Source organism: Lithobates pipiens, unplaced genomic scaffold (assembly GCF_037356315.1).
Source record: "Lithobates pipiens isolate NorthernLeopardFrog02 unplaced genomic scaffold, aLitPip1_a1.2 Scaffold_30, whole genome shotgun sequence".
Taxonomy (NCBI): Eukaryota; Metazoa; Chordata; class Amphibia; order Anura; family Ranidae; genus Lithobates; species Lithobates pipiens.
This window is the reverse complement of record NW_027507791.1, coordinates 31,072,648-31,144,736: the sequence shown is the minus strand read 5'-3', so window position 1 is coordinate 31,144,736 and position 72,089 is coordinate 31,072,648. Positions and strand designations below refer to the sequence as shown.

General features: G+C 42.5%; 3 protein-coding genes across 3 annotated transcripts; 1 reads left to right on the top strand and 2 right to left on the bottom strand.

Annotated features, from left to right (window-relative positions):
- Positions 1-1,646: 1,646 nt before the first annotated feature.
- On the bottom strand, positions 1,647-22,772 carry AQP10 (aquaporin 10). The gene is given in 8 exon segments (XM_077463934.1): positions 1,647-4,205; positions 6,203-6,420; positions 6,693-6,811; positions 6,915-7,052; positions 10,178-10,304; positions 22,561-22,677; positions 22,679-22,711; positions 22,713-22,772. Coding segments are annotated over 8 exon segments (1,026 nt in total). The 3' UTR covers positions 1,647-3,991.
- LOC143943385 (uncharacterized) lies at positions 14,660-22,007 on the top strand. The gene is made up of 4 exons (XM_077465119.1): positions 14,660-14,917; positions 17,518-18,339; positions 21,623-21,688; positions 21,977-22,007. Exons 1-4 carry the CDS (start codon positions 14,676-14,678, stop codon positions 22,005-22,007), a joined length of 1,161 nt encoding a protein of 386 aa, XP_077321245.1. The 5' UTR covers positions 14,660-14,675.
- Positions 22,773-50,638: 27,866 nt separating the features above from the next.
- HAX1 (HCLS1 associated protein X-1) lies at positions 50,639-58,266 on the bottom strand. Its single transcript, XM_077463933.1, has 7 exons — positions 58,108-58,266; positions 56,003-56,208; positions 55,661-55,836; positions 54,607-54,646; positions 54,403-54,518; positions 54,185-54,308; positions 50,639-50,989 (listed from the first exon to the last, which is right to left on the bottom strand). Exons 1-7 carry the CDS (start codon positions 58,155-58,157, stop codon positions 50,883-50,885), a joined length of 819 nt encoding a protein of 272 aa, XP_077320059.1. The 5' UTR covers positions 58,158-58,266; the 3' UTR covers positions 50,639-50,882.
- Positions 58,267-72,089: the final 13,823 nt, after the last annotated feature.

Sequence of the window (72,089 nt, the reverse complement as noted above, 5' to 3'; positions counted from 1 at the left end):
TCCCCTTCCCTTCTGTTCTTCTCTCCTCTCCTCCTTTCCCCTTCTCTCCTGTTCTTTTCTCCTCTTCTCCTTTCCCTCCTGTTCTCCTCTCCTAAACATCTCTCCTCTCCTGTTTTCCTACCTTCTCTTCTCTTGCTGTCTGCTAATGGCTCATGGCTTGCCCCCCCCCCCCCCTTGAATAAATATCAGCCTGACAGGAAAACATTTGAGGAACCGAGGCCAGATTGAGCTGAAGGTCCCCAGAGGTTGCACAATCCGGGGCCACTATTTACTGCTGAGGAGTCAGGATTTGTCACCACAACACCTGGCCCCCGGGAGCCACTGAGCTCCTCTCCAGAACCAGAAGCACCCCCCCCCCCACCCCCACCACCACCACCTCTTCCTCTTTTGCTCCCTCCCAGGGGGAAATTTCTATTTTTTACTTAACGTTGTAACCGCTCCATAGAGTGCCAGCTCTTCTGACAAAAAAATGTATCTAAAATGGTCCATCAACCCGGGACCCAGACTGCCAGGAGCAGAAAATGAGAGTTATCTAAATCTATGCCCGCTGTGCCCACCATCCCTGTGCTGAGTTCCCGGGTCTGTACACCCGTTGTGCCCATTATGAGGGGTCCCCACCATCCCTGTGCTGAGTTCCCGGGTCTGTACACCCGCTGTGCCCATTATGAGGGGTTCCCACCATCCCTGTGCCGAGTTCCCGGGTCTGTACACCTGCTGTGCCCATTATGAGGGGTTCCCACCATCCCTGTGCTGAGTTCCCGGGTCTGTACACCCGCTGTGCCCATTATGAGGGGTTCCCACCATCCCTGTGCCGAGTTCCCGGGTCTGTACACCCGCTGTGCCCATTATCAGGGGTTTCCACCATCCCTGTGCTGAGTTCCCGGGTCTGTACGCCCGCTGTGCCCATTATGAGGGGTTCCCACCATCCCTGTGCTGAGTTCCCAGGTCTGTACACCCGCTGTGCCCATTATGAGGGGTTCCCACCATCCCTGTGCTGAGTTCCCGGGTCTGTACACCCGTTGTGCCCATTATGAGGGGTCCCCACCATCCCTGAGCTGAGTTCCCGGGTCTGTACACCCTCTGTGCCCATTATGAGTGGTTCCCACCATCCCTGTGCTGAGTTCCCGGGTCTGTACGCCCGCTGTGCCCATTATGAGGGGTCCCCACCATCCCTGAGCTGAGTTCCCGGGTCTGTACACCCTCTGTGCCCATTATGAGTGGTTCCCACCATCCCTGTGCTGAGTTCCCGGGTCTGTACACCCGTTGTGCCCATTATGAGGGGTTCCCACCATCCCTGTGCTGAGTTCCCAGGTCTGTACACCCGCTGTGCCCATTATGAGGGGTTCCCACCATCCCTGTGCTGAGTTCCCGGGTCTGTACACCCTCTGTGCCCATTATGAGGGGTTCCCACCATCCCTGTGCTGAGTTCCCGGGTCTGTACACCCGCTGTGCCCATTATGAGGGGTTCCCACCATCCCTGTGCTGAGTTCCCGGGTCTGTACACCCGCTGTGCCCATTATGAGGGGTTCCCACCATCCATCACCTCCACCATTATTATTTAATTAGCACTTTACTAAACTTTTCCATAAACATAATAAAACAAAAGCAGAAAAGATAAAGCACACACAGATCTCAGACATTGAATACGGTGAAATTGTTTTTTCTTTTTTTTTATCATTTTAATTACATTCAACAAAGAAAAACAATAAACATTTAAAAAAATCAAATTAAGTCAGAAAGAGGAAATGTAGACAGGGTGGTGCTTTGTTGCCCTCTTGTGGCCATTTCAAGCCACTGCAGATGACGTTCCTCAATTCTTCCCACTGTAAGGAGGATTACAGCAAACCTAAACCTAAGCAGATTCTCAGCTGCTTCTGTCCTGTAGGTACCAAGGTGGGCCATTCTATAAATGAGTACGATGTGGGGTAATGATGTGATCCGCCCCAATATCCTAATAAGGAACACTACGCCACCACCAGCACCCATCCAGACTCCTATCTTTCTCATCGAAGGTGAAGCACATGGAAGGCTAAACCTGAGGCTATTGCTGAGGATGCCACAATCGAATAACCAGGCTGTCTGTGATTTCACCTGAAGCTCTGTGCCGAGTCCTGGGGAGGGGCAATTACAGGAGCAGGGGGTAGAAGAAACAGAATACTGTTGCTATGGTTGCAGGAAGAGGATGTCAGAGACAGCCAGGAATATAGCATTTTTTAAAAGGAAGTCTCCATATTTCTACCCCTACAGGTTCTTTTTAAAGAATATCTGAACCCCAAACTGTGGAGAGATTAGAGAATGTTTTTTTTTTTGCCATCTGTGTCCCCCATTGGGGTGATTTCCTTTTACTTCCTGTCCTGTAGACACAACAGGAAGTGGTTGGAAATCTCTCCAGAGTGAGGGGAAATCCCCTCTTAGTGGTCACCAGAACAGGTGTCCCCACTGAAAGTCTTGCCCCCTATTCCTGTCCTGATGACAACCCAAAGTTTTGAGTTTTTTTTTTCGATAATTGTTGCTTTAGATGGAAGCAAAATCCTTACGTTATGTAACACCCTCTGGTGCGCAACTAGTGTAGGTACATTTATTTTGTTGACTCGTTGATAGTTATGTGAGTCTGTAATTGGGTCGGGTTACTCCAGGTCAGGCTGGAGGACTCCACAGGGGAAGGTCTCTGATAGCTCCCCCCCTGATTCTGGAAGCTTGGCGAAGCTTCTAGAAGTTAGTGGGCGGAGGCCAAGAGGTCCTGATCTGCATACTTGAGGGAATCTGGTCAATCTCCAGGCAGAAGGCCCTGGATCAGCCCTTAAATATTGTGGAGCCTGGCCAACAGGAGAGTCGGGTAGAAGATGGAGTGCTGACGTTTCTGTTGTGGGGCCTGGAAGGGGTCTCTCGGGGATGGGGGGGGGATCTGCCTTGAGGCTGGAGCTGAGGAAAGTAAGGAGAGGAAGGGTGTCTAAATTTTAACAGATGTTCTTGAGTGGCATCCATGTTGACCGAAAAGACAACCAAGCTAAACCGAAGGACACCCTTCCGCCTGCTCTTTACAACCAACAAACTTCCAAAGAATTGGCCACCAACCTGAAGACATCTGGGCCCCAACCTGCCACGTAGGTGAAAAGCCATGGCCCCAATTCACACGTCGCTCCCATGGAAAGGCCATTTGGAGAACACCAGCATCCCAACTACGACCCTTTGGGCCTGGCTAGTTGTTGGAGTCAATGATGGCCAAGGAAAGTAAGGAGAGGAAGCCAAAGAGAGGGATCTCCATTACCTTTGGGTCTTGTGCAGAAGACCACCTGGCTGGCATGGGAGGATCTGGACAGTAGGAGGCCTAAACAGAAGTCTTGCCCAGTGCAGCAGGAATTAAGGGGGTACCTCAAGATTTAGTGGCTCCTGTGGGGGGGTAGCTCTACAGTTCCGAAATGGCTATCTCATGTGTTATGAACAAAACGGGAGTCAACCGTTAATTCAACCTTATTGGGTTCATCAAATCTCGTAACGTGACTGACTAGCATGTGTACACCTTTGAAAGCCTCCTCGAACCCGGCACCCATGCAGCAGGGCAGGACCTAGACTTTAGGAAGTGGACATTTCCATGTCAGAGGGTTTGAGGGTCCCAAAAAAGCATTGACAGGTGTTAGGATACACCACCGAAATGTTCCTCTCCTGCTAGGTGGATGAGATCAAGGCATTGAATGGAACCCAGGTGACATGAACTGTTCCTCAAAGATATGGCCCTCAGCAGGTAATGAAGCCTCAGGAGATGCCCCGGCTTCTCTGGGTACCAGACAACCAGCCGTTACACACAATGCAGCTCTATCCAGAGGTGACCCTTCTGCTGCAGCTCTCAACTGTACAACTAAAAAAGGTTTAATAACTTCAGTTGTGCCGTAAATGCGGACACTTCCATAAGAGGACACAACGGTAGCTGTTAGTCCATGTGCAATGGGAAGGGACCATTGGGCCAAACTAGGACAACGCAATGGATGGCCAGTCAAAGCCGATGACACAAAGAGTTGTCCAAATTGATCGTGAAGACCGGAATCTCCTTCATTTTTTCTGCTGGGGTCTCCACGTTGGTAGCCTCTTCTGCTTTGGTTTCCTGTGCCGGGTGGTGGATCTCCACCAGGATCTGGTAAAGCAAGGTGCCAAAAACTGCACCCACGCATGGTGCTACGATGGGCACCCACCACCAGTTTTTTCCAGCTCTGTAAAGGAGAAATAAAGCTTGGTTATTATTTCAGGGCTGTCCCTGGACTGGTTGATGGTTGATACACCTATGAAGACTCCACCAATGGGTCAGTGACACCATTGTGGAAGAATCATCATGGTGGAGTTATCACCCACTGACATTTTTTTCTTAAGGCCTCGTTTACACTTGTTTCAAAATGTGGCATTGGATACCTTTTATTCAAGAGCTCTGAAAGCCAATCAGAGCTCCTGTCACTAAATATAATGATGACCTTACAGTCCTGGTCACACGTTGTATTTGCTTTGCTTCAAAAATGGGATGAGTGGGGCTGGATAGAGAGGACTGAGCGGCAGAGGATCAGCAGAGCTTGTTGACCGGAGCAGGAGAAACTAGCAATGTCACATGTTGTATACAGCATTGGAGAAATATAGCAGGAGGTGAGGGGGACCAGGGGGACCGGGGGGGCGGGGGGGGGGGGCGATGGACAGATGAGAAAACCAGAGGATCAGCAAAGCCTGGGGTTACCTACTGAGTGGGAGATCAGCAGAGCTGGTGGTTACTACTGAGTGGGGGATCAGCAGAGCTGGGGGTTACTACTAAGCAGGGGATCAGCAGAGCTGGGGGTTACTACTGAGTGGGAGATCAGCAGAGATGGGGGTTTCTACTGAGTGGGGGATCAGCAGAGCTGGGGGTTACTACTGAGCGGGGGATCGGTAGAGCTGGGGGTTACTACTGAGCAGGGGATTGGTAGATGTGGGGGTTACTACTGAGCGGGGGATCAGCATAGCTGGGGATTACTACTGAGTGGGGGATCAGCAGAGCTGGTTGACCGGAGCAGGAGAAACTAGCAATGTCACATTTTGTGCACAGCACTGGAGAAATAAATTGGGAGGTGAGGGGGACTGGGGGGTAGACGGATGAGAAACCTAGAGGATCAGATGAGTGGGGGATCAGCAAAGCTGAGGGTTACTACTAAGCAGGGGATCAGAAGAGCTGGGGGTTACTACTGAGCGGAGGATCAGCAGAAATGGGGGTTACTACTGAGTGGGGGATCAGCAGAGCTGGGGGTTACTACTGAGTGGGAGATCAGCAGAGATGGGGGTTACTACTGAGCTGGGGATCGGTAGAGCTGGGGGTTGCTACTGAGTGGGGGATAAGCAGAGCTGGGGGTTATTACTGAGCGGGGGATCAGCATAGCTGGGGATTACTACTGAGCGGGGGATCAGGAGAGCTGGAGGTTACTACTGAGCGGGGGAACTGAAAAGCTGGGGATACTACTGAGTTGGGCATCAGCAGAGCTGGGAGCACTACTGATCAAAGGATCTGCTAAACGAAGGGTACAAATAGGCTGGTGATCTGCTGAACAAGGGTACCAATGAGTTGGGGATCTGCTGAGTAGGGGTACGACTGAGCTGGGGGTTCTACTGGGGCCTTTAAAACAAATAGAAAACACACAAAGGGCATTTGCTAAGATTCATCAATGCTTAAAAAAAAAGCATCACTGAAGCATCAAAAACACATAAAAAAGCATGTGGAAGCAGTAGGCTCTTTAATGTTTGTTGAAGTTGAAGCAAGTGTAAAGGAGCACCAAGACTGTGAGAAGATAGAGGTCCACTGGAACGAAGGTTCAATGCACAGCAGATCCCAGGTTTTCACGGGAGGACCAGAAGTAGGGGGAGATATCTCCAGTATTATCCAAGGCACTAATAAGGATAAAGGGTCACACCCTGACACACACCACCAAAAATTAAGGTAAATCCCTTAATGAACCCATTTACTGTTTTGGATCGAGCAGGTAAGGGTTAGAACCTCCATGATGGATAATTTATGAGCGTTCTGCCCAACGAGGACCAAAAAAAGTTGCCGGAAGTTCTAACCATTCTCCGGCGCCTCCAAATTTTAACAGATCTTCTTGAGCGGCATCCATGACGACCGAAAAAAGACAGTCAAGCTAAACTGAAGGACACCCTCCCGCCCGCTCTTTACAACCAACAAACTGAATTGGCCACCAACCTGAAGACATCTGAGCCCCATCCCGCCACGTAGGTGAAGAGCCGTGGCCCCAGGTCTCGACTCGGGTTAATCGGATAACCACAATTCGCTCCCATGGAAAGGCCAATGGAGAACACCAGCATCCCAACTACGACTGGCTCCAGACCCTTCGGGACCGGCTTGTTCTTGGAGTCAATGATGGCCAAGATGCCGACCATCAACATCGCTGTCCCCATCACCTGTATAAAAAATAGTTTGTGAGAAATCAGAAACCTTTAACCAAAATAAAAATGTCTTAAGACGTACTGTATTATTTGCATTTCAATTTTAAAGTGGTCACCTAAACGGGAGGTGAGGGGAAAATTTTCGGTTTTGGTTATAACCAAAAGACATATTTGAGAGTTTGACAGATGACAGGTCCACCTTAAAACTTATCTATCAGCTCATAAAGAGAAGAGTCAGAAAGAGAACCAGGTGACCATCGGTGGATGAAATTGCGCTATGGTGTCACCTGGTCGAGAAAACCGTTGGCGATGCTCAGGTAGGAGGCGGGGTATGAGGAAAATATGGAGGCCGTCTCTCGCGGTCCGTACACGGTCAGGTTGCCACCGGTGTAACTCTGGATGGCATCTTGAAGAAAGCAAAAATAAAAACCAGGAACAATAAAGAGGTCCTGTTCTCCAATAGCACAAGAGACGACACGGAAGGGAGGGAAGGTGGGACTTTGTCTTACCGTAGTACAGTGCGAAGGCAGCTGCCGCTCCAGCGAAAGACCCCACCACCTGGATGATGACATAGATGGGCAGTTTCCACCAGGGGAACCGACCCAGGACGCACAGGCTGAGCGAATACGCCGGATTTAGATGTCCACCTGTGGGAGAGAGAGAAGGGGGGGCCCAAGTGAGATCACCAGATATAAAGATTAGCTGGACATTTTTGAGAAATTTAGAACAATTTGACAAAATTTTGACATTCACAATTTTAATACAAAGGAGGGCTTTGGTGGTTGCACTGGGCTTTCAATGGGTCATGGGGGGTTATGAAAGCTAATTTCAACTATACTGGACCTTATGTTGACCTAAAATGATCCCCAACACTACATCTATTGCTAAACCTAAATTTTACCCTAATAGTAACCCAACCATTAAAGTTAACCCTAATGCTCATCCTAAAGCCAACCCTAATATTAACTCAACCATCAACTATAACCCAAATACTAACCCTAACAGTAGCCCAACCATTAACACTAACCCTAATGCTCATCCTAAAGCCAACCCTAATATTAACTCAACCGTCAACGGTAACCCAAATACTTACCCTAACAGTAACCCAACCATTAACACTAACCCTAATGCTCATCCTAAAGCCAACCCTAATATTAACCCAACCATCAATGATAACCCAAATACTAACCCTAACAGTAACCCAACCATTAACACTAACCCTAATGCTCATCCTAAAGCCAACCCTAATATTAACTCAACCATCAACGGTAATCCAAATACTAACCTTAACAGTAGCTCAACCATTAACACTAACCCTAATGCTCATCCTAAAGCCAACCCTAATATTAACTCAACCATCAACGGTAATCCAAATACAAACCTTAACAGTAGCTCAACCATTAACACTAACCCTAATGCTCATCCTAAAGCCAACCCTAATATTAACCCAACCGTCAACGGTAACCCAAATACTAACCCTAACAGTAACCCAACCATTAACACTAACCCTAATGCTCATCCTAAAGCCAACCCTAATATTAACTCAACCGTCAACGGTAACCCAAATACTAACCCTAACAGTAACCCAACCATTAATACTAACCCTAATGCTCATCCTTAAGCCAACCCTAATATTAACTCAACCGTCAACGGTAACCCATATACTAACCCTAACAGTAACCCAACCAATAACACTAACACTAATGCTCATCCTAAAGCCAACCCTAATATTAACCCAACCATCAACGGTAACCCAAATACTAACCCTAACAGTAACCCAACCATTAACACTAACCCTAATGCTCATCCTTAAGCCAACCCTAATATTAACTCAACCATCAACCGTAACCCAAATACTAACCCTAACAGTAGCTCAACCATTAACACTAACCCTAATGCTCATCCTAAAGCCAACCCTAATATTAACCCAACCGTCAACGGTAACCCAAATACTTACCTTAACAGTAACCCAACCTTTAACACTAACCCTAATGCTCAACCCAAAGCCAACCCTAATATTAACTCAACCGTCAACGGTAACCCAAATACTAACCCTAACATTAACCCAACCATTAACACTAACCCTAATGCTCATCCTTAAGCCAACCCTAATATTAACTCAACCATCAACCGTAACCCAAATACTAACCCTAACAGTAGCTCAACCATTAACACTAACCCTAATGCTCATCCTAAAGCCAACCCTAATATTAACCCAACCGTCAACGGTAACCCAAATACTTACCTTAACAGTAACCCAACCTTTAACACTAACCCTAATGCTCAACCCAAAGCCAACCCTAATATTAACTCAACCGTCAACGGTAACCCAAATACTAACCCTAACATTAACCCAACCATTAACACTAACCCTAATGCTCAACCCAAAGCCAACCCTGATATTAACCCAACCATCAACGGTAACCCAAATACTAACCCTAACAGTAGCTCAACCATTAACACTAACCCAAATGCTCAACCCAAAGCCAACCTTAATATTAACCCAACAGTCAACGGTAACCCAAATACTAACCCTAACAGTAGCTCAACCATTAACACTAACCCTAATGCTCAACCCAAAGCCAACCCTAATATTAACTCAACCGTCAACGGTAACCCAAATACTAACCCTAACAGTAACCCAACCATTAACACTAACCCTAATGCTCATCCTAAAGCCAACCCTAATATTAACCTAACCATCAACGATAACCCAAATACTAACCCTAACAGTAACCCAACCATTAACACTAACCCTAATGCTCATCCTAAAACCAACCCTAATATTAACTCAACCATCAACGGTAACCCAAATACTAACCCTAACAGTAACCCAACCATTAACACTAACCCTAATGCTCAACCCAAAGCCAACCCTAATATTAACTCAACCGTCAATGGTAACCCAAACACTAACCCTAACAGTAGCTCAACCATTAACACTAACCCTAATGCTCATCCTAAAGCCAACCTTAATATTAACTCAACCGTCAACGGTAACCCAAATACTAACCCTAACATTAACCCAACCATTAACACTAACCCTAATGCTCATCTTAAAGCCAACCCTAATATTAACCCAACCATCAACGATAACCCAAATACTAACCCTAACAGTAGCTCAACCATTAACACTAACTCAAATGCTCATCCTAAAGCCAACCTTAATATTAAAGGGGTTGTAAAGGTTTGTTTTTTATTTTCTACATAGGTTCCTCTAAGCTAGTGCATTGTTGGTTCACTTACCTTTTCCTTCGATTTCCCTTCTAAATGTTTTTTTTTCTTTGTCTGAATATCTCACTTCCTGTTTCTCCTCAGTAAACTTCTCACCATCATCTGAGCTGGTGGTTAGTCAGCCAGAACAGCTTACTGAACAGCTTACTGAGGAGGAACAGGAAGTGAGAAATTCAGACAAAGAAAAAAAACATTTATAAGGGAAATGGAAGGAAAAGGTAAGTGAACCAACAATGCACTAGCTTAGAGGAACCTATTTAGAAAATAAAAAACGAACCTTTACAACCCCTTTAACTCAACCGTCAACGGTAACCCAAATACTAACCCTAACAGTAACCCAACTATTAACACTAACCCTAATGCTCATCCTAAAGCCAACCCTAATATTAACTCAACCGTCAACGGAGATAAAATTCAAAATTTCTGCAACGGCACCTGGCAGCCAGATGGGGAAGGATTAGTAAACAGTTCAGGGCATTTGATTGGTTTAAGAAATGTATGCTAAACGACATATACAGTAATGTGGAAATGAACGTACCGGACACACCCCCCGACACGTAAATCGCGATGACGACAGCGATGGCTCCAGCCAGGTACATGCAGAAGAAGTTCCCTTTGGTGTTCTGGCTGGTGACTCCCTGCGCCGTGGCCGCAACGGTGATCAGCTTCAAAGGAAAAAAAATGGCGGATGCTTTAGTTGGATCGTGTACATATGGCATTATATATACATTGTAATACATTGTTTGTCATTGTTTCATCTCAAGACTTCTTCAGGAGGGATCAATCCATTATACTGCAGGCAGTCTGAAATCCTAGTGGACGGGCCCTAGTTTTCCTCATGGGTGTGGCAAAGAAAGAAGAGTGCGGAGAGGATAAACAAAAACCTGCCCCAGATCTGGTGACCTTCGCTGCGCACAAGGGGCGTTGGCAGCTTAAAGCTCGCTCACGGCGTTGGGAAATTGCGGATGCTTTGGATCGTTTATATATGGCACTATATATATTGTAATAAATTGTTTGTTTTAGTTTTCCTCTCAAGACTTCTTCAGGAGGGATCAATCCATTACACTGTGGGAGCGGCCAGTCTTGAAATCCTAGCGGGTGGGCTCTAGCTTTCCTCATGGGTGTGGCATGGAAAGAAGAGTGTGGAGAAGGTAAAACAAAAACCCACCCCAGATCTGGTGACCTTCGCTGAGCATAAGGGGTGTTGGCAGCCTCTAGCTCGCTCACGGCGTTAGGCAATCGTTCTGGGGTTTAAGGTCACCTGAGTTTCTCAAAAATTGACAGGATCGTGTACATATGGCTCAAGACTTCTTCAGGAGGGATCAATCCGTCATACTGTGGGAGTCTTGAAATCCTAGTGGGCGGGCTCTAGCTTTCCTCATGGGTGTGGCAAGGAAAGAAGAGTGCGGAAAGGGTAAAACAAAAACCCACCCCAGATCTGGTGACCTTCGCTGCGCATAAGGGGTGTTGGCAGCCTCTAGCTCGCTCACGGCGTTAGGCAATCGTTCTGGGGTTTAAGGTCACCTGAGTTTCTCAAAAATTGACAGGATCGTGTACATATGGCTCAAGACTTCTTCAGGAGGGATCAATCCGTCATACTGTGGGAGTCTTGAAATCCTAGTGGGCGGGCTCTAGCTTTCCTCATGGGTGTGGCAAGGAAAGAAGAGTGCGGAAAGGGTAAAACAAAAACCCACCCCAAATCTGGTGACCTTTCGCTGTGCACAAGGGACGTTGGTGGCCTCTAGCTCGCTCTCGGCGTTGGTCAATCGTTGTGGGCTTCAAGGTCACCTGAGCTTCTCATAAACTGTCAGGATTGTGTACATATGGCTCAAGACTTCTTCAGGAGGGATAAATCCGTTATACTGTGGGAGCGGCCAGTCTTAAAATCCTAGCTCTAGCTTTCCTCATGGGTGTGGCATGGAAAGAAGAGTGTGGAGAAGGTAAAACAAAAAAACCCACCCCAGATCTGGTGACCTTCGCTGCGCACAAGGGGCGTTGGCGGCCTCTAGCTCGCTCACGGCGTTAGGCAATCGTTCTGGGCTTCTAAGGTCACCATACTGACAATTGCGCCATTTTCCTAAAAAAACAGGATTTGAAAGCACGAGACGGGGAACTTTCACATCACGCCCATCGCGGACTGAGGAACATTTATTTTTGGATATGGACCAGATTTCGAAATCAAACGTCCATGGCTCTTTACAAGAAAAGCAAATGTGGATATGAAAGAAAAAAAAACAAACATTTGATTGTAAAAAAAAAAAAATAAGCTAAAGGATGAGAGATTTTTGGGGGGGGGGGGGGGTATTACATTTTTTTTCATTGTTTCCAAAAAAAAAAATATTTTTTTCCAGTGGAAATTGATAAAATTTGGGAGATTTTGGCAAAGTTCACTATTTTTGGCGGAATGCATTGGCGTCCAAGGGGACGGTGAAATGAAGAACGTTTTTTTTTTTTTAATGGTTTTGAGAGCGCAATGGGCTATAAATGGCTCCTGAGGGTTCCAGAAGCTCCTTCTACCCAGCCATCCCACCCGCCTGACGAAGGGGCCCTGCGTGGCTCCGAAACGTTGCTCTATGTGTACCTTGTGACCAGGTTAATAAAGCGTCGGATTCTTCTGAGGATCCCTTGGTGTGCCAATGAAATTTCTCCATTCTACCCATCCTTGGTCCCTTTATTTTTATTAAATATTAAATACATAAAAAATGTAAGATAACAGCACTAAAATAAATAAAGAAAATACAAAAAAAAAATCTATTTTACCCATCCTGTGCCCCTTTATTTTATTTATTTATTTGTAAATCAATAAAAATATTAAAATAACAGCACTAAAATAAATACAAAAAAATCCCATTCTACCCATTCTAGGCCCCTTTATTTTATTGTTTTTTTTTTCTTTCACAAAACAAGAATAAAAAAAATATTAAAAATGGAAAATAATAGCACTAAAATAAATACAAAAAAAGCTATTTTTCCCACCCTGGGCCCCTTTATTTTATTTTTTTTATTTTCACAAAACAAAAAGAAGAAATAATAAAAATATAAAATAACAGCACTAAAATACAAAAAATATCAATACCATTCTACCCATCCTGGGCCCCTTTATTTTATTGTTTGTTTTTTCTTTTACAAAAAAAGAAGAAAAAATAATCAAAATGGAAAACAACAGCATCAAAATAAATACATAAAATACAAAAAAAATGCCATTCTACCCAACTTGGGCCCCTTTATTTTATTGTTTTTTATTTTCACAAAACAAGAAGAAAAAAATAATAAAAATATAAAATAACAGCACTAAAATACAAAAAAATCAATACCATTCTACCCATCCTGGGCCCCTTTATTTTATTGTTTTTTTTTACAAAATAAGAAGAAAAAAGAATCAAAATGGAAAACAACAGCACCAAAATAAATACAAAAAATACAAAACAATGCCATTCTACCCAACTTGGGCCCCTTTATTTTATTGTTTTTATTTTTCACAAAAAAAGAAGAAAAAATAATAAAAATGGAAAATAACAGCACTAAAATAAATTCAAAAAAAGCAATTTTTCCCACCCTGGGCCCCTTTATTTTATTTTTTTATTTTCACAAAACAAGAAGAAGAAATAATAAAAATATAAAATAACAGCACTAAAATACAAAAAAAATCAATACCATTCTACCCATCCTGGGCCCCTTTATTGTATTGTTTGTTTTTTTTTCTTTCACAAAACAAGAAGAAAAAATAATAAAGATGTAAAATAACAGCACTAAAATGAATACAAAAAACAAACAAAAACAATGCTATTCTACCCATCCTTGGCCCCTTTATTTATTTTTTCACAAAACAAAAAGAAAAAATAATCAAAATGGAAAATAACAGTGTTAAAATGAATACAAAAATTACAAAAAAAAACAAAACAATGCAATTCTACCTATCCTGGGCCCCTTTATTTTATTGTTTCCCCCCCCCCCCCATAAAACAAGAAGAAAAAATAATAAAAATATAAAATAACAGCACTAAAATAAATACAAAAACAAAAACAACGCCATTCTACCCATCCTAGGCCCATTTATTTTGTTGTTTTTTTTTTTACTTCATAAAAACTAGAAGAAAAAATAATAAAAATGTAAAATAACAGCACTAAAATAAAAATAAAAAAATCAATACCATTCTACCCATCCTGGGCCCCTTTATTTTATTGTTTGTTTTTTTTTTCTTTCACAAAACAAGAAGAAAAAAGAATCAAAATGGAAAATAACAGCACTAAAATAAATACAAAAAAAAAACACAATGTACAGAGAATTGTACAATCCACCATCCTGACCAGATGATCCTCGAAAACATTTCCAGCCTCGGATTCTCCGATCTCGGTCTCTCTGCCAGGATGGGTTAATAATCTTGGCAGAGGTGGCTTGGCGAGGAGTGCGGGTATTACGGGTCGTACTCTGCCCTCTACTGATACATTCCATAATCAGGAATTTTTATGGGGATGAAGTAGCTGAAAAGTGATAAATCATTTCTGATAACAACCAGTAAACAGCTGTGATTACTGATGGGCAGGATGGTGGCACATAGTCAGCTGATGGCAGGCTTCCCGGCAGCCGCACGGACATGCTGCCACTCACAATGACCAGCCACCACCGAGCCAGAGAGAGAGATGAGACACCGACACCCCGTGTGATGGGGGAGAAATATACTGATCGATGGGGTATGAAGAGACAACTGCAGGGGCACAGAAGGGCAAATCACAGGTATTCCTCAACATTATCCTAATCCTAACACCAACCCTAACACCAACCCCAATGCTAACCCTAACCCTAATCATAATGATAACCCTAACACCATCCCTAACGCTAACCCTAAACCTTACCTAATACTAACCCTAACACCAACCCTAACGCTAACCCTAGCTCTAATCATAATGATAACCCTAATACCAACCCTAACAACAACCCCAATGCTAACCCTAACACCAACCTTAACACCAAACCTAACACCAACCCTAACACCAAACCTAACACCAACCCCAATGCTAACTCTAACAGCAACCCCAATGCTAACCTTAACTCTAATCATAATGCTAACCCTAAACCTTACCCTAATGCTAATCCTAACACCAACCCTAATGCTAACCCTAACACCAACCCTAATGCTAACTCTAAACCTTACCCTAATGCTAACCCTAACACCAACGCTAATGCTAACCCTAACTCTAATCATAATGATAACCCTAACACCAACCCTAACGCTAACCCTAAACCTTACCCTAATACTAACCTTAACACCAACCCTAATGCTAACCCTAACACCAACCCTAACACTAACCCTAGCTCTAATCATAATGATAACCCTAATATCAACCCTAACACCAACCCTAATGCTAACCCTAACACCAACCCTAACACCAAACCTAACACCAACCCTAACACCAAACCTAACACCAACCCCAATGCTAACCCTAACAGCAACCCAAATGCTAAGCCTAACTCTAATCATCATGCTAACCCTAAACCTTACCCTAATGCAAACCTTAACACCAACCCTAATGCTAACCCTAAACCTTACCCTAATGCTAACCCTAACACCAACCCTAATGCTAACCCTAACACCAACCCAAATGCTAACCTTAACACCAACCCTAATGATAACCCTAACACCAACCCTAATGCTAACCCTAATCATTACCCTAATGCTAACCCTAATACCAACCCTAATGCTAACCTTAACACCAACCCTAATGCTAACCCTAAACCTTACCCTAATGCTAACCCTAACACCAACGCTAATGCTAACCCTAAACCTTACCCTAATGCTAACCCTAACACCAATCTTAATGCTAACCCTAAACCTTACCCTAACACCAACCCTAATGCTAACCCTAAACCTTACCCTAATGCTAACCCTAACACCAACCCTAATGCTAACCTTAACACCAACCCTAATGCTAACCCTAAACATTACCCTAATGCTAACCCTAACACCAACCCTAATGCTAACCCTAAACCTTACCCTAATGCTAAGCCTAAACCTTACCCTAATGCTAACCCTAACACCAACCCTAATGCTAACCTTAACACCAACCCTAATGCTAACCCTAAACATTACCCTAATGCTAACCCTAACACCAACCCTAATGCTAACCCTAAACCTTACCCTAATGCTAACCCTAACACCAATCTTAATGCTAACCCTAAACCTTACCCTAACACCAACCCTAATGCTAACCCTAAACCTTACCCTAATGCTAACCCTAACTCTATCCATATTACTCCCTAACTCTAACCTTAACACTAACCTTAACTCCAATGCTATCCCTAACACCAACCCAGATACTAGCCCTAACTCTATCCCTATCAATACTCTTATGCTAAATCTAACTCTAACCCTAACTCTAATCCTAGCACTAGCCCCCCCCAACTCTAATGCTAATCCTAACTCTAACCCCAATGCCAAGTCTAACTCTAATGCTATCCCCAACACCAACCCCAATGTTAACCCTAACCCTAATCATAATGCTAGCCCTAAATCTAACCCTAGTACTTCTTACCTAAATGTTAACTCGCTAACTTAATACTAGTCCTAACTCTAACTCTAACCCTAACTCCTAACTCTAACCCTTATACCCTAACTTTAACACTAATGCTTGCCTTAACCCTAATGCCAAGCCTAACTCTAACACTATCCCTAACACTAACCCTAATTCTAACCCAAAATATATCCCTATCACTAGACCTAACTCTAACCCTACCTCTAACCTTAATGCCAAGCCTAGCTCTAACGCTATCCCTAATTCTAACCCCAATACTAACTCTAACCAAAACACAAGCCCTAAATCTAACCCTAACTCCAACCCTTATGCTAAACATAACTCTAACCCTAATGCCAAGCCTCACTCTAACCCTACCTCTAACTTTAATGCCAAGCCTCACTCTAACCCTACCTCTAACCTTAATGCCAGGCCTCACTCTAACCCTACCTCTAACCTTAATGCCAAGCCTAACTCTAACCCTACCTCTAACCTTAATGCCAAGCCTCACTCTAACCCTACCTCTAACCTTAATGCCAAGCCTAACTCTAACCCTACCTCTAACCTTAATGCCAAGCCTCACTCTAACCCTACCTCTAACCTTAATGCCAAGCCTAACTCTAACCCTACCTCTAACCCTAATGCCAAGCCTCACTCTAACCCTACCTCTAACCTTAATGCCAAGCCTCACTCTAACCCTACCTCTAACCCTAATGCCAAGCCTCACTCTAACCCTACCTCTAACCTTAATGCCAAGCCTCAATCTAACCCTACCTCTAACCCTAATGCCAAGCCTCACTCTAACCCTACCTCTAACTTTAATGCCAAGCTTCACTCTAACCCTACCTCTAACCTTAATGCCAAGCCTAACTCTAACCCTACCTCTAACCTTAATGCCAAGCCTCACTCTAACCCTACCTCTAACCCTAATGCCAAGCCTCAATCTAATCCTACCTCTAACCCTAATGCTAAGCCTAACTCTAACCCTACCTCTAACTCTGATGCCAAGCCTCACTCTAACCCTACCTCTAACCCTAATGCCAAGCCTCACTCTAACCCTACCTCTAACCTTAATGCCAAGCCTCACTCTAACCCTACCTCTAACCTTAATGCCAAGCCTCACTCTAACCCTACCTCTAACCTTAATGCCAAGCCTTACTCTAACCCTACCTCTAACCTTAATGCCAAGCCTAACTCTAACCCTACCTCTAACCTTAATGCCAAGCCTAACTCTAACCCTACCTCTAACCTTAATGCCAAGCCTAACTCTAACCCTACCTCTAACCTTAATGCCAAGCCTCATTCTAACCCTACCTCTAACCCTAATGCCAAGCCTAACTCTAACCCTACCTCTAACCCTGATGCCAAGCCTCACTCTAACCCTACCTCTAACCCTAATGCCAAGCCTCACTCTAACCCTACCTCTAACCATAATGCCAAGCCTAACTCTAACCCTACCTCTAACCCTGATGCCAAGCCTCACTCTAACCCTACCTCTAACCCTAATGCCAAGCCTCACTCTAACCCTACCTCTAACCTTAATGCCAAGCCTAACTCTAACCCTACCTCTAACCCTAATGCCAAGCCTCACTCTAACCCTACCTCTAACCATAATGCCAAGCCTAACTCTAACCCTACCTCTAACCCTAATGCCAAGCCTCACTCTAACCCTACCTCTAACCATAATGCCAAGCCTAACTCTAACCCTACCTCTAACCCTGATGCCAAGCTTCACTCTAACCCTACCTCTAACCTTAATGCCAAGCCTAACTCTAACCCTACCTCTAACCCTAATGCCAAGCCTCACTCTAACCCTACCTCTAACCATAATGCCAAGCCTAACTCTAACCCTACCTCTAACCCTGATGCCAAGCCTCACTCTAACCCTACCTCTAACCCTAATGCCAAGCCTCACTCTAACCCTACCTCTAACCTTAATGCCAAGCCTCACTCTAACCCTACCTCTAACCTTAATGCCAAGCCTCACTCTAACCCTACCTCTAACCCTAATGCCGAGCCTCACTCTAACCCTACCTCTAACCTTAATGCCAAGCCTCACTCTAACCCTACCTCTAACCCTAATGCCAAGCCTCACTCTAACCCTACCTCTAACCTTAATGCCAAGCCTCACTCTAACCCTACCTCTAACCCTGATGCCAAGCCTCACTCTAACCCTAACTCTAACCCTAATGCCAAGCCTAACTCTAACCCTACCTCTAACCCTGATGCCAAGCCTCACTCTAACCCTACCTCTAACCTTAATGCCAAGCCTCACTCTAACCCTACCTCTAACCCTAATGCCAAGCCTAACTCTAACCCTACCTCTAACCCTGATGCCAAGCCTCACTCTAACCCTACCTCTAACCTTAATGCCAAGCCTCACTCTAACCCTACCTCTAACCTTAATACCAAGCCTCACTCTAACCCTACCTCTAACCCTAATGCCAAGCCTAACTCTAACCCTACCTCTAACCCTGATGCCAAGCCTCACTCTAACCCTACCTCTAACCTTAATGCCAAGCCTCACTCTAACCCTACCTCTAACCCTGATGCCAAGCCTCACTCTAACCCTACCTCTAACCTTAATGCCAAGCCTCACTCTAACCCTACCTCTAACCCTAATGCCAAGCCTAACTCTAACCCTACCTCTAACCCTGATGCCAAGCCTCACTCTAACCCTACCTCTAACCTTAATGCCAAGCCTCACTCTAACCCTACCTCTAACCCTGATGCCAAGCCTCACTCTAACCCTACCTCTAACCTTAATGCCAAGCCTCACTCTAACCCTACCTCTAACCCTAATGCCAAGCCTAACTCTAACCCTACCTCTAACCCTAATGCCAAGCCTAACTCTAACCCTACCTCTAACCCTGATGCCAAGCCTCACTCTAACCCTACCCCTAACCCTAATGCCAAGCCTCACTCTAACCCTACCTCTAACCCTAATGCCAAGCCTCACTCTAACCCTACCTCTAACCTTAATGCCAAGCCTCACTCTAACCCTACCTCTAACCCTAATGCCAAGCCTCACTCTAACCCTACCTCTAACCTTAATGCCAAGCCTCACTCTAACCCTACCTCTAACCCTGATGCCAAGCCTCACTCTAACCCTACCTCTAACCTTAATGCCAAGCCTCACTCTAACCCTACCTCTAACCCTGATGCCAAGCCTCACTCTAACCCTACCTCTAACCCTAATGCCAAGCCTAACTCTAACCCTACCTCTAACCCTGATGCCAAGCCTCACTCTAACCCTACCTCTAACCTTAATGCCAAGCCTAACTCTAACCCTACCTCTAACCCTGATGCCAAGCCTCACTCTAACCCTACCTCTAACCCTAATGCCAAGCCTTTACTCTAACCCTACCTCTAACCCTAATGCCAAGCCTAACTCTAACCCTACCTCTAACCCTGATGCCAAGCCTCACTCTAACCCTACCTCTAACCTTAATGCCAAGCCTCACTCTAACCCTACCTCTAACCCTAATGCCAAGCCTAACTCTAACCCTACCTCTAACCCTGATGCCAAGCCTCACTCTAACCCTACCTCTAACCTTAATGCCAAGCCTCACTCTAACCCTACCTCTAACCTTAATACCAAGCCTCACTCTAACCCTACCTCTAACCCTAATGCCAAGCCTAACTCTAACCCTACCTCTAACCCTGATGCCAAGCCTCACTCTAACCCTACCTCTAACCTTAATGCCAAGCCTCACTCTAACCCTACCTCTAACCCTAATGCCAAGCCTAACTCTAACCCTACCTCTAACCCTGATGCCAAGCCTCACTCTAACCCTACCTCTAACCCTAATGCCAAGCCTCACTCTAACCCTACCTCTAACCTTAATGCCAAGCCTCACTCTAACCCTACCTCTAACCTTAATGCCAAGCCTCACTCTAACCCTACCTCTAACCCTAATGCCGAGCCTCACTATAACCCTACCTCTAACCTTAATGCCAAGCCTCACTCTAACCCTACCTCTAACCCTAATGCCAAGCCTCACTCTAACCCTACCTCTAACCTTAATGCCAAGCCTCACTCTAACCCTACCTCTAACCCTGATGCCAAGCCTCACTCTAACCCTACCTCTAACCTTAATGCCAAGCCTCACTCTAACCCTACCTCTAACCCTAATGCCAAGCCTAACTCTAACCCTACCTCTAACCCTGATGCCAAGCCTCACTCTAACCCTACCTCTAACCTTAATGCCAAGCCTCACTCTAACCCTACCTCTAACCCTGATGCCAAGCCTCACTCTAACCCTACCTCTAACCTTAATGCCAAGCCTCACTCTAACCCTACCTCTAACCCTAATGCCAAGCCTAACTCTAACCCTACCTCTAACCCTGATGCCAAGCCTCACTCTAACCCTACCTCTAACCTTAATACCAAGCCTCACTCTAACCCTACCTCTAACCCTAATGCCAAGCCTAACTCTAACCCTACCTCTAACCCTAATGCCAAGCCTCACTCTAACCCTACCTCTAACCTTAATGCCAAGCCTCACTCTAACCCTACCTCTAACCTTAATGCCAAGCCTCACTCTAACCCTACCTCTAACCTTAATGCCAAGCCTCACTCTAACCCTAATGCCAAGCCTCACTCTAACCCTACCTCTAACCCTAATGCCAAGCCTCACTCTAATCCTACCTCTAACCTTAATGCCAAGCCTAACTCTAATCCTACCTCTAAACCTAATGCCAAGCCTAACTCTAACCCTACCTCTAACCTTAATGCCAAGGCTCACTCTAACCCTACCTCTAACCCTGATGCCAAGCCTCACTCTAACCCTACCTCTAACCTTAATGCCAAGCCTCACTCTAACCCTACCTCTAACCCTAATGCCAAGCCTAACTCTAACCCTACCTCTAACCCTGATGCCAAGCCTCACTCTAACCCTACCTCTAACCCTAATGCCAAGCCTCACTCTAACCCTACCTCTAACCTTAATGCCAAGCCTCACTCTAACCCTACCTCTAACCCTAATGCCAAGCCTCACTCTAACCCTACCTCTAACCTTAATGCCAAGCCTCACTCTAACCCTACCTCTAACCTTAATGCCAAGCCTCACTCTAACCCTACCTCTAACCTTAATGCCAAGCCTCACTCTAACCCTAATGCCAAGCCTCACTCTAACCCTACCTCTAACCCTAATGCCAAGCCTCACTCTAATCCTACCTCTAACCTTAATGCCAAGCCTAACTCTAATCCTACCTCTAACCCTAATGCCAAGCCTAACTCTAACCCTACCTCTAACCCTGATGCCAAGCCTCACTCTAACCCTACCTCTAGCCCTAATGCCAAGTCTCACTCTAACCCTACCTCTAACCCTAATGCCAAGCCTAACTCTAACCCTACCTCTAACCCTAATGCCAAGCCTCACTCTAACCCTACCTCTAACCCTAATGCCAAGCCTAACTCTAACCCTACCTCTAACCCTAATGCCAAGCCTCACTCTAACCCTAATGCCAAGCCTCACTCTAACCCTACCTCTAACCCTGATGCTAAGCCTCACTCTAACCCTACCTCTAACCTTAATGCCAAGCCTCACTCTAACCCTACCTCTAACCCTAATGCCAAGCCTCACTCTAACCCTACCTCTAACCTTAATGCCAAGCCTCACTCTAACCCTACCTCTAACCCTAATGCCAAGCCTCACTCTAACCCTACCTCTAACCCTAATGCTAAGTCTCACTCTAACCCTACCTCTAACCTTAATGCCAAGCCTAACTCTGACACTACCCTCAATACTAACTCTAACCAAAATACAAGCCCTAACTCCAACTCATATTCTAAACATAACAGCTCTGTTCTACCATGGCTGTAGATCTGTGGTCCTCACAGTTTTTCACCGGTAGGGATGAAGGTTGGTGTTCGCCATTACCGAGGCTTGAAGGTTCGAGATGCGCGGTCCCGGCCAATTTGTGTGTAGATCCGCCACCAGAGAATTTTCCGGTGCCAGTGGCCAGCCTTCCTCTGCTTTTTTTTTGGCAATAGTTGGCCTCCTTCCCCGTAGACTTCACTGGGATTGGCCTCCAAGTTCGGTTTTGCCGAATTTGGAACAAGATTTGCCGAACCTTTTGTGAACAGAACCCCCGGGGCAGATATTTGGTCACCTTAACAGGTGTCCCCCTCTGTTCTCGGGTTATGGTGACAACTCTAACATTTATTTGGATTTGGTCACCATTTATGGCCCCAGTGATAATGGTCACCAGGACAAAAAGGCCACCAGGATAAAAAAAAAGACAATGTATCTCACAAAAATAACAGGGGTGCTAACCCTTCAACACTATAAAAAAAAGGTTTGGCTTTTCATATACTTTAACCCCCCCCCCCCCGCCCCACCCAACGCAATTCCACCATTATCCATATCATGCCAATATTTTTGAAATTTTTTTGGGAATTACTCACGAGCAACACAAAGACTCCAAGAAATTCGGCGAGGCATTCCCGGGCGAGGGTGTTCCTGAGTCTCAACCGGTTCTGCAGCCTCTCCCGTGCAGGCCGGCATGCCATGTCACACCAGGTTACCAGCAGAGGACGAGAGGGTGAAGAGGAGGGGGCGATGTCTTCTTATACGGAGCCCTATCACAAGGAGATAAGAGGGTCACCCAACCGCGCATCGCCAACTTATCTGCTCCATTATACCACCTACCTGTCCAAAGATCTGCAGTCACAGCAGGTCAGGGAATACAACCCCCATAATCAGCATTTCGGTGAATTTTATTTTATTTTTTTTTACATTTCTCCAGTTGGAATAAATCTTTTTATTATTTATTTTTATTTATTTTTATTTGCATAATTAATTTTTTTTCGGTGTAAATTGTGAATTGTAGGGGCTCCTCTCATACCTAAAATTGTTTACAAAATTTTTCAATGTAAAGATCTAAGAGGTTTGAAATTTTTTTTTTTTTTAGAATTCTTTTCTTAGATTACTTTATTTATTTTTTTGTTGTTTTTACATTTCTTTTTCATACCTCAGGGTGTATAACCCCAGAAACAGATTTTCGGTGAATGTTTTTCTTTTTTTATTTTTTTCAATTTTTCAAGAACAAACTTTTTATTTATCTTTTTTTTTATTTTGTATAATTGTAAAATTACATTTTTTTCTTTTCATTAAAAAATGTGAATTGTTGGAGCTCCTCTCATACCTAAAATCGTTAACAAAATTTTGCAATGTAAAGATCTGAGAGGTTTGAAATTTGTTTTTGTTTTTCTAGAATTTTTTTCTTAGATTACTTTGTTTATATAACCCCATAAACAGCTTTGTGGTGATTGTTTTTATTTTATTTTTTACATTTTTCAAGTAAGAATAAACTTTTTATTGATCTTTTTTATTTTTTTTTGTATTTCGTTTAATTGCATTTTTTTTTCTTTTCATTAAAAAATTTGAATTGTTGGGGCCTTTGTTGTACCTAACATGGTTTATGAAAAAAAAATCATAGGTTAAGTGCAATGTAAAGCTCTGAGTGTTCAAGAACATTCTTTTTTCGATTTTTTTTTAATTTAGTATTTTTAGAGTTTGGATAACTTTTTTGTTGTTCTTTTTATATTTCTTTTAAAGGTATTTATATACCTCAGGGTGTATAACCCCATAAACAGCTTTTTGGTGAATGTTTTTATTTTATTTTTTAAATTTTTCAAGTAAGAATAAACTTTTTTTTTATTATATATATTTTGTATAATTGCATTTTTTTTCTTTTCATTAAAAAATGTGAATTGTTGGGACCTTTGTTGTACCTAGCATGGTCTACGAAAAAAAAATCATAGGTTGAGTGCAATGTAAAGCTGAACATCCTTTTTTCGATTTTTTTTTTTTTTTTTAGATTTTCGATAACTTTTGTTGCTGTTGTTGTTTTTACATTTCTTTTAAATGTCTTTTACATTTCCTTTAAATGGTTTTAAAAATATGCAGCTCACTGGCAATTTTGTGCATATTTTGGGACTGTTCCTGTTAGCACTGATTTCTGCTGCAGAAGGCATTTTTTTATTTTATTACCAGTAAATAATCTGAGAAAACTACAAAAAAATGTTTATTGTAGTATTAATATTAATGTTAATGTGTGCTCGATACTCAAGGGGAACAAAAAAAAGAAAAAAAAAATGAAAGCTAAAGTTTAACCTTTATATATTTTTCCCTTTCCTGTTTCCTCTTTTGCCCTTATCAATGATAATGTCATTTTTAAAGAAAACATTTTAATTTATATTAGCATACCTCAGGGTATATAACCCCCATAATCAGTGTTTTGATTCATGTTTTTATTTATTTATTTATTTTTACACTTTTCCAGTTAGAACAAATCTTTTATTGTTTTTTCGTTTTTATATTTTGCATAATTATAATTTTTTTCTTATTGAAAATTGTAAATTGTTGCGGGCCTCTGTTGCACCTAAAATGGTTTATTAAAAAAAAACGTTTTTATAGGTTAAGCGCAATCTAAAGCTCTGAGAGTTTTGACATTTTAAATTTATTTATTTATGTTTTAATTTTTTTTTTTTGAGTTTCAAATAATTTTGTTATTTTTTTTATTGTTTTTAATTTGTATTTCTTTTTTTTTATTGTTTTAAAATTGTGCAGATCCCACGTGATTTATTCAGGGTTTTAGTCCTGTTGGTACTGCTTTGTGCTGCAGGAGATTTTTTTTTTTTTTAAACAGCAAAAAATCTCAGAAACTTATTAAAATAAATGTATTTTTAGTTAAGGAGAACAAAAAAAAATATTTAAAGCTGAAGTTTGACTTTCATACATTTGGCCTCTGTTGCACCTAAAATGGTTTATAAAAAAAAAAAGTTTTTCATAGGTTAAGTGCAATGTAAAGAAGCTCTGAGAGTTTTGAAATTTGTTTAAGATTTTTATTTAAAAATTTTTTTGAGTTTCGAGTATTTTTTGTTATTTTTTTGTTGTTTTTACATTTCTTTTTAAATTGTTTTAAAATTGTGCGGATCCCAGGTGATTTATTCAGGGATTTAGTCCTGTTGGTACTGCTTTCTGCTGCAGGAGACATTTTTTTTTTTTAAACACAGCAAAAAATCTGAGAAATCTATTAAAAGAAATGTATTTTTAGTTAAGAGGAACAAAAAAAAATATTTAAAGCTGAAGTTTGACTTTCATACATTTGGCCTCTGTGGCACCTAAAATGGTTAATAAAAAAAAAAAAATTTTTCATAGGTTAAGCGCAATGTAAAGTTCTGAGAGTTTTGAAATTTGTTTATTTATTTATTTATTTATTTTTTGAGTTTCGAGTATTTTTTTTTTTTTTTTTGTTGTTTGTACATTTCTTTTTAAATTGTTTTAAAATTGTGCGGATCCCAGGTGATTTATTCAGGGATTTAGTCCTGTTGGTACTGCTTTCTGCTGCAGGAGACATTTTTTTTTTTTTTTAAACAGCAAAAAATCAGAGAAACCTATTAAAAGAAATGTATTTTTACTTTTTTAGGGGGAAAAAAATATTTAAAAGTTTAACTTTCATACATTTTTCCTTTCCTGGTTTCCCTTTCACCCTCATCAAATGAGATTTAAAAAAAAAATAATAATAATAATTTCCATTTCAGACCCGGTGATGTCAGGGAAGGTCAAATTTAATTATTTTTTTTTTAATTAAAGCTGGAAAATATTTGATTAATTCCAGTGACGGATTTCTGAGCAATGGTTTCCCTCCTGCGTAGATCAACATTCCGCTCATATGATTTCTGTTTAATAAACAGAAACAAAAATCGATGACGGTTTATTGACGGTTTATTATCTTCGATACGCTTCGGTTTTATCTCAAGCGAGTAATAAATAAGAAATCATCAGTAATGAACTCTGATCTCTAATGAACTCACCACAGGAGAAAAAAAAAAAACATCAAATCGAAAAAAAAAAAATTTTAAGTTTGGAAATTTGAAGTGACCGGATTACTTCGGATCGGAATCAGTTATTGATCACTCCGCTACATTGTATCAGATCAATGGCTGGGATTGAATCTTCCTTGGAACGCTAGCACCACCTGTTGGCTTCCAATGTGGTATCTTCATACTGAAAGACCAAGCCAACAATGGCCCTCCACCATGACAGCACCCCCTGTTGACTCATTGGCTTCCACTGTGGTGTCTTCATACTGGAAGATCAGTCCAACAATGGTCCTCCACCATGACAGCACCACTTGTTGACTTCCACTGTGCTGTCTTCATTTTGGAAGACCAAGCCAACAATGGTCCTCCACCATGACAGCACCACCTGTTGACTCTTTGGCTTTCTCTGTGGTGTCTTCATACTGGAAGACCAATCCAACAATGGTCCTCCACCGTGACAGCACCACTTGTTGACTCTTTGGCTTTCTCTGTGGTGTCTCCATACTGGAAGACCAATCCAAAAATGGTCCTCCACCATGACAGCACCACCTGTTGAGTCGTTGGCTTCCACTGTGCTGTCTTCATTTTGGAGACCAAGCCAACAATGGTCTTCCACCATGACAGCACCACCTGTTGACTCTTTGGCTTCCTCTGTGGTGTCTTTATACTGGAAGACCAATCCAACAATGGTCCTCCACCATGACAGCACCACCTGTTGACTCTTTGGCTTTCTCTGTGGTGTCTTCATACTGGAAGACCAATCCAACAATGGTCCTCCACCATGACAGCACCACCTGTTGACTCGTTGGCTTCCACTGTGCTGTCTTCATTTTAGAAGACCAAGCCAACAATGGTCCTCCACCATGACAGCACCACCTGTTGACTCTTTGGCTTCCTCTGTGGTGTCTTTATACTGGAAGACCAATCCAACAATGGTCCTCCACCATGACAGCACCACTTGTTGACTCTTTGGCTTTCTCTGTGGTGTCTTCATACTGGAAGACCAATCCAACAATGGTCCTCCACCATGACAGCACCACTTGTTGACTCTTTGGCTTTCTCTGTGGTGTCTTCATACTGGAAGACCAATCCAACAATGGTCCTCCACCATGACAGCACCACTTGTTGACTCGTTGGCTTTCACTTTGCTGTCTTCAAGCCAACAATGGTCCTCCACAATGACAGCACCACCTGTTGACACTTTGGCTTCCTCTGTGGTGTCTTTATACTGGAAGACCAATCCAACAATGGTCCTCCACCATGACAGCACCACCTGTTGACTCGTTGGCTTCCCCTGAGGTGTCATCAAACTGGAAGACCAATCCAACAATCGTCCTTTACCATGACAGCACCACCTATTGACTGGGCTTGCACTGTGGTGTCATCATACTGAAAGACCAATCCAACAATCGTCCTTCACCATGACAGCACCACCTGTTGACTTTTTGGCTTCCACTGTAGTGTGTTCATACTGGAAGACCAAGCCAACAATGGTCATCAACCACGACAGCACCACTTATTGATTCAGTGGCTTCCACTGTGTTGTCTTCATACTGGAAGACCAATACAACAATGGTCCTCCACCATGGCAGCACCACCTGTTGACTCGGCTTGCACTGTGGTGTCCTAATACTGGAAGACCAGTCTAACCATGGTCCTCCACCATGACAGCACCACCTGTTGACTCGGCTTGCACTGTGGTGTCCTCATACTGGAAGACCAGTCTAACCATGGTCCTCCACCATGACAGCACCACAACCCACACCCCATTGACCACTCATGGACTGACCTGTTGGCTTCACTCTACCAATGTTGGCATTGAAGGAAGACACATGGTTGGGTCAGAACTGACAACTACATCTAAACGAAATCCTTACAGAAGAAACCTTTAATCCAACACGGGAATAGAAAACTATTGAATGGAATGTCTCTTGCACAGCCAGGAAGCCAAAGAACCCTCTTATGGTCACCACAAGGAACATTGCCGATAACCCACCTGCCAGCCGGTGAAACAGTGAAAAGAAGTGCCAACTTTCCAAGATAGAATTCGGATGAATAATAGTTCTAGCCCAATCCCTGTGGGGAGAATGCTGGGAGTAGTAGTCCTTCAGGATGTAAATGTTGTCAGGGCCGTCCTTGGCTCCAGGTGGATAATTGTCTACATTTCGCACACAAGAAGAGATTCCTCCAAATCTAATGTATGTTCTCTCTGGGCTCCATCGTCTGTCACTGGATACTCCTCACCGTCCTCCTACGTTGTGTGTCCTCCAATGACCCGTTTAATCTTCACGCCTCCTTACACCCTCCCTTCAGATCAATCATTCATCTCTTATTTCCCAACTACTGGATATCATGTCTAAGAAAGCTGTCCTGAGTGCGGACCGCGATACCATGGAATCGGCCTCCCCGGCATCCATAGTGGTTCAGCCTAGATTCGTGAGGAGTTCCTAATGTCCCAAACCCCCACATGTGGTACAGTCAGGATGGATAAATAACACTCCACCCCTGCAACACCTTATATGGTTTACTCCAGTCTTACGAAGGCCACTAACCTCCCCCAACACTTTAAATGGCATGGCCATGGCTGGTACAGCCTTTCATTCCATTGGCTCTAAGTGATCACATGACACCAATACACTGATGCCTTTCATTGCATTGGCTCTAAGTTGCCCCATGACACCATTACATTGGCTCTAAGTGGTCACATGACACCATTACATTGGCTCTATGGTCCCATGACACCATTACATTGGCTCTAAGTGGTCACATGACACAATTACATTGGCTCTAAGTGGTCACATGACACCATTACATTGGCTCTAAGTGGTCCCATGATACCATTACATTGGCTCTATGGTCCCTTGACACCATTACAATGGCTCTAAGTGGTCACATGACACCATTACAATGGCTCTAAGTGGTCACATGACACCATTACATTGGCTCTATGGTCCCATGACACCATTACATAGGCTCTAAGTGGTCCCATGATACCATTACATTGGCTCCAAGTGGTCCCATGACACCATTACATTGGCTCTATGGTCCCATGACACCATTACATTGGCTTTAAGTGGTCACATGACACCATTACATTGGCTCTAAGTGGTCCCATGACACCATTACATTGGCTCCAAGTGGTCCCATGACACCATTACATTGGCTCTATGGTCCCATGACACCATTACATTGGCTCCAAGTGGTCCCATGATACCATTACATTGGCTCCAAGTGGTCCCATGACACCATTACATTGGCTCTATGGTCCCATGACACCATTACATTGGCTCTAAGTGGTCCCATGACACCATTACATTGGCTTTAAGTGGTCACATGACACCATTACATTGGCTCTAAGTGGTCCCATGACACCATTACATTGGCTCCAAGTGGTCCCATGACACCATTACATTGGCTCTATGGTCCCATGACACCATTACATTGGCTCTAAGTGGTCCCATGACACCATTACATTGGCTCTATGGTCCCATGACACCATTACATTGGCTCTAAGTGGTCCCATGACACCATTACATTGGCTCTATGGTCCCATGACACCATTACATTGGCTCTAAGTGGTCCCATGACACCATTACATTGGCTTTAAGTGGTCACATGACACCATTACATTGGCTCTATGGTCCCATGACACCATTGCATTGGCTCCAAGTGGTCCCATGACACCATTACATTGGCTCTATGGTCCCATGACACCATTACATTGGCTCTATGGTCCCATAACACCATTACATTGGCTCTAAGTGGTCACATGACACCATTACATTGGCTCTATGGTCCCATGACACCATTACATTGTCTCTAAGTGGTCACATGACACCATTACATTGGCTCCAAGTGGACCCATGACACCATTACATTGGCTCCAAGTGGACCCATGACACCATTACATTGTCTCTAAGTGGTCACATGACACCATTACATTGGCTCCAAGTGGACCCATGACACCAATATACTGAAGGCTTTCATTGCACTGAATCGGACAACCGATAATCAGAGGTGCGATATTGTGGGATGTCAAACCATTTTCTAAGGCTCCATTGCCCCAGTGAGGCTGCTCTCTTCAGACGGGGGTCACCCCAACTGGGGTTTCCCAGGATCCAAAACCACAGAGAGAAATAGGAATAACACCAAACCTCAATGTGTCCAAGGGAGCCTTAGTCATTCCTCAAATAAATGGGGAAAAAAACAACCAACGCGTTTCGGGCATCAAAAAAACTCTTTGCTGACAGTTCCATTTAGAAGCTGTATGTATGTATGTATGTATGTATGTACGTATGTATGTACGTATGTATGTATGTACGTATGTATGTACGTATGTATGTACGTATGTACGTACGTATGTATGTATGTATGTATGTATGTACGTATGTATGTATGTATGTATGTATGTATGTATGTATGTGAACGTCTTACATATTCACTTTGATAATTCTAATACATTACAAAAATATATAACATAAGAACAGAAACCCCAGGCCTGACGAAGGAGCGTTCAGACCCTCGAAACCTGTTGGTTCTTTATATTTATTTTTTCCAATATATTTGATGAACGATTCGAGTTTTCTTGGATTGGTGGTTTGGCGCTCTACATGCCGCCTTTCACCTTCAGCTTTCAATGTTCTGGGCCTTGGAGGAACCACCCAGAGGGGCCAACGTCGGAACCGTCGCAAGAAAAGGCACAAGAAGAGTTAAATATATTCCACCCCATGGAAGAGATGGCAGCGGGCCCGGCGGGCACGTGGGTCACCTGATAGTCTGGCCGAGCTCTGGGATCTCCGGGTAAAAATTGACCCGACTAGAACAACGGGAGCAGCTAAAGTACACGAGACTAGTGATGGACGAACGTTTCGCCCGGCGGTCGTTTCGCGGCGAATTTCCGACTTTCGCCGTCCGCGGGTTCGAACGCCTTTTTCCGTCGTTCGCCCCGGCGGACTTACGTGTTTAATGTATACAAGAACTTTAACCTTTCGTGACACGTTTATCATGTGTTACAGGACAACCAATTGAGACATGACAGCTCATGGACACTTGGACATTCCCCCTAACCTATAAATACACCCGATCCGGTGGCCATTTTACATTCTTTCTTCTGTCACTGTAGGGAAAGGATCCTGTGTGGAGTAGGGACAGAGAAAACGCTAGCTATTTGGTACACAAAAGTTCTTTTCAGGACTGGTATAGGTGTTAGGTCAGCAGCCTGAGTTTCTTTTGTCAGTTTAGATAAAGGGACAGAGCGCTGTATGCTGCTATTTTAGGGACAGCTCAGCCAGATTAGTCTTTCTTCATCATCATCATCATCATCATCATTAGCTGTTACTATCAGGTCCACAAAAGAGCTGTTCCAGCTAATCGTTCCAGCCTACTCTTTTTTGCCAATTTGTATAGGGACAGGCAGGAAGCAGTGTGTCAGGCAGTGAGGATAATTTTAAAGACTTGCTGTTACTATTAGTTCCACAAAGGTTCTTTTCAGGACTGGTATCAGTGGTACGGTAATAGGCTTGTACACGTATAATATTCTTTCTTCCAAATATAGAAAGAATATTATACTTGACTGCTGCCCTTCTGCTGCAGTCTGCTAATCATTCACAACTCACTTGTTCCACAAAGCTCTTTATCAGGACTGGTAACTTGGTCTGTCTAGGGTGCTACGGTACATAGGCTTGGGTGCGGTACAGTCTGCTGTTCTGTAAGGACCGCTATCGGTCCACAATACATAGGGTTGCCGTGCACTACTGCTGACCGCTGCCCTATACTGCAGCAGTCCTTCAGCGGTATAGGGACTGACGCACAGTCTGCTAAACACTAATACACAACCTGCTTGGTCCACAAAAGTTCTTATAAGGACTGGTAACTTGGTATAGGGTGCTACGGTACATAGGCCTGAGTGCGTTACAGTCTGCTGTTCTGTAAGGACCGCTATCGGTCCACAATACATAGGGTTGACGTGCACTACTGCTGACCGCTGCCCTATACTGCAGCAGTCCTTCAGCGGTATAGGGACTGACGCACAGTCTGCTAAACACTAACACACAACCTGCTTGGTCCACAAAAGTTCTTATAAGGACTGGTAACTTGGTATAGGGTGCTACGGTACATAGGCCTGAGTGCAGTACAGTCTGCTGTTCTGTAAGGACTGCTATCGGTCCACAATACATAGGGTTGCCGTGCACTACTGCTGACCGCTGCCCTATACTGCAGCAGTCCTTCAGCGGTATAGGGACTGACGCACAGTCTGCTAAACACTAATACACAACCTGCTTGGTCCACAAAAGTTCTTATAAGGACTGGTAACTTGGTATAGGGTGCTACGGTACATAGGCCTGAGTGCAGTACAGTCTGCTGTTCTGTAAGGACCGCTATCGGTCCACAATACATAGGGTTGCCGTGCACTACTGCTGACCGCTGCCCTATACTGCAGCAGTCCTTCATTGGTATAGGGACTGACGTACAGTCTGCTAATCACTAACACACAACCTGCTTGGTCCACAAAAGTTCTTATAAGGACTGGTAACTTGGTATAGGGTGCTACGGTACATAGGCCTGAGTGCAGTACAGTCTGCTGTTCTGTAAGGACCGCTATCGGTCCACAATACATAGGGTTGCCGTGCACTACTGCTGACCGCTGCCCTATACTGCAGCAGTCCTTCATTGGTATAGGGACTGACGTACAGTCTGCTAATCACTAACACACAACCTGCTTGGTCCACAAAAGTTCTTATAAGGACTGGTAACTTGGTATAGGGTGCTACGGTACATAGGCCTGAGTGCGTTACAGTCTGCTGTTCTGTAAGGACCGCTATCGGTCCACAATACATAGGGTTGCCGTGCACTACTGCTGACCGCTGCCCTATACTGCAGCAGTCCTTCAGCGGTATAGGGACTGACGCACAGTCTGCTAAACACTAACACACAACCTGCTTGGTCCACAAAAGTTTTTATAAGGACTGGTAACTTGGTATAGGGTGCTACGGTACATAGGCCTGAGTGCAGTACAGTCTGCTGTTCTGTAAGGACCGCTATCGGTCCACAATACATAGGGTTGCCGTGCACTACTGCTGACCGCTGCCCTATACTGCAGCAGTCCTTCATTGGTATAGGGACTGACGTACAGTCTGCTAATCACTAACACACAACCTGCTTGGTCCACAAAAGTTCTTATAAGGACTGGTAACTTGGTATAGGGTGCTACGGTACATAGGCCTGAGTGCGTTACAGTCTGCTGTTCTGTAAGGACCGCTATCGGTCCACAATACATAGGGTTGCCGTGCACTACTGCTGACCGCTGCCCTATACTGCAGCAGTCCTTCATTGGTATAGGGACTGACGTACAGTCTGCTAATCACTAACACACAACCTGCTTGGTCCACAAAAGTTCTTATAAGGACTGGTAACTTGGTATAGGGTGCTACGGTACATAGGCCTGAGTGCGTTACAGTCTGCTGTTCTGTAAGGACCGCTATCGGTCCACAATACATAGGGTTGCCGTGCACTACTGCTGACCGCTGCCCTATACTGCAGCAGTCCTTCAGCGGTATAGGGACTGACGCACAGTCTGCTAATCACTAACACACAACCTGCTTGGTCCACAAAAGTTCTTATAAGGACTGGTAACTTGGTATAGGGTGCTACGGTACATAGGCCTGAGTGCGTTACAGTCTGCTGTTCTGTAAGGACCGCTATCGGTCCACAATACATAGGGTTGCCGTGCACTACTGCTGACCGCTGCCCTATACTGCAGCAGTCCTTCAGCGGTATAGGGACTGACGCACAGTCTGCTAATCACTAACACACAACCTGCTTGGTCCACAAAAGTTCTTATAAGGACTGGTAACTTGGTATAGGGTGCTACGGTACATAGGCCTGAGTGCGTTACAGTCTGCTGTTCTGTAAGGACCGCTATCGGTCCACAATACATAGGGTTGCCGTGCACTACTGCTGACCGCTGCCCTATACTGCAGCAGTCCTTCAGCGGTATAGGGACTGACGCACAGTCTGCTAAACACTAACACACAACCTGCTTGGTCCACAAAAGTTTTTATAAGGACTGGTAACTTGGTATAGGGTGCTACGGTACATAGGCCTGAGTGCAGTACAGTCTGCTGTTCTGTAAGGACCGCTATCGGTCCACAATACATAGGGTTGCCGTGCACTACTGCTGACCGCTGCCCTATACTGCAGCAGTCCTTCATTGGTATAGGGACTGACGTACAGTCTGCTAAACACTAACACACAACCTGCTTGGTCCACAAAAGTTCTTATAAGGACTGGTAACTTGGTATAGGGTGCTACGGTACATAGGCCTGAGTGCGTTACAGTCTGCTGTTCTGTAAGGACCGCTATCGGTCCACAATACATAGGGTTGCCGTGCACTACTGCTGACCGCTGCCCTATACTGCAGCAGTCCTTCAGCGGTATAGGGACTGACGCACAGTCTGCTAAACACTAACACACAACCTGCTTGGTCCACAAAAGTTTTTATAAGGACTGGTAACTTGGTATAGGGTGCTACGGTACATAGGCCTGAGTGCAGTACAGTCTGCTGTTCTGTAAGGACCGCTATCGGTCCACAATACATAGGGTTGCCGTGCACTACTGCTGACCGCTGCCCTATACTGCAGCAGTCCTTCATTGGTATAGGGACTGACGTACAGTCTGCTAATCACTAACACACAACCTGCTTGGTCCACAAAAGTTCTTATAAGGACTGGTAACTTGGTATAGGGTGCTACGGTACATAGGCCTGAGTGCGTTACAGTCTGCTGTTCTGTAAGGACCGCTATCGGTCCACAATACATAGGGTTGACGTGCACTACTGCTGACCGCTGCCCTATACTGCAGCAGTCCTTCAGCGGTATAGGGACTAAGAGTTTTGTCACAGGGTGATTTAAAAAATGACAGGCAGAGGAAGAGGCAGGCCCTTCCGCACGGGTGGTAGGGGTAGGGCAGGAGCAACAGCCTTGAGCCAAAGTGGGAAGTTGCAGAAGGTGCGTTCAATTACTTTAAAGGACGCACCAGACTTGGTTGAGTGGCTCACTCAGCCTTATTCTTCTGCACCCTCCTCATCCTCTCGATCTGCACCCTCTTCTTCACTCTCTGCTATGTGCACCCCCAAAGACACTACCACCAACAACACCACCACCACCACATACCTTCCGCTTGAGTGCAAATGGGGGCCTTCATGCTCCAGTGTTTTAATAGGGACCCCCGTATAAAAAGCATGAGGGTCAAGGACCAGTACTGGGTGGCAACGTACTTAGACCCCCGGTACAAACACAAAATGGCGGAAATGTTACCGCCGTCGCAGAGGGCTGTCAGAATGCAGCACTTCCAGGCCTTGCTTCGAGAAATGCTGCATTCTGCTTTTGCGTGCGCTGGCAGAGGAGCAATTCCCACTCCCAGAGAAGGATTTGCGGGTACCAATCCAACAGCGCCTGCAAGAAGAGGCCGGTTTGAAGATGTGTTGGTGACTTCGGATATGAGGTCATTCTTTCAGCCGACCCATCGACAGGTGTCATCCGGATCCAGCATCAGGGAACGCCTAGACCGTCAGGTGTCCGACTACATTGGGTTAACGGCCGATGTGGACGCTCTGAGGAGTGATGAACCCCTAGACTACTGGGTGGGCAGGCTTGACCTCTGGCCAGAGCTTGCCCAATTTGCAATCGAACTGTTGGCTTGCCCCTCATCCAGTGTCCTGTCCGAAAGGACGTTCAGCGCAGCAGGGGGGATTGTGACCGATAAGCGTACTCGCCTAGCTCACGACAGTGTTAACTACCTCACATTTCTAAAAATGAATGAGGCATGGATCTCGGAGGAATTCAACACATGTGACCAGTAGACCATGTATATGTCTATAAACTATTTTTGGAATCAAGCACACAGACCTTCTTAATTCATTTGGCTCACTTCCCTGACCCAAAAAAGCACACCGTACTATATGCCCCTACCCTCCTCTTTGAAGAGGTTGAGCGGTGTCATATTTCTACTGTGGCTGCTTATTATGAGGGGTTCCCACCATCCCTGTGCTGTGCTGACTTCCTCCTGGGTGTTCTTATTATGAGGGGCTCCCACCATCCCTGTGCTGTGCTGACTTCCTCCTGGGGGTTCTTATTATGAGGGGATCACACCATCCCTGTGCTGTGCTGACTTCCTCCTGGGGCTGCTTACGGTGCTGCTGTCAGCGCTGTATGTCACGGAGCTGCTGTCAGCGCTGTATGTCACGGAGCTGCTGTCAGCGCTGTATGTCACGGAGCTGCTGTCAGCGCTGTATGTCACGGAGCTGCTGTCAGCGCTGTATGTCACGGAGCTGCTGTCAGCGCTGTATGTCACGGTGCTGCTGTCAGCGCTGTATGTCACGGAGCTGCTGTCAGCGCTGTATGTCACGGAGCTGCTGTCAGCGCTGTATGTCACGGAGCTGCTGTCAGCGCTGTATGTCACGGAGCTGCTGTCAGCGCTGTATGTCACGGAGCTGCTGTCAGCGCTGTATGTCACGGTGCTGATGTCAGTGCTCTGTATTACGGTGCTGCTGTCAGTGCTCTGTATCTCCTGCACCCTCTTGTTTGCCTACCCTGGTCCCTGACCTTCCCTCTCCTCCATTGCCTTCATTAGCTCCATAGTCCTGAATTGTCAGAACAATTTCCCAAATAAAAAAAAAATGCTTGTAGTTATCGATCCCAAATTCACCTCATACATGTATTATGCTATTGTCCAGGTGGTGGGACTACGTGCTACCCCCTAATAATTACCCCGTGGCCGCAAATTCGACCTAAAGGTTTGCGAAATTCGCCTCCCATTGAAGTCAATGGAGCCCGCGGCGAACGGTCGTTTTCGCGAACGTTTGTGTCCGTTCGCGTTTCGCGTTCGCGAAACGTCCCGTCGGAAGTTCGTCCATCACTACACGAGACGCCCTGAGCTCCGCGAATGAAGAAATCTTCATAAGTTACTGAACAATCTATGGAGATCCGGAAGGTTCTCCCGCCCGGAGACTCTTCTTTATCTGGACTTCTCCTCATCTCTGATACATGTCTACAGAACATACATGTACATAGAACCTTCCTTCTTCCCCACTATGCTGCGCCATACGTCTTCCGTAAGTCCACTTGAAGACCCCAACCTCTCCTGGCACGTTTTGGTTACAAGTAAAAAAAAAAATATATTTTTTTTTTGTTAAAAAAAAAAATTACTTAGAACCCCCAAACATTTTTTAAAATTAAAAAAAATATATTTTAGCAGAAACCCTAGAGAATAAAATGGTGATCGTTGCAATATTTTATGTCACCTTTTTTTTTTTTGCGCAGCTGTTTTTCAAACGCAATTTTTTTGGAAAAAAAAACAAACTGTTTAATTCATTTCATTTCATTTTAAATTATTTAATTCATTTAATGCAAAAAAAACAACACAATAAATATTTTTTTGAAGGTAAAATATAAAAGATGATGTTATGCCGAGCAATTTTTTTGGAAAAAAACAAACAAACCGTTTTAAATTCATTTTATTTAATCTTAAATTATTTAATTAATTTAATGCAAAAAAACACAATAAATATTTTTTTGGAGGTAAAATATAAAAGATGATGCTACGCCGAGCCATTTTAAAAACAAAAAACAAAAAAACAAACCGTTTAAATAATTTAATTTAATCTTAAATTATTAAATAAATTTAATGCAAAAAAAACACAATAAATATTTTTTTGAAGGTAAAATATAAAAGATGATGTTATGCCGAGCAATTTTTTTGGAAAAAAACAAACAAACCGTTTTAATTCATTTTATTTAATCTTAAATTATTTAATTAATTTAATGCAAAAAAACACAATAAATATTTTTTTGGAGGTAAAATATAAAAGATGATGCTACGCCGAGCCATTTAAAAAAAAAAAAACCCAAAAAAACAAACTAAATATAAAAAAGATGATGTTACGCTGAGTAAATAGACACCTAACACATCACGCTTTAAAATTGCGAACGCTCGTGGAATGGGCAAAACAAAACGACAGTGCTTAAAAATCTCCATAGGCGACGCTTTACATTTTTTTTTTTTTTTTTTACAGGTTACCAGTTTAGAGTTACAGAGGAGGTCTAGCACTAGAATTATTGCTCTCGCTTCCAAGTTTGTGGCGATACTTCACATGTGCGGTGTGAACGCCGTTTACATATACGTACGTAATTTACACATGCGTTAGCTTCTGTGTGTGAGCGCGATGGAATGGGGGCGCTTTAAAAAAAATATTTTTTATTATTTGTTTTCACATTGTCCCTTTAATTTTTTTATTCTTTTTTAAAAGCAAAGGAGGGGGCGCTTTAAATTTTTTTTTTTTATTCCTACACTGTCTCTTAAACTTTTATTATCACTTTAATTCCCATTGCAAGAAATATAAACATCCCTTGTAATAGAAATAAGGGATGACAGGTCCCCTTTATGGAGATATCTAGGGTCTATAAGACCTCAAATCTCTCCTCTACCTGGGATGGGGGCACTTTATATTTTTTTTACATTTTCTTATTTATTTTACACTGTCCCTTTAATTTTTTTCTCATTTATTTATTTTACACTGTCCCTTTTTTTTAAATCACTTTTACTCCTATTACATGAAAACACCCCTTATAAAATAAATAAGACATGACAGGTACTCTTTATGGAGAGAGCTGGGGTCTCCAAAGCTCTCCTCTACCTTTAAAAGCAAAGGAGGGATGGGGGGGGGGGGGTGCTTTCATTTTTCTTTTATCTTGTTTATTTATTTTTACACCATCCCTTTAATTGTTTTTAGATATTTATTTATTTTAACACTGTCCCTTTAAATTTTTTAATCTTAATTTTTTTATTTTTACACTGTCCCTTTAAATTTTTTTATCTTATTTATTTATTTTTGCACTGTCCCTTTCATTTTTTTAATCTTATTTATTTTACACTGTCTTTTTCATTTTTTTATCTTATTAATTCATTTTTACACTGTCCTTTTTATATTTTCTTATTTTATCTTATTTAACATTTTTTCTTATTTATTTATTTTTGCAGTGTCCCTTTAATTTTTTTGTATCTTATTTATTTTACACTGTCCCTTTCATTTTTTTTCTTATTTTTTTTTGCACTATCCCTTTGTTTTTCTTATATTATTTATTTATTTTACACTTTCCCTTTCATTTTTTCATCTTATTAATTCATTTTTACACTGTCCCTTTCATTTTTTCATCTTATTTAAATGTTTTTCTCAATTATTTATTTTTGCACTGTCCCTTTCATTTTTTTTCTTATTTATTTATTTCTACACTGTCCCTTTAATTGTTTCATCTTAGTTATTTTTACACTGTCCCTTTCATTTTTCATCTTATTTAATTTTTTTTCTTATTTATTTATTTTTGCAGTGTCCCTTTCATTTTTTTATCTTATTTATTTTACACTGTCCCTTTTCATTTTTTTCTTATTTATTTATATTTGCACTATCCCTTTGTTTTTCTTATCTTATTTATTTATTTTTACACTGTCCCTTTAATTGTTTCATCTTAGTTATTTTTACACTGTCCCTTTCATTTTTTCATCTTATTTAAATGTTTTTCTTATTTATTTATTTTTGCACTGTCCCTTTCATTTTTTTTCTTATTTATTTATTTTTACACTGTCCCTTTCATTTTTTGCTCATCTTATTTATTTTTTTTTTATTTTTTTTGCAGTGTCCCTTTCATTTTTTGTATCTTATTTATTTTACGCTGTCCCTTAAATTTTTTTTTCTTATTTATTTATTTTTGCACTATCCCTTTGTGTTTCTTATCTTATTTATTTATTTTACACTTTCCCTTTCATTTTTTCATCTTATTAATTCATTTTTACACTGTCCCTTTATTTTTTCATCTTATTTAAATGTTTTTCTTATTTATTTATTTTTGCACTGCCCCTTTCATTTTTTTCTTATTTATTTATTTCTTTACACTGTCCCTTTAATTGTTTCATTTTAGTTATTTTTACACTGTCCCTTTCATTTTTTTTTATCTTATTTATTTTACACTGTCCCTTTATTTATTTATTTTTTATATTTTTGCACTGTCCCTTTATTTTTATTTTCTTATTTATTTATTTTAACACTGTCCATTTATTTGTTTCATCTTATTTATTTTTGCACTGTCCCTTTAATTGTTTCATCTTAGTTATTTTTACTCTGTCCCTTTCATTTTTTTCATCTTATTAAATTTTTTTTCTTATTTATTTATTTTTGCAGTGTCCCTTAATTTCTTTTTATCTTATTTATTTTACACTGTCCCTTTATTTTATTTTTTTCTTATTTTTATTTTTTTTTGCACTGTCCCTTTATTTATTTATTTTCTTATTTATTTATTTTAACACTGTCCATTTATTTGTTTCATCTTATTTATTTTTGCACTGTCCCTTTAATTGTTTCATCTTAGTTATTTTTACTCTGTCCCTTTCATTTTTTTCATCTTATTAAATTTTTTTTCTTATTTATTTATTTTTGCAGTGTCCCTTAATTTTTTTTTATCTTATTTATTTTACACTGTCCCTTTATTTTATTTTTTTCTTATTTTTTTTTTTGCACTGTCCCTTTATTTATTTATTTTCTTATTTATTTATTTTAACACTGTCCATTTATTTGTTTCATCTTATTTTTTTTTGCACTGTCCCTTTAATTGTTTCACCTTAGTTATTTTTACTCTGTCCCTTTCATTTTTTTCATCTTATTAAATTTTTTTTCTTATTTATTTATTTTTGCAGTGTCCCTTAATTTCTTTTTATCTTATTTATTTTACACTGTCCCTTTATTTTATTTTTTTCTTATTTTTTTTTTTTGCACTGTCCCTTTATTTATTTATTTTCTTATTTATTTATTTTAACACTGTCCATTTATTTGTTTCATCTTATTTATTTTTGCACTGTCCCTTTAATTGTTTCATCTTAGTTATTTTTACTCTGTCCCTTTCATTTTTTCATCTTATTAAATTTTTTTTCTTATTTATTTATTTTTGCAGTGTCCCTTAATTTCTTTTTATCTTATTTATTTTACACTGTCCCTTTATTTTATTTATTTCTTATTTTTTTTTTTTTTTGCACTGTCCCTTTATTTATTTATTTTCTTATTTATTTATTTTAACACTGTCCATTTATTTGTTTCATCTTATTTATTTTTGCACTGTCCCTTTAATAGTTTCATCTTAGTTATTTTTACTCTGTCCCTTTCATTTTTTCATCTTATTAAATTTTTTTTCTTATTTATTTATTTTTTTTGCAGTGTCCCTTAATTTTTTTTATCTTATTTATTTTACACTGTCCCTTTATTTTATTATTTTCTTATTTTTTTTTGCACTGTCCCTTTATTTATTTATTTTCTTATTTATTTATTTTAACACTGTCCATTTATTTGTTTCATCTTATTTATTTTACACTTTCCCTTTCATTTTTTCATCTTATTTTTATTTTTTTATTAATTTTTTTCACTGTCCCTTTCATTTTTTTTCTTATTTATTTATTTTTACACTGTCCCTTTCATTGTTTCATCTTAGTAATTTTTACACTGTCCCTTTCATTTTTTTTTTCTTATTTTTTTTTGCAGTGCCCCTTTAATTTTTTTTATCTTATTTATTTTACACTGTCCCTTTCCTTTTTTTTCTTATTTATTTATTTTTGCACTATCCCTTTGTTTTTCTTATCTTACTTATTTATTTTTACACTGTCCCTTTCATTTTTTTTAATCTTATTTATTTTTACACTGTCCCTTTCATTTTTTCATCTTATTTGAAAGTTTTTCTTTTTTATTTATTTTTTCACTGTCCCTTTCATTTTTTTTTCTTATTTATTTATTTTTACACTGTCCCTTTCATTTTAATTTATTTTTTCACTGTCCCTTTCATTTTTTTTTCTTATTTATTTATTTTTTCACTGTCCCTTTCATTTTTTTTTCTTATTTATATGTCCCTTTCATTTTTTTCTTATTTATTTATTTTTTTCACTGTCCCTTTCATTTTTTTTTCTTATTTATATGTCCCTTTCATTTTTTTTTCTTATTTATTTATTTTTACACTGTCCCTTTCATTTTTTTTTCTTATTTATTTATTTATTTATTTAATTGTTTATTTATTATTTATTTTATTTAATTGTTTCATCTTAGTTATTTTTTCACTGTCCCTTTCATTTTTTTTTTCTTATTTATTTATTTTTTCACTGTCCCTTTCATTTTTTATTTATTTTTGCACTGTCCCTTTCATTTTTTTTTCTTATTTATTTATTTATTTAATTGTTTATTTATTATTTATTTTATTTAATTGTTTCAGCTTAGTTATTTTTACACTGTCCCTTTAATTTTTTTTTCTTATTTATATGTCCCTTTCATTTTTTTTTTCTTATTTATATGTCCCTTTCATTTTTTTTTCTTATTTATTTATTTTTTCACTGTCCCTTTCATTTTTTATTTATTTTTGCACTGTCCCTTTCATTTTTTTTTCTTATTTATTTATTTATTTATTTAATTGTTTATTTATTATTTATTTTATTTTATTGTTTCATCTTAGTTATTTTTACACTGTCCCTTTAATTTTTTTTCTTATTTATTTATTTTTACACTGTCCCTTTCATTTTTTTTAATCTTATTTATTTTTACACTGTCCCTTTCATTTTTTCATCTTATTTAAAAGTTTTTCTTTTTTATTTATTTTTTCACTGTCCCTTTCATTTTTTTTTCTTATTTATTTATTTTTACACTGTCCCTTTCATTTTAATTTATTTTTTCACTGTCCCTTTCATTTTTTTTTCTTATTTATTTATTTTTTCACTGTCCCTTTCATTTTTTTTTCTTATTTATATGTCCCTTTCATTTTTTTTTCTTATTTATTTATTTTTACACTGTCCCTTTCATTTTTTTTTTCTTATTTATTTATTTATTTAATTGTTTATTTATTATTTATTTTATTTAATTGTTTCATCTTAGTTATTTTTTCACTGTCCCTTTCATTTTTTTTTCTTATTTATTTATTTTTTCACTGTCCCTTTCATTTTTTTTTTCTTATTTATATGTCCCTTTCATTTTTTTCTTATTTATTTTTTTTTTTTCACTGTCCCTTTCATTTTTTTTTTTCTTATTTATATGTCCCTTTCATTTTTTTTTCTTATTTATTTATTTTTACACTGTCCCTTTCATTTTTTATTTATTTTTGCACTGTCCCTTTCATTTTTTTTTCTTATTTATATGTCCCTTTCATTTTTTTTTCTTATTTATTTATTTTTACACTGTCCCTTTCATTTTTTATTTATTTTTGCACTGTCCCTTTCATTTTTTTTTCTTATTTATTTATTTATTTATTTATTTAATTGTTTATTTATTATTTATTTTGTTTAATTGTTTCATCTTAGTTATTTTTACACTGTCCCTTTAATTTTTTTTTTCTTATTTATTTATTTTTGCAGTGTCCGTTTAATTTTTTTTCTTATTTATTTATTTTTGCAGTGTCCCTTTCATTTTTTTTTTTTTATCTTATTTATTTTAACACTGTCCATTTATTTGTTTCATCTTATTTTTTTTTTTCACTGTCCCTTTCATTTTTTTATTTTTTTTTTAATCACTTAAATCCCTCGTGATAGAACTAAGGCAGGACGGGTCCTCTTTATGGAGAGATCTATAAGACCCCCCCAAATCTCGCCTCATTTAAAAGCAAAAGATTAAAAAAAAAATAATAATAATAATAATAATAACTTCCACCCTCGGGGCAGCAAGTGAGGTCATGACGTGGCTCCGGTCCTCCAAGACCATAGAGGCAATCAGAGATGACCTGGTCTCTGGTGGCCTCTGTGACCAGCCATTGAGAGAGAGAGAGGTGCAGAGCGGAACGAGGAAGGGGGGAGAAGGAACCAATGAGGAGCTCCCGGCTCCCTGGGACGAGGCGTCACCCCGAACCCGTGTCGGCTGTTCTTGGCTTCCAACCTGCTGACTATGAATGGTGGAGAGGAGCTTATCGGTGAGCCGGCTCGTTATCTGCCGGAATGTGTAATCACCGGGCTGTGCCACCTCATAACAACATCATCACCCGATACCGAGGAGCCAACTCCGCATCCCTCGGTGCCCCGTGCCAACTGTCACTTCTCTACTGACATTCACGTAGTGACTCACAGGGCATCACCAGTCCCCCGGGGGGTGGGGGTTGCTCTCGGGTTGTCCTCCTGACCTCACCATGAGAAGTCCAACCTGAAGGTCCTACTGAAAAGGGATTTACTAAACAGACCTGACTGGCTTGGGCGCCCTCTTGTGGCCATCGGAAAGGAGCAGTTTAGTAGAAGGTACACATATAGCTAGGTGTTGCAAGCTTCACAGTGTTCTGCTTTGAGCATTAAATGAAAGAACATATGGCTGGACTTCCTTTAGACGTGCATGATCCTCCCTGCTGGCCACCAGGTGCTGCAGATTTTTAGCTGTGCAATCTGCTGAGCAGCCTAAGAAGAGTTTGCTGAAGTATTGAGAGTAAATCCAAGCCGCCAGACTTGTGTAACTGCCCCAGGACCCTGCTTCAGATGAAAGAACGCACCTCCAGCATCCCTTTAGACGTGCATGTTCCTCCCTGCTGGCCACTGGGTGCTGCAGATTTTTAGCCGTGGAATGTACCCAAATAGCCGGCTCATGCAAGCTTCACAGGGTGCTGCTGTGAGAATTAAATGAAAGAACGTACAGCTGGAGACTCTTTAGACGTGCATGATCCTCCCTGCTGGCCATCGGGCGCTGCAGATTTTTAGCTGTGCAATTTGCTGAGCAGCCTAAGAAGAGTTTGCTGAAGTATTGAGAGTAAATCCAAGCCGCCAGGCTTGTGTAACTGCCCCAGGACCCTGCTTCAGATGAAAGAACGCACCTCCAGCATCCCTTTAGACATGCATGTTGCTCCCTGCTGGCCACTGCAGATTTTTAGCCGTGCAATCTGCTGAGCAGTTTAGTAGAAGGTACCCATATAGCCAGCTCATGCAAGCTTCACAGGGTCCTGCTTTGAGAATTAAATGAAAGAACATACAGCTGGAGTTCCTTTAGACGTGCATGATCCTCCCTGCTGGCCAGTGGGTGCTGCATATTTTTAGCTGTGCAATCTGCTGAGCAGTTTAGTAGAAGGTACACATATAGCTAGGTGTTGCAAGCTTCACAGTGTCCTGCTTTGAGCATTAAATGAAAGAACATACGGCTGGACTTCCTTTAGACGTGCATGATCCTCCCTGCTGGCCATCGGGCGCTGCAGATTTTTAGCTGTGCAATCTACTGAGCAGCCTAAGAAGAGTTTGCTGAAGTATTGAGAGTAAATCCAAGCTGCCAGGCTTGTGTAACTGCCCCAGGACCCTGCTTCAGATGAAAGAACGCACCTCCAGCATCCCTTTAGACATGCATGTTCCTCCCTGCTGGCCACTGGGTGCTGCAGATTTTTAGCCGTGGAATGTACCCAAATAGCCAGCTCATGCAAGCTTCACAGGGTGCTGCTGTGAGAATTAAATGAAAGAACGTACAGCTGGAGTTTCTTTAGACGTGCATGATCCTCCCTGCTGGCCATCGGGCGCTGCAGATTTTTAGCTGAGCAGTTTAGTAGAAGGTACACATATAACCAGGTCATGCAAGCTTCACAGTGTCCTGCTTTGAGGATTAAATGAAAGAACATACGGCTAGACTTCCTTTAGACGTGCATGATCCTCCCTGCTGGCCACCAGGTGCTGCAGATTTTTAGCTGTGCAATTTGCTGAGCAGCCTAAGAGTTTGCTGAAGTATTGAGAGTAAATCCAAGCCGCCAGGCTTGTGTAACTGCCCCAGGACCCTGCTTCAGATGAAAAAACGCATCTCCAGCATCCCTTTAGATGTGCATGTTACTCCCTGCTGGCCACTGGGCGCTGCAGATTTTTAGCCGTGGAATGTACCCATATAGCCAGCTCATGCAAGCTTCACGGGGTCCTGCTTTGAGAATTAAATGAAAGAACGTACAGCTGGAGACTCTTTAGACGTGCATGATCCTCCCTGCTGGCCATCGGGCGCTGCAGATTTTTAGCTGAGCAGTTTAGTAGAAGGTACACATATAACCAGGTCATGCAAGCTTCACAGTGTCCTGCTTTGAGGATTAAATGAAAGAACATACAGCTGGAGTTCCTTTACACGTGCATGGTCCTCCCCTGCTGGCCACCAAGTGCTGCAGATTTTTAGCTGTGCAATTTGCTGAGCAGCCTAAGAAGAGTTTGCTGAAGTATTGAGAGTAAATCCAAGCCGCCAGGCTTGTGTAACTGCCCCAGGACCCTGCTTCAGATGAAAGAACGCACCTCCAGCATCCCTTTAGACATGCATGTTGCTCCCTGCTGGCCACTGGGCGCTGCAAATTTTTAGCCGTGCAATCTGCTGAGCAGTTTAGTGGAAGGTACCCAAATAGCCAGCTCATGCAAGCTTCACAGGGTCCTGCTTTGAGAATTAAATGAAAGAACATGCAGCTGGAGTTCCTTTACACGTGCATGGTCCTCCCCTGCTGGCCACCAAGTGCTGCAGATTTTTAGCTGTGCAATTTGCTGAGCAGCCTAAGAAGAGTTTGCTGAAGTATTGAGAGTAAATCCAAGCCGCCAGGCTTGTGTAACTGCCCCAGGACCCTGCTTCAGATGAAAGAACACATCTCCAGCATCCCTTTAGACATGCATGTTGCTCCCTGCTGGCCACTGCAGATTTTTAGCCGTGCAATCTGCTGAGCAGTTTAGTGGAATGTACCCATATAGCCAGCTCATGCAAGCTTCACAGGGTCCTGCTTTGAGAATTAAATGAAAGAACATACAGCTGGAGTTCCTTTAGACGTGCATGATCCTCCCTGCTGGCCACTGGGCGCTGCAGATTTTTAGCCGTGCAATCTGCTGAGCAGTTTAGTAGAAGGTACACATATAGCTAGGTGTTGCAAGCTTCACAGTGTCCTGCTTTGAGCATTAAATGAAAGAACATACGGCTGGACTTCCTTTAGACGTGCATGATCCTCCCTGCTGGCCACCAGGTGCTGCAGATTTTTAGCTGTGCAATCTACTGAGCAGCCTAAGAAGAGTTTGCTGAAGTATTGAGAGTAAATCCAAGCTGCCAGGCTTGTGTAACTGCCCCAGGACCCTGCTTCAGATGAAAGAACGCACCTCCAGCATCCCTTTAGACATGCATGTTCCTCCCTGCTGGCCACTGGGTGCTGCAGATTTTTAGCCGTGGAATGTACCCAAATAGCCAGCTCATGCAAGCTTCACAGGGTGCTGCTGTGAGAATTAAATGAAAGAACGTACAGCTGGAGTTTCTTTAGACGTGCATGATCCTCCCTGCTGGCCATCGGGCGCTGCAGATTTTTAGCTGAGCAGTTTAGTAGAAGGTACACATATAACCAGGTCATGCAAGCTTCACAGTGTCCTGCTTTGAGGATTAAATGAAAGAACATACGGCTAGACTTCCTTTAGACGTGCATGATCCTCCCTGCTGGCCACCAGGTGCTGCAGATTTTTAGCTGTGCAATTTGCTGAGCAGCCTAAGAGTTTGCTGAAGTATTGAGAGTAAATCCAAGCCGCCAGGCTTGTGTAACTGCCCCAGGACCCTGCTTCAGATGAAAAAACGCATCTCCAGCATCCCTTTAGATGTGCATGTTACTCCCTGCTGGCCACTGGGCGCTGCAGATTTTTAGCCGTGGAATGTACCCATATAGCCAGCTCATGCAAGCTTCACGGGGTCCTGCTTTGAGAATTAAATGAAAGAACGTACAGCTGGAGTTCCTTTAGACGTGCATGATCTTCCCTTCTGGCCAGCGAGTGCTGCAGATTTTTAGCTGTGCAATCTGCTGAGCAGTTTAGTAGAAGGTACACATATAGCTAGGTCTTGCAAGCTTCACAGTGTCCTGCTTTGAGCATTAAATGAAAGAACATACGGCTGGACTTCCTTTAGACGTGCATGATCCTCCCTGCTGGCCACCAAGTGCTGCAGATTTTTAGCTGTGCAATCTACTGAGCAGCCTAAGAAGAGTTTGCTGAAGTATTGAGAGTAAATCCAAGCCGCCAGGCTTGTGTAACTGCCCCAGGGCCCTGCTTCAGATGAAAGAACGCACCTCCAGCATCCCTTTAGACATGCATGTTGCAACCTGCTGGCCACTGGGCGCTGCAGATTTTTAGCCGTGGAATGTACCCAAATAGCCAGCTCATGCAAGCTTCACGGGGTCCTGCTTTGAGAATTAAATGAAAGAACGTACAGCTGGAGTTCCTTTAGACGTGCATGATCCTCCCTGCTGGCCACCAAGTGCTGCAGATTTTTAGCTGTGCAATTTGCTGAGCAGCCTAAGAAGAGTTTGCTGAAGTATTGAGAGTAAATCCAAGCCGCCAGGCTTGTGTAACTGCCCCAGGGCCCTGCTTCAGATGAAAGAACGCACCTCCAGCATCCCTTTAGACATGCATGTTGCTCCCTGCTGGCCACTGGGCGCTGCAGATTTTTAGCCGTGCAATCTGCTGAGCAGTTTAGTGGAAGCTACCCATATAGCCAGCTCATGCAAGCTTCACAGGGTCCTGCTTTGAGAATTAAATGAAAGAACATACAGCTGGAGTTCCTTTAGACGTGCATGATCCTCCCTGCTGGCCAGTGGGTGCTGCATATTTTTAGCTGTGCAATCTGCTGAGCAGTTTAGTAGAAGGTACACATATAGCTAGGTCTTGCAAGCTTCACAGTGTCCTGCTTTGAGCATTAAATGAAAGAACATACGGCTGGACTTCCTTTAGACGTGCATGATCCTCCCCGCTGGCCACCGGGTCCTGCAGACTCTTAGCTGTGCAATCTGAAGAGCAGCCTAAGAAAAGTTTGCTGAAGTATTGAGAGTAAATCCAAGCCGCCAGGCTTGTGTAAATGCCCCAGGACCCTGCTTCAGATGAAAGAACGCATCTCCAGCATCCCTTTAGACGTGCATGTTGCTCCCTGCTGGCCAACGGGTGCCGCAGATTTTTAGCTGTGCAATCTGCTGAGCAGTTTAGTGGAAGGTACCCAATAGCCGGCTCATGCAAGCTTCACAGTGTCCTGCTTTCAGCATTAAATGAAAGAACATATGCCTGGATTTCCATTAGATGTGCATGATCCTCCCTGCTGGCCACCGGGTGCTGCAGATTTTTAGCTGTGCAATCTGCTGAGCAGCCTAAGAAGAGTTTTCTGAAGTAATGAGAGTAAATCCAAGCCACCAGGCTTGTGTAAATGGCCCAGCACCCTGTTTCAAATGAAAGAACGCATCTCCGGCGTCCCTTTAGACGTGCATGTTTCTCCCTGCTGGGTGCTGCAGATTTTTAGCTGTGCAATCTGCTGATCAGTCTAAGAAGAGTTTGCTGAAGTAATGAGAGTAAATCCAAGCCACCAATTTTGTGTAAATGCCCCAGCATCCTGTTCCAGATGAAAAAACGCATCTCCAGCATTCCTTTAGACATGCACGTTCCTCCCTGCTAGCCACTGGGTGCTGCAGATTTTTAGCTATGCAATCTGCTGATCAGCCTAATGGGGGTATATTCAAGCAACAGAGTGTAATCAAGCAGCAGGCTCATGTAAATGTCACAGCACCCTGCTTCAAGCATTACATGAAAGAAAATATCTTCGGCATCCCTTTAGATGTGCATCCTGTTCCCTGCTGGCCACTGCCTGCTGCAGATTTTAGCTGTGAAATCTGCTGATCAGTCTAATGGGGTATATTCAAGCATTAAATTAGAATGTAATCAGGTAACAGGCTTGTGTAAATGTCACAGCACCCAACTTCAACCATCATGAGAACACATCCCCTGGCATTCTTTTAGTCATGCATTGCTCCTCCCTGCTGGCCACTAGGTGTTGCAGATTTTAGCTATGCAATCTGCTGAGCAGTGTAATCAAGTCTAATCATGCAGCAGGCTTGTGAAAATGTCAGGGCACCCTGCTGAGCATTATATGAAAAAAAAAAAAAAAAAAAAAAAATCTTCGGCATCCCTTTAGACATGCATCGCTCATCCCTGTTGGCCACTGGGTGCTACATATTTCAGCTGTGTGATTTGCTAATCAGTCTAACAGAGTTTAATCAAGCAGCAGGCTTGTGTAATTGTCACAGCACTCTGCTTCAAGCATTAAAAATATTTAAAAAAAAAACACATCTCCAGCATCCTTTTAAACATGCATGCTGCTCATCGAGTGCTGCCGGATTTTAGTGCACAATCTGCCAATCAGTCTAATAGAGTGTAATCAAGCAAAGAGGCTTGCGTAAATATCACAGCTCCCCTTTTTGAGCATTATATGAAAGAACACATCCTCAGCATCCCTTTAGATATGCATTACTCCTCCCCGCTGGCCACGGAGTGCTGCAGATCTTAGTTGGGCAATTTGCTGATCAGTCTGGTTGAGTGTAATCAAGCAGCAGGCTTGTGTGAATGTCACAGCACCCTGCGTTAAACGTTATATGAAAGAACACATCTCCAGCATCCCTTTAGACACGCATGCTGCTGCTGCTCCCTGCTGGCCACAGGGTGCTGTAGCATTTAGCTCTGCAATCTACTTATCCGTCTAGGAGTGTGTAGTCAAGCAACTGATCAGCAGATTCTGTGTGTTTAAAGGGACACTCCGGCCCCCCCCCCCAACACTGCTCAGCGCTCACTCAGGGTGACGGCTCCTCTTTAATAGGAAATGAATGACACGGAGCGGTGAGTTCAACAACAACTTTATACAAATTCAAATTTACATTGTGATAAATGAATTAAAGAAGCCCCCCCCCGCCCCCGGCTTGTCACATCTCTTGGGGGAGGGGGGTTCCAGGCTATGAAAAGGCCACACAATGGGGGGGGGGGGGGTCCGATTTTTAAATAAAAAAAGTTCTGGGATCCCCAAATAACAATAATGAGATTATCCGGATCTTCCATAGGAGTCCTGAGACCTCAGAGGGCGGGGCTTATCTGTCGGAGAACCATCGGTGTAGGATGCGGCTCAAGATCGTCTGCGAATCAGAGAGATCTGGGAGGGACGGCGGTGGGCGGAGAGGGGCGGAGTCCCGGGGACCTGAGGAAGGAAAATAGAAGAAGACGATGAAACAAATTTTTTTTTAAAAACGTTATCGTTAAAAAGAAGAAGCTGCACTTCCACTGCATCCCCCACCCCCTGTTTGCTTCGTAAAGCTTTATTGCAACTTGGACGCATTAACAAGAACAAACCAAAGCACAAGCTCTCCCCAAGACCCGGGTCCTGGTCCTCCACCAACGCGTTTCACCTCAAAAGGGTGGAGAAAACCCCAAAACAATACATTTTATAATAAAAAAGAAGCTGCTCTTGATTTGGATCCTGGTCCTCCACCAACGCGTTTCACCTCAAAAGGGTGGAGAAAACCCCAAAACAATACATTTTATAATAAAAAAAGAAGCTGCTCTTCCACTGCATGCCCCCCCCTCTTTTTGCTTCAAAAAGCTTTATTGCAACTTGGACAGATTAACGAGAACAAGCCAAAGCACAGCGCTCTCCCCAAGACCCGCCTCCTCCTCCAATGCGTTTTAGCTCAAGAGGGCGGAGAAAACCCCCAAACAATAAATGTTATAATTAAAAAGGAGCTGCACTTCCACCCCCCCTTTTTGTTTTGCTTTATTGCAACTTGGATGCATTCACAAGAACAAGCCAAAGCACAAAGTAATCTCCAAGACCCGGCTCCACCTTTGCCGACGCATTTCACCTCAAGAGGATGGAGAAAATTTGAAAAACGTTATAATTAAAGAAAAAAAAAAGCTCAGCGCATTCTTTTTTTTTTTTTACAAAAGAAAACCAAAGCACAAGGCTCTGGCAAGACCAGGCACATCCCCACTGACGCATTTCACCTCAAGAGGATGGAGAAAATTCTAAAAACTTCATAAGGAAAAAAAAAGCTCAGCCCTTCCACCACATTTTTTTGGTTTTTATTTACAAAAGCAAACCAAAGCACAAGGCTCTGGCAAGACCAGGCACATCCTACTGACGCATTTCACCTCAAGAGGATGGAGAAAATTCTAAAAACTTCCTAAAGAAAAAAAAAGAAAAAAAGCTCAGCCCTTCCACTGCATTTTTCTTGGTTTCTGTTTACAAAAGCAAACCAAAGCACAAGGCTCTGGCAAGACCAGGCGCATCCTCACTGATGCATTTCACCTCAAAAAGGGTGAAACTCCACCGACCCTAATAAAATAAACTATATAATGAAAAAGAAGAAGTTGCACTTTCATCACATCCTCCCCCCCTCTACTTTCTGCTTTGTAAAGCTTTATTGCAACCTGGATGCATTTAAAAGCACAAGTCAAAGCACAAAGCTCTCTACATCCAGAACTGGCTCCTCCCCCTTTGACGCGTTTCACCTCAAAAGTGTCAAAGAAATAAAAAACAAAAACTTTATAATTAACCACTTACCGACCGCCTCTTGTACATATACGTCGGCGCTTTGAAGAGGGAGATCTCGGTAACGGCAGCAGCTCCAAATATGAGATGTGAGGACTTTTTTACCCCCCCCAGATCGCATATTTAAGAGGACCTGTCATGCGTTTTTCTATTACAATGGATGTTTACATTCCTTGTCATAGGAATAAAAGTGATCCATTTTTATTTATTTTTTTAAACAGTGTAAAAATAAATAAAATCAAGTAAAATAAATAAGAAAAAAAAAATATATTTTTAAAACACCCCGTCCCGCCGAGCTCGCGCACAGAAGCGAACGCACACGTGAGTAGCGCCCGCATATGAAAACGATAGTCAAACCACACATGTGAGGTATCGCCGTGATCGGTAGAGCGAGAGCAATAATTCTAGCCCTAGACCTCCTCTGTAGCTCTAAACATGCAACCTGTAGAATTTTTTTTAAATGTCGCTTATGGAGATTTTTAAACGGATAAAAAGTTTGACGCCGTTCCACGAGCGGGGGCGCAATTTCGAAGCGCGGCATGTTGGGTATCAATTTACTCGGCGTAACTTTATCTTTCACAATATTAAAAAAAAAAATTGGACTAATTTTACTGCTGTCTTTTTTTTTATTCAAAAAAAGTGAATTTTTTTCAAAAAAAAAAAAAAAGTGCGCTTGTAAGACCGCTGCGCGAATACGGTCTGAAAAAAAGTATTGCAATGACCGCCATTTTCTTCTCTAGGGTGTTAGAAAAAAAAAAAAAACAATATATAATGTTTGGGGTTTCTAAGTAATTTTCTAGCAAAAAAATAAAAAATAACACAGAGTCTGAAAAAAGAGGTTCTTTTTTTTTATTTTTTTAACCACTTAAGGACCTTAAGTGGTTAAAAAAATAAAAAAAAAGAACCTCTTCATCTCTATCACAGCCATGTTTTCACTTTGCTTCAAAAAACTTTATTGCAACTTGGATGGATTTACAAAAAGAAGCCAAAAACACTAAGCTCTCCCCCCTGACCTGGCTGCACTGACGCGTTTCACCTTAAAAAAAAAAAAAAGTGGGAAACTCCCCAAAACAAAAGAACGCTCTGCACTTCCATCACATCCTTTTTTTTTTCCCCCTTCTCTTTTTGCCTTCAAAAAGTTTTATTGCAACATTTTGGAGTTTTTCAGCACTTCCTGTCCTCAAAGCCGCAACAGGAAGTGAGAGGAAATCTCTCCCCTTCTTAGACAGTTGTCACCAAAAAAACGGTGTCCCCCACATTGGAAGATTTCCCCTCACCTCTTGTCCTGGTGACAACAGACACACCGAGAGGGTGGAACTACCTTTTGCGGACGGGGCTAACCTGAAAGGGGTCTTCCACGTGCAAGCAGACCACAAACAACAAATTTATTGTTCATTTCTGGTCAGAGACGCTCACCGTTGGCTTCAGCTGCCAACCAGCTCTAGCGGTAATACTGCTCTGAACCCCCTCCCCCCTCCCCTGGGATGAGGAGGGCACACTGACCAGCAATGCATGACTCCTCTTACTACCCCAAATACCACGCCCACTTTAATTAGACCAAGCCCCCTTTTTCGTGATCCTAAAGTAGACCAGCGTTAGCCAACAGATCTTCAGCTGGTGTGGGACTACAAGTCCCATGGTACCTTATTAACTGTATAAGAAAAGAACGGGAACTCTGAGACTTGTGACACCCGGATCTGTCCATTCCCTAATCCAATGCCTTCTGAGTTCTGGCCACTAGAGGGAGCCCTCTAGGCCAATGTTGTAGCCCAGGGCCAAACTGGTAGGTTTGTACTGCAGGATTATGGGAAATGCCGCTACCACAATGGTGGATGTTTCTCTTACCGACAACGGAATCCCGGGGGGCATCGGGGCTCCCGCTGCTGAGGACCTCATCGCCTCTGGTCACCGTCACCGTGGTGGTTGTGTTACCCTGACCGTCCCTCACCGTCCGCCTTTCCTCCACCGTCTGCAGAGAGAGAAAGAGCGCGAGGGGGTTAAATGAGGACTCCGCTGAGCGGATTTAGGATTTCACCGGAGTTCCTCCTTAATCCTGTACTCACCCCGTCGGGTTTCATGACTTTGGAGATGGAGACACTCCGGAAGAAGGAGGAGGACGGCGGCTCTTGTGGTTTGAGGATGGAGTCCAAACCACGGGAGGAGACCTCCGAATCTAGAACTAGAGAGAGACCCGAGGTCAGACAACAAGACCAGACCGAACCCCCCCAATAACACCCCATCCACCCATAATGTCTGAGGGTACTTACCTTTATCCTGCTTGGAGCCCCCTAAACCATTATCTTCCACCTATAGGAAAACACAGATAGACGGTAATAGGACCCCATCTGAGGGCAACACCCCAAAAACATAAAGAGTTCCACACAGAATTATATATATCACCTACTGGTACCCAGGTCTGTACACCCGCTGTGCCCATTATGAGGGGTTCCCACCATCCCTGTGCTGAGTTCCCGGGTCTGTACACCCGCTGTGCCCATTATGAGGGGTTCCCACCATCCCTGTGCTGAGTTCCCGGGTCTGTACACCCGCTGTGCCCATTATGAGGGGTTCCCACCATCCCTGTGCTGAGTTCTGGGGTCTGTACACCCGCTGTGCCCATTATGAGGGGTTCCCACCATCCCTGTGCCGAGTTCCCAGGTCTGTACACCCGCTGTGCCCATTATGAGGGGTTCCCACCATCCCTGTGCTGAGTTCCCGGGTCTGTACACCCGCTGTGCCCATTATGAGGGGTTCCCACCATCCCTGTGCTGAGTTCCCGGGTCTGTACACCCGCTGTGCCCATTATGAGGGGTTCCCACCATCCCTGTGCTGAGTTCCCGGGTCTGTACACCCGCTGTGCCCATTATGAGGGGTTCCCACCATCCCTGTGCTGAGTTCCCGGGTCTGTACACCCGCTGTGCCCATTATGAGGGGTTCCCACCATCCCTGTGCTGAGTTCCCGGGTCTGTACACCCGCTGTGCCCATTATGAGGGGTTCCCACCATCCCTGTGCTGAGTTCCCGGGTCTGTACACCCGCTGTGCCCATTATGAGGGGTTCCCACCATCCCTGTGCTGAGTTCCCGGGTCTGTACACCCGCTGTGCCCATTATGAGGGGTTCCCACCATCCCTGTGCTGAGTTCCCGGGTCTGTACACCCGCTGTGCCCATTATGAGGGGTTCCTGTGGATATAAGAAGCCAGGAATGGCTTCACCCACCTATAACTGGATGATCCCTTTAAGCAATGGAGTTTTCTTCTGGCCAATCATGAGGTTTCAGACTGTGAAGATCCACAGATCCGGTGTAAATGGAGGTAACTCACCCATCCTCTCCTGTCTCGGGGGGCCCCGCTTGGCTCCTCCTCTGTAGGGGGGTTCTGGGAAGATGGCGTGCGCTCTCTGGGTAGGTAGGAGTCCGGGTACTTCAACATGAAGTCTCGCAGAGAAGTGCCCCGGGACCCCTCTGGACTCGGTCTTGGCGGTTCGATCTCAGGCAACCCTACACAGAAGGGAGAAGAGAAGTCACCACCATGCCAGAGAGCTGGGAAACCAACACGGCAACCCTTGTACTATGTGGGACCCCCCCGGAGGACCCCCCGGTGGAAGGTCTACGGAGTCAACGGGTCTCTATGGTGGCCGTATCTGGAGGACATCATCAGACTCACGAGGAACATCGCCGATCACGGCACCAAAACCAGAGAAGAGTTCATTGAAGTCCCGGAATATATCCTCGAAGCCGAATGGGTCCTGGAACGGGGGGCGACCGCCCCAGAAGCGGAAACCCGAGGGGCCATGGAAGGAGTCTCCTTCATCCTCCTCGTCCTCTTCATCCTCCTCTTCTCCCGGAGTCATCCCTCCAAAGAACGGATCCCTGGGGTGGAAGGGAATAAAAAGAATCCCTAATGGTGGCGACTACATGAAAAGGAATCCGAGACTAACAGTCATTTCATGAATTCCAGAAAAATTATCCAAATTTCCACAAAACAGTACAAAAAAAAAATAAAAATAACAAAAATGTTTAAAGAATTAGAACGGTGATTATAATAATCTTTAAAAAATGTATATAAAAATATATATTGCTGACAATAATAATATTGTTTAAAAAAAATTATTTCAATAACTAATTGTGATGATGATAATAATAATAATAAATAAAATAAATAATAATGAATAAAAATAACGGCATTAAAGGTTACTATTATTTTATTGGTATTATTTTTATTCTTAAAAATAATACTAATAAAACATTAGAATAATAATGATAATAAATGTATTTTTATTAGTCGTAGTAGTAGCAGTATTGTTTGATGATCATTTTTTTTTTTTGCAATAATTATGTTCTAATTATTAATTTTGAATATAATAATTAGTATGTAATTACTGTACAAAAAACTGCAAAAAATCAAATGTAATAATAAAAAATAATAATAATAGAGCAAAAAGGAATATTAATTATTAATAATATTGATAATAATTTTTAGTACTAGTTTTATAAATCACAATTTTTTTTAAATGATAAATAATTATCAGTTGAACCACAGTATGTAATTATTATACTTCTAACTACTAAAAATGCATAATTACACAGTGTGGTTCAACTGATAATTATTTATCATTTTAAAAAAAAAATTGTGATTTAAGAAAACAAAGAAAAAAAATTGTGATTTAATAATAATAATCCGAAAATTATTATACTTCGAACTACTAAAAATGCATAATTTTCGGATTATTATTATTAAATCACAATTTTTTTTCTTTGTTTTCTTAAATCACAATTTTTTTTAAATGATAAATAATTATCAGTTGAACCACAGTATGTAATTATGCATTTTTAGTAGTTAGAAGTATAATAATGTTCGGATTATTATTAATTATTAAATCACAATTTTTTTTTTAAACGATAAATAATTATCAGTTGAACCACAGTATGTAATTATGCATTTTTAGTAGTTAGAAGTAAAATAATTTTCGGATTATTATTATTAAAAAGAATTGTTACCGTACAATAGACTGCAAAAAAAAAAAAAAAAAGTGATAATATTTATAAATATTTATAAATACAAATAATATTAATAAAGTTTAGTGTTAAATTATTATAGTATAATAACAATAATATTAATTTTGATTAGTAGCATTTTTTTTAAATCACATTTTATTTTTTACAGTTAACGATTTGGGAATTTTGTATCATAAGTAATTATGTACTAAAAAACGACGGACTCCCGATTTAAGGTAATTATTTATTGCATTAAATAATTGCATAAAAAATAGGATAATAATAATAATAGAAAATGTTGACGGTGAAAATATAAAAAAATGACATTGATTAAAAAAAAAAAAAAAGAAAAAGAAAGAAGTGATAATATACACGGAGCGATGTCGGAGGTATATATATATATATATATATATATATATATATATATATATATATATATATATATATGTGTATGTATATTAAACGTGTTGTGAGGTCAGAATTCTATTTTTAGCGCAGTGGGCGGCGTCATCTGTTGGCGTTTTCTCGTGCCTCAATTTGGCGATTCGTCGCATTTTATTCCCCCGGATTTATAATCGCCGTGGAGGCGCGATGACCCGCAGAGCTCACCTATAATATTACAGGTGGGTTTTGCGGGGTGGGGGGAGGGGAAGGACAGAATTCTGCGCGGATAACGCGCCCCCGGCGGGGATCGAAGCCGCAACTCAGACTCTGGATCCTGCCCGACCCCAGGAGGGCTTCATTCCCCTTCACAGTGACGTCACTTCCTCTCACCTCGTCCCAGGGGGTCCAAAGAATCTCCTGAACAGATCAAACGCGCTCATCTCCCCCCCAAAATGTCACCAACAACAGCTGGAGAGTTCTCAGCACACCGCTACTTCCGGTCAACAACTGCTGCGAAGGTGACAGCCAGCTCCCACTTCCGCCAACCAACCGCGGGACAGCCAATCAGCTTTTCTCTTCTGCTAACCAACCACCAATCCGCTCCCACTTCCGTCAAAACGAAGGACGCCAACCAGCTCCCACTTCCGCCAACCAACCGCGGGACAGCCAATCAGCTTTTCTCTTCTGCTAACCAACCACCAATCCGCTTCCACTTCCGTCAAAACAAAGGACGCCAACCAGCTCCCACTTCCGCCAGCCAGTCGCCGACCGATGACCTCACTATTGCTAACCACGTAAGGCTCCCGCAATACGCTCGCTTTGCGACGTTCCTACTGCGGAATCTGATTGGCCAAAGCAGGCAGAACGTCACCCACTGTGCGCCGAAAGCGGCTTTTGTACAGGAAGTAGAGTGAAAAAAAAAAAAAAAAAAAAAAAAAAAAAAAAAAAAAAAAAGCCTGAAAGAGCCTAGAATGTGTTTGATGTTTCTTTTATTTTTATTAGTATTTTGCATTATTAGTAATTATTTAACAATTATATTACGATTAAACAGAATTATTATAATAAATAATTGCAAATAAGATAGTAAAAAAATAATAATATTATTAATACTATTTTATGGGTATTATTTTTATAAATGTACATAAATTGTACAAAAATTATATATAATTAGCAAAAGTAATATAAATTGTATAGTATAGAATCATTTTTTTATTAGATTCATTAGATTTTTATTTTAATTTGTAATCATTATGTTTTGATGTTTTATTTAATTGTATTAGATTTAAGGTAATTATTTATTTATTGCATTAAATAATTGCATAAAAAAAATAGAAGTGAAGTGAAAAAAATGTGAAGAGCCTAGAATGTTTTTTGATGTTTATTTTATTTTTATTAGTAATTATGTAACAATTATGTTACAAATAAACAGAATTATTACAATAAATAATTGCAAATAAAATAGTAAAAAAATAATAGTATTATTATTAATACTATTTTATGGGTATTATTTGTATACATGTACATAAATTGTAAAAATATATATAATTTGCAAAAGTAATATAAATTGTATAGTATGAAATAATTTGTTTTCATTAGAATTTTTTTTAAATTTGTAATCATTACGTTTTAATCATTATTAGATTTAAGGTAATTATTTATTGCATTAAATAATTGCATAAAAAAATAGAGGAAGTGAAGTGAAAAAAAATGTGAAAGAGTCTAGAAGGTTTTTGATGTTTATTTTATTTTGTATTATTAGTAATTATGTAACAATTATGCTATGATTAAACAGAATTATTACAATAAATAATTGCAAATAAAATAGTAAAAAATAATAGTATTATTATTAATATTATTTTATGGGTATTATTTGTATACATGTACATAAATTGTAAAAATATATATAATTTGCAAAAGTAATATAAATTGTATAGTATGAAATAATTTGTTTTCATTAGAATTTTTTTTTAAATTTGTAATCATTACGTTTTAATCATTATTAGATTTAAGGTAATTATTTATTCCATTAAATAATTGCATAAAAAAATAGAAGTGAAGTGAAAAAAATGTGAAAGAGTGTAGAATGTTTTTGATGTTTATTTTATTTTTATTTTGTATTATTAGTAATTATGTAACAATTATGCTACGATTAAACAGAATTATTACAATAAATAATTGCAAATAAAATAGTAAATAATAATACTATTATTAATACTATTTTATGGGTATTATTTGTACAAATGCACATAAATTATTTTAAAAAATTATATATAATTAGCAAAGGTAATATAAATTGTATAGTATGAAATAATTTGTTTTCATTTGAATTATTTTTTTTTTAATTTGTAATCATTATGTTTTGATGTTTTATTTAATTGTATTAGATTTAAGGTAATTATTTATTCATTGCATAAAAAAATAGGAGTGAAGTGAAAAAAAAATTGTGAAAGAGCCTAGAATTTTTTTGATGTTTATTTTATTTTTATTAGTATTTTGTATTATTAGTAATTATGTAACAATTATGTTATGATTAAACAGAATTATTACAATAAATAATTGCAAATAAAATGGTAAATAATAATATTATTAATACTATTTTATGGGTATTATTTGTATAAATGCACATAAATTATAAAAAAATATATATATATAATAACAAAAGTAATATAAATTGTATAGTATGAAATAATTTGTTTTCATTAGAATTTTTTTTTTTTAATTTGTAATCATTATGTTTTGATGTTTTATTTAATTGTATTAGATTTAAGGTAATTATTTATTTATTGCATAAAAAAATAGGAGTGAAGTGAAAAAGAAATTGTGAAAGAGCCTAGAATGTTTTTGATGTTTATTTTTTTTTATTTATTTTTGTACTCATTTGATGAATAAATGGCTGGCTGTGAGGCTCTCCATATAAATCTACCTTGAGAGGGAGCGTAGAGGCTGGGCATTGTTGGAAATGCTGGTTTGCCTGGCTGCCAGACTGACCCCAAACAAATGCGGGCCAGGCTTTTCACCCTCTCAGCGGTCAGCTGACTCGTTCCAGGCCAATGAGTCAAAAGATAGAAGTCAGAGGAGGAGGAGCAATGAATATTTATCCCTTTCCCACCCAGCGCCGCTGTCCCTTTAACAGCCTGGGGGGAAGGGGGGGGGAGGCGCGGCTGATCACATAGCCATGATGATTGGCTGCCACAGTGGTCACATGATCAGGAGCCGGTCATGGTGGCTCCCAGCCATTACTGCCATCCATGTGTGGACATTATAGCCCACCCCACCCCCCCCCCCCCCCCCCACCCCCGTTTGCCACCATGCTTATGCGTTCCATAGGCAGCAAGGGGTTTAAAGAGGACCTGTAGCTCTATCACAGGTTCTCGTTAGATCCACAACCCCGGATACTCACCATGGACCCTGCTCTACCATTCTCATTGTTGGTGTCCTTGGAAATCCACAGTACTTCTAGGTATGGGGGGGAACCATGTGACCTCCCTCCTGGGATGCAGTGTAGCCAATCACTAGTCCTGAATACAGTCACATGGAGGAGGGGAGAAATTCATTAACCGTGTGTTGAGCTTCTACATCAACTCAGTGATTAGACTTTAGACCAAGGAGAGGTGCCCCAGCTGAGCAGGGGGGAATCTGGCTCCCATGAGTCAGCAGCTGCTGCGGGGGAGAGGAGGGAGCATCGAAAATGGCTGGTCACATCTTACGTATTGATATCTCCAGGTGTGTAGGGACATCTGACCAATTCTCAGGTTTTGTGCTCTAAAACTGGACCAATACAGGCAGGTGGCCGAGACCACAAGATTTCCTACTTCTCACTACTACCATGCTGATCACTGTTCTCCTTTGCTGGAGGAGAAGCTGCACATGAGGACCCTCAGTGCAAGGATCTCCCTGCTTCATCTTCATTCATTCTATGGATCTGTGCTTCCTCCACTTATATCATTACCACACTAGTCACCGGGTGAGTGCAGCTCTGACATGAGGAAGCAATGACCTGCAGAGTCCTGGGGATAACAGATATAGTGACTGCAGAGTCCTGGTGAGACAAGATATAGTGACTGCAGGGCCCTGGGGAGAACAGATATAGTGACTGCAGAGTCCTGGGGAGAGCAGATATAGTGACTGCAGAGTCCTGGGGAGAACAGATATAGTGAGTGCAGAGTCCTGGGGAGATCAGATATAGTGACTGCAGAGTCCTGGGGAGAGCAGATATAGTGAGTGCAGAGTCCTAGGGGGAGAGCAGATATAGTGACTGCAGAGTCCTGGGGAGAGCAGATATAGTGACTGCAGAGTCCTGGGGAGAGCAGATATAGTGAGTGCAGAGTCCTGGGGAGAACAGATATAGTGACCGCAGAGTCCTGGGGAGAGCAGATATAGTGACCGCAGAGTCCGGGGGGAGAGCAGATATAGTGACTGCAGAGTCCAGGGGAGAACAGATATAGTGAGTGCAGAGTCCGGGGGGAGAGCAGATATAGTGACTGCAGAGTCCGGGGGGAGAGCAGATATAGTGACTGCAGAGTAATGGGGAGAGCAGATATAGTGACTGCAGAGTCCTGGGGGGAACAGATATAGTGAGTGCAGAGTCCTGGGGGGAACAGATATAGTGAGTGCAGAGTCCCGGGGGAAGAGCAGATATAGTGACTGCAGAGTCCTGGGGAGAGCAGATATAGTGACTGCAGAGTCCTGGGGGGAGTAGATATAGTGACTGCAGAGTCCTGGGGGGAGCAGATATAGCGACTGCAGAGTCTTGGGGAGAGCAGATATAGTGACTGCAGAGTCCTGGGGAGATCAGATATAGTGAATGCAGAGTCCTGGGGAGAACAGATATAGTGAGTGCAGAGTCCTGCGGAGAGAAGATATAGTGACTGCAGAGTCCTGGGGAGAACAGATATAGTGAGTGCAGAGTCCTGGGGCGATCAGATATAGTGACTGCAGAGTCCGGGGGAGAACAGATATAGTGACTGCAGAGTCCTGGGGGGAGCAGATATAGTGACTGCAGAGTCCTGGGGGGAGAACAGATATAGTGACTGCAGAGTCCTGGGGGGAGAACAGATATAGTGACTGCAGAGTCCTGGGGAGATCAGATATAGTGACTGCAGAGTCCTGGGGGGAGTAGATATAGTGACTGCAGAGTCCTGGGGGGAGCAGATATAGCGACTGCAGAGTCCTGGGGGGAGTAGATATAGTGACTGCAGAGTCCTGGGGGGTCAGATATAGCGACTGCAGAGTCTTGGGGAGAGCAGATATAGTGACTGCAGAGTCCTGGGGGGTCAGATATAGCGACTGCAGAGTCTTGGGGAGATCAGATATAGTGAATGCAGAGTCCTGGGGAGAACAGATATAGTGACTGCAGAGTCCTGGGGAGATCAGATATAGTGAATGCAGAGTCCTGGGGAGAGCAGATATAGTGAATGCAGAGTCCTGGGGAGAACAGATATAGTGAATGCAGAGTCCTGGGGAGACCAGATATAGTGAATGCAGAGTCCTGGGGAGAACAGATATAGTGAATGCAGAGTCCTGCGGAGAGAAGATATAGTGACTGCAGAGTCCCGGGGGAAGAGCAGATATAGTGAGTGCAGAGTCCTGGGGAGAGCAGATATAGTGAGTGCAGAGTCCTGGGGAGAGCAGATATAGTGAGTGCAGAGTCCTGGGGAGAGCAGATATAGTGACTGCAGAGTCCTGGGGGGAGAACAGATATAGTGACTGCAGAGTCCTGGGGGGAGAACAGATATAGTGACTGCAGAGTCCTGGGGGGAGAACAGATATAGTGACTGCAGAGTCCTGGGGAGAACAGATATAGTGACTGCAGAGTCCTGGGGAGAACAGATATAGTGAGTGCAGAGTCCTGGGGAGATCAGATATAGTGAATGCAGAGTCCTGGGGAGAACAGATATAGTGAATGCAGAGTCCTAGGGGGAGAGCAGATATAGTGACTGCAGAGTCCTGGGGAGAGCAGATATAGTGACTGCAGAGTCCTGGGGAGAACAGATATAGTGAGTGCAGAGTCCTGGGGAGATCAGATATAGTGAATGCAGAGTCCTGGGGAGAACAGATATAGTGAATGCAGAGTCCTAGGGGGAGAGCAGATATAGTGACTGCAGAGTCCTGGGGAGAACAGATATAGTGAATGCAGAGTCCTAGGGGGAGAGCAGATATAGTGACTGCAGAGTCCTGGGGAGAACAGATATAGTGAATGCAGAGTCCTGGGGAGAACAGATATAGTGAATGCAGAGTCCTGCGGAGAGAAGATATAGTGACTGCAGAGTCCCGGGGGAAGAGCAGATATAGTGAGTGCAGAGTCCTGGGGAGAGCAGATATAGTGACTGCAGAGTCCTGGGGGGAGAACAGATATAGTGACTGCAGAGTCCTGGGGAGAGCAGATATAGTGACTGCAGAGTCCTGGGGGGAGAGCAGATATAGTGACTGCAGAGTCCTGGGGGGAGCAGATATAGTGACTGCAGAGTCCTGGGGGGAGAACAGATATAGTGACTGCAGAGTCCTGGGGGGAGCAGATATAGTGACTGCAGAGTCCTGGGGGGAGCAGATATAGTGACTGCAGAGTCCTGGGGGGAGCAGATATAGTGACTGCAGAGTCCTGGGGGGAGCAGATATAGTGACTGCAGAGTCCTGGGGGGAGAGCAGATATAGTGACTGCAGAGTCCCGGGGGAAGAGCAGATATAGTGACTACAGAGTCCCGGGGGGAGAGCAGATATAGTGAGTGCAGAGTCCTGGGGGGAGAACAGATATAGTGACTGCAGATTCCTGGGGGGAGCAGATATAGTGACTGCAGAGTCCTGGGGGGAGAGCAGATATAGTGACTGCAGAGTCCTGGGGGGAGAGCAGATATAGTGACTGCAGAGTCCCGGGGGAAGAGCAGATATAGTGACTGCAGAGTCCTGGGGGGAGAGCAGATATAGTGACTGCAGAGTCCTGGGAGGAGCAGATATAGTGACTGCAGAGTCCTGGGAAGATCAGATATAGTGACTGCAGAGTCCTGGGGAGAGCAGATATAGTGACTGCAGAGTCCTGGGGGGAGAGCAGATATAGTGACTGCAGAGTCCCGGGGGAAGAGCAGATATAGTGACTGCAGAGTCCTGGGGGGAGAGCAGATATAGTGACTGCAGAGTCCTGGGGGGAGAGCAGATATAGTGACTGCAGAGTCCTGGGAGGAGCAGATATAGTGACTGCAGAGTCCTGGGGAGATCAGATATAGTGACTGCAGAGTCCTGGGGAGATCAGATATAGTGACTGCAGAGTCCTGGGGGGAGAGCAGATATAGTGACTGCAGAGTCCTGGGGAGATCAGATATAGTGACTGCAGAGTCCTGGGGAGATCAGATATAGTGACTGCAGAGTCCTGGGGGGAGAGCAGATATAGTGACTGCAGAGTCCTGGGGAGATCAGATATAGTGACTGCAGAGTCCTGGGGGGAGAGCAGATATAGTGACTGCAGAGTCCTGGGGGGAGAGCAGATATAGTGACTGCAGAGTCCTTGGTTTAGTAACACTGATGGCCGTGAACCAAACAAGAGCTAATCCAAGCGGATCTGTACCACGTGATTGCTGGGATGACCAATCACAACAACCACAGACGTAAACAGTTGAGTGTTTACATTGGCGAGCCACGCCCATTTCCATTACAACAGAGGGCAAGGAACTCATCAATCACCCCATTCTCCTTGGGAGACGGCGACCGATGAGATTGCTCGTCTTTTTCAAGCGCAGGGGAATATACCAGACTTAAAGAGTAACTCCACTTTTGTTTTGCGGGGGGGGGGGGGGGGGGGGGGGGACAAAAACCCCTCCCCCTCTGGGTGATCTGTGTACAATGTAATAAACATTGTTGCAGATTCCAACCTTTTGCTATTCTGAAGAAATAGCTGTTTGTGTCCACGTGTGGAGTGACTGTGAATGGGAGAAGTCGTATTATCAATCAGCTGCTGAACCTGCAGGGCTCTGAGGAAAGTGGCAGGGTCTGCATTGCTTTTTAGGCACAATTCCCCTTTGGAAGTACCTCACGCATAATTTAATTTTTATGGCAGGGGATACCCAAAATGTGACTAGTATATGCTGTATGTATTGATATATTTTTTTATTGGCTCCCCCCGACCGAAAGTGGGACAGGTTTTTTTTTTTTTTTTTAGACCTGGATAAAATGAGGAGCTTTATCATTTCTATGACCCACTAAGGAGAGATTTCCCCTCACTTCCTGTCACGGTGACACCCTTAGCTTGGTGGGAGCAATTGTCACAGGGAGAGGAAGACACGGACAAGCGCCAACAACGGGTTGAAGAATGGGAGCCTATGGGTGACAACCCTCCTCCCGTCATTAAAAGGGGTACTTCCCCTTTAAGGCCTCTCCCCTGCAGCCACTCCTGGGTGACACAGAGGATCACATGATCAGACCAGGCTGACAAAAGGCAAGTAGATACACTTTTTTTTTTTTTTTGACAATTTAGTCAAGAGGGGGGGGAGGGGGCCATAGTTTGGAGACCCCCCCTGCCATAAAGGGACAGGGGTCTCAAGCTGGCGGCCCTACAGCCGTTTTGTGAAACTACAAGTCCCATCATGCCTCTGCCTGTGGGAGCCGTGCTTGTAACTGTCAGCCTTGCAATGCCTCATGGGACTTGTAGTTTCAAAACAAGCTGGAGGGGCCACCAGTTTGAGAAGGCCCCCCCCCCCCCTGCCCGCCATAGACACACCCCTAAACCTTGCGGACGGCCTTCCCAGAAGAGGTGAAGCTGTTATAGCTGCAAAGGGGCGGGGCCAACTCAATATTGAGCCCTACGGACTAAGACTGGGAGGCCATTAAAATGTATGGGCGGGCAAAGGCAGGTGTCCCAATACTTTTGACAACATCGCGTCGTTTGAATTCCATGTCATAGATATGTTAGTTATCATTGTAAAAACACATTTCAGTTTTAGACTTGGGGGGGGGGGGGGGGGGGGGGAACAAAACAAAAGGCTTTGGAAAAACTTTTCCCAATGTTTCTGGATTTTTCCCAGATCTAATTGCAACACATTGGCTACTTTCATATTGCCCCTGCCCCCTCAACTTGGACGGTATCTCCGCAATTTTTAACGACACTAGGCTTTAGCAGCCCTTTAGCACCCAAAAGAGCGACAACCTCCCTAACAGAGGCCAGATTAAAAAGCCATCCGACGCGTTTCGTCAGCCAAAAAAAACCATTATGTCTTATTTTGGCCCTGATTTGGGGGGGGGGGGGGGTGGGGTTTGTTGCCCCATAAAAAAAAAAAGGCTTTGGAAAAACTTTTCCCAATGTTTCCAGATTTTTTTTCCCAGATCTAATTGCAACACATTGGCTACTTTTATATTGCCCCTCCTCCCCCCCCTCAACTTGGAAGGTATCTCCGCAATTTTTAATGACAAAAAAAAGGATTAAAAATCCGTCCGACGCGTTTCGTCAGCCAAAAAAAAAAACATGTCTTATTTCGGCCCCGATTTGGGGAAGGGGGGGTGGTGGCCCCCAAAAATTCACAAACTACCATTTACCTTCCTGGTGTCACATTTTTAACCAGAATAAACGATTACAGATGCCCATATTTTGTAGATTTCACCAACACTATAGACATCAGTCGCCGTCACCCGGCTGCATTGTACGGGGTGTCGCCCCCCCCCCCCCCCAAAATTGAAGAGACTTATTACTTCCTGACAGGAAGTGAGGAAAATCTTCCCCCAAAAAAAAGATCATCAGGAACAACCCACCAGCGGCTTAATGTCCAAATCCTCCTGTAGGTGGCAGTGTGACCCCCCCCCATGTGTATTTAACATCCTCTCTATGATCAATGGAATTTACCTTTACAGTTTTTTTAATTTTTTTAAATTTTTTTACATTATTTTTATTTTTTTTTCTAATTCCTAGCAGGACTCTGTCTTTTTATTTGGTCACATTTTTTTTTTTTTTTTTTAATACAGCGCCGCCGGCGGTCGCTCTGAAGAACCGGAATGATGACAGAACATGCAGCCGTGTTTTTTTTTTATATATACAAGACACATTTATCCATTAAATTCAAAACACAGTACAAAAAAAAAAAAAGAAAAAAGAAAAAAAAAAGGAAAAAAAAAGGAAAAACCACGTCAAGTGATGATTCGTACAAAAACGCAGAATTCATAGCCATCCTTCCTACGGTAGACGTGGGCGGTGACACGCCTTCTCTGCCCCTCCCCCCCCACACTCTCTCTCACCTCTACAAAAAGAGGCTAAAAAAAGGGGGAAGGAGGGAAAAAAAAAACCAAAAAAAATACCAAATAAAAAAAAAAAAAGACCAAATAAAAAAAAAAAAGACCAAAAAAAAAAAAAAAGACTAAATAAAAAAAAAGACCAAATAAAAAAAAAAAAAAGACCAAAAAAAAAAAAAAGTAAAAAAAAAAAAAAAGACCAAATAAAAAAAAAAAGACCCCAAAAAAAAAAAAAAAGACTAAATAAAAAAAAAGACCAAATAAAAAAAAAAAGACCAAATAAAAAAAAAAAAAAAGGAAAAAAAAAAAAAAAAAAAAAAGTCCAAATAAAAAAAATAAAAAAAATACCAAAAAAAAAAAACAAACAAAAAAAAAAAGGAAAAAAAAAAAAAAAAAAAAAAAAAGACCAGCCCTCCCCTAAAATAGCAAACATTTCATAATTGCAGAAAAAGGGGGAAGAATACAAATTCTATATTACATACAATAAAGGGGGGGGGGAGGGGAGAGCTGGGTGGAGGAGGTCTCAGAACGGAGGGGCCGGAGGGTTTTCGTTTTCTGTCGATTTTTCTTTTTTTTTTTTTTCTTCTTCTTTCAGCGGTCGGCCGGTCCTGCGATTTTTGCGTCGATCTTTTTTTCTTTCCCGCAATGTCCTCTTGCGGCGGGAAGAGTAGGAGGTGGAGGAGGAGGAGGGGGGCGGGGTTTAATTTTCGTCAGTTGGACCCCCAGCTGTAGCTGCTGTACGCAGACTTGCTTGCCTGAGATTTTTGCGGCATGGAGGCTCCTTGGGCGCGCTGTCCCGAGGCGGTCTGCAGAGAGAGAAAAGAAAAAAAAGGCGATATATAAAAAAAGACGTGTCGCGGGTCGTAGAACGTGCCGGGGGAGGGGAGCGGGGGAGGGGGGGGTTGACAAGTGCAAGCAGAACCCGCTATATAAATGTATAAAAAGAGAACCTGTTACTTTATTCATGTGCAGCGTGCCAAGTAATCCCCTCCCCCCCTCCCCCGCCCTCAAGATCACAGCACTCCCCCGTTGACAACGCACCATCTTTATTCAGGCATCATCACCCACTTTCCTGCATTCTTGATGGCGTTGTCCTGCATGCACTTGCCAGCACACCCCCCACCACCCCCCTCCCGGACACCGCACCACCATAATCCCCACAAACTGTGCAAAAAAACCCACAACCAATGACAAAAAATCCCCCCCTCCCCCACCAAATCTGTGGGCATAGAATCCATAAGAAGCCAGGCGCACCAATGAAACTCGGCGGCATCATGCACCAGACTCCGCGCCCCCACAGTGATTGTGAATGGATGGGGACGAGGAGGGGGGGGGGGGCGGGAGTAGTGCCTGTAGGTGCGCGTCACCAGGTGGTGGTGGGGGGGGGGGCGGAGGAAGAAAAGGGGGGGGGGAGGGGAGGTGGGCCAAGGAGTGCAGTAGTCCAAAGACAAAACATTTTTTACCTGGTCATCGTTCAGCAGCTGGCAACACAAAATCTGCAAACATGGCAGCTGGTGCAAAGGTGGGCGGGATATGCAAAATAAAGGGACAGACTTTTAGCATGAGAAGGTGCGGGGGGGAAAAAGTCGACGTGCCATACCCCTCCCCTTCTAAATGATACAAATAAATATGTGAAAAGTGTGGGGGGGGGGAGGGGCATTTGTATGGCGCCCCCCGGAGTCAATACTTTGTAGAACCCCCTTTCTCTACAAGTCTTTTTGGGGGTGTCTCTACCAGCTTTGCCCATCTAGAGAGGACATTTCTGCCCATTCTTCTTCTTTGTAAAATATCTCAAGCTCTGTCAGATTGGATGGAGAGCGTCTGTGATCAGCAATTTTCAAGTCTGGCCACAGATTCTCAATGGGATTTAGGTCTGGACTGTGACTGGGCCATTCTAACACATGAATATGCTTTGATGTAAACCATTCCATTGTAGCTCTGGCTGGATGTTTCGGGTCGTTGTCCTGCTGGAAGGGGAACCTCCGCCCCGGTCTCAAGTCTTCTGCCGACTCTAACAGGTTTTCTTCTAAGATTGTCCTGTATTTGTCTCCATCCATCTTCCCATCAACTCTGACCAGCTTCCCTGTCCCTGCTGAAGAAAACCATCCCCACCACATGATGCTGCCACCACCATGTCTCACGGTGGGGATGGTGTGTTCGGGGGATGGGCGGTGTTAGTTTTCCCCACACATAGCGTTTTGCTTTTAGCCCATAAAGTAGAATTTTGGTCTCCTCTGACCAGATCACCTTCTTCCACATGTTTGCTGCCCCCTCCCCCACATGGCTTCTCACAAACTACAAACAGGACTTCTTATGACTTTCTTTCTCCAATGTCTTTCTTCTTGTCACTCTTCCATAAAGGGCAGATTTGTGGAGAGACGACTAATAGTTGTCCTGTGGACAGATTCTCCCCCCTGAGCTGTGGATCTCTGCAGCTCCTCCAGAGTTACCATGGACCTCTTGGCTCTTCTCTGATGAATGCTCTCCTTGCCCGGCCCGGTCAGTTTAGGTGGACGGCCATGTCTTGGTAGGTTTGCGGTTGTGCCCATACTCTTTCCATTTTCCGATGATGGATTGAACAGAGCTCCGTGAGATGGTCAAAGCTTGGGAGATATTTTTATAACCAAACCCTGCTTTATACTTCTCCACAACTTTATCCCTGACCTGCCTGGTGTGTTCCTTGGCCTTCATGATGCTGTTTGTTCTCTAACAAACCTCAGAGGGCTTCACAGAACAGCTGTATTTATATTGAGATTAAATGACACACAGGTGGACTCTATTTACTTAATAGGTGACTTCTGAAGGCAATTGGTTCCTGTAGATTTTAGTTAGGGGTATCAGAGTAAAGGGGGCTGAATACAAATGCCCCTCCCCCCCACACTTTTCACAATTTATTTGTATAATTTATCGTTTTTCCTTCCACTTCACAATTATGTGACACTTTGTGTTGGTCCATCACATAAAATCCCAATAAAATACATTTACGTTTTTGGTTGTAACATGAGAAAACGTGGGAAATTTCAAGGGGTATGAATACTTTTTCAAGGCACAGGCTATGTGGCAGCACAGAGGTGGTCTTTATGCCTTGCTATCCGAGTCGATGATTTGTGCGGAGCCCACACAACGTCATGTGCCCGCCCATCCCCCCCCCCCTCCAGCATACTGACCCCGTACTATCGCCAACAGCGCCCAGTCACATAGCAACATTTGTAACCCAACAGGACAGGCTCCTCCAATCATGTAAATCACGGACAGCCAATCACATGATCAGGAAGAAGCCCAGGCATGTACAATCCTTACAGGGTCGATTGAAAGAAATTAAAAACGCCACCACCTTGTTTATAAAACAAAAGCCAACGTGATCGCTGTGTCAATCATCACACGGCTTTGATGATCAATGAATAGTTGGGATCAGGGGGACCCTCAACACGTTTCGTCACGTCCTCAGCTAATGAGGAACAAATCCAGGAATGGGTTTTTCCTGATGCCCAGGTGACATTTAAATGCCCATTAATACCATCATTAAAATGTTACGTCTAGGGCAAAATGTATAAAGTTTTATCCCTTAACCACTACAATACCGGGGGGGGGGGGGCACTTTCACCCCCTTCCTTCCCAGCCCAATTTTCAGCTTTCATCGCTCTCGCGCTTTCAGTGACAATTGCGCGGTCATGCTACACTGTACCCAAATGAAATTGTTATAATTTTGTTTGCACAAATAGAGCTTTATTTTGGTGTTATTTATTCACGACTCCGTTTTTTTTTTTTTTTGCGATATAAGCGCAAAAATAGCGGAAATTTGGAAAAAAAAAAAACAATATTTTCTTTTTTCTATTTGAAAAGAAATCCAATAAAATCAAATTTTGTCATAAATTTAAGCCAAAATGTATTCTGCTACATGTTTTTGGTAAAAAAAATTCCGTTAAGTGTATAATAATTGGTTTGTGTGATCACGGACATATGTGTGCAGGTGATCACGTACATACGTGTGCAGATAATCATTGGGACATGTGATTTTAGTGGGACATATGTGGGGGACATGTTTTTATTATTAGGGACATGTGTTTTTATTATTTGGGGACATGTGTGTTTTGGGGACATATGTGGGGGACATGTGTTTTTATTATTTGGGGACATGTGTGTTTTGGGGACATGTGTGTTTTGGGGAC

Bases quoted from the DNA above. Each gene is read 5' to 3' on its own strand.
- LOC143943385 (XM_077465119.1), top strand. From the start codon at position 14,676: ATGCTAACCTTAACTCTAATCATAATGCTAACCCTAAACCTTACCCTA. The intron at 14,918-17,517 runs GCTAACCCTAAC...CCTGATGCCAAG, and splicing joins ACCTTAACACCAACCCTAAT to CCTCACTCTAACCCTACCTC. The intron at 18,340-21,622 runs GCCAAGCCTAAC...CCTAATGCCAAG, and splicing joins ACCCTAACTCTAACCCTAAT to CCTCACTCTAACCCTACCTC.
- HAX1 (XM_077463933.1), bottom strand. From the start codon at position 58,157: ATGAGCGCGTTTGATCTGTTCAGGAGATTCTTTGGACCCCCTGGGACG. The intron at 55,837-56,002 runs GTGAGTCTGATG...CCTTCTGTGTAG, and splicing joins CGTGATCGGCGATGTTCCTC to GGTTGCCTGAGATCGAACCG. The intron at 54,519-54,606 runs GTAAGTACCCTC...GTCTCTCTCTAG, and splicing joins GGGCTCCAAGCAGGATAAAG to TTCTAGATTCGGAGGTCTCC.